The 72089-nt window shown below is 38.2% G+C and overlaps 3 protein-coding genes and 1 long non-coding RNA gene across 4 annotated transcripts in view; 1 reads left to right on the top strand and 3 right to left on the bottom strand.

Annotated features, from left to right (window-relative positions):
- Positions 1-27964: 27964 nt before the first annotated feature.
- LOC130456530 (uncharacterized) lies at positions 27965-30075 on the bottom strand. The gene is made up of 2 exons (XR_008915538.1): positions 29598-30075; positions 27965-28713 (listed from the first exon to the last, which is right to left on the bottom strand). It is a non-coding gene; the product is annotated as an uncharacterized LOC130456530 (long non-coding RNA).
- PCYOX1 (prenylcysteine oxidase 1) lies at positions 28297-49019 on the top strand. The gene is made up of 6 exons (XM_001381698.4): positions 28297-28555; positions 33676-33882; positions 36769-36943; positions 41286-41497; positions 41914-42066; positions 45612-49019. The coding sequence occupies exons 1-6, from the start codon at positions 28375-28377 to the stop codon at positions 46271-46273; spliced, it is 1590 nt and encodes a 529-aa protein (XP_001381735.1). The 5' UTR covers positions 28297-28374; the 3' UTR covers positions 46274-49019.
- Positions 49020-49249: 230 nt separating this feature from the next.
- On the bottom strand, positions 49250-57736 carry SNRPG (small nuclear ribonucleoprotein polypeptide G). Its single transcript, XM_001372532.4, has 4 exons — positions 57582-57736; positions 51859-51881; positions 51234-51358; positions 49250-49446 (listed from the first exon to the last, which is right to left on the bottom strand). The coding sequence occupies exons 1-4, from the start codon at positions 57611-57613 to the stop codon at positions 49396-49398; spliced, it is 231 nt and encodes a 76-aa protein (XP_001372569.1). The 5' UTR covers positions 57614-57736; the 3' UTR covers positions 49250-49395.
- Positions 57737-60754: 3018 nt separating this feature from the next.
- The window catches only part of FAM136A (family with sequence similarity 136 member A), an 11553-nt gene continuing 218 nt past the window's right edge, over positions 60755-72089 (bottom strand). Inside the window, exons 1-3 of the mRNA XM_001381696.4 lie at positions 72038-72089; positions 68687-68827; positions 60755-62238 (exon numbers count right to left, since the gene is read on the bottom strand). The exon at positions 72038-72089 is cut by the window's right edge and continues 218 nt beyond it. Of these exons, the coding sequence (XP_001381733.1) occupies positions 62050-62238; positions 68687-68827; positions 72038-72089 (382 nt within the window). The 3' untranslated portion in view covers positions 60755-62049. The remainder of the gene's footprint in view (positions 62239-68686; positions 68828-72037) is intronic.

The following is a 72089-nucleotide window of genomic DNA, read 5'->3' as shown; positions in this document are numbered from 1 at the left end:
GGGAACCTTTCATTTTTAAGAGTAGGGGCCAGCCAACTATAATAGGGAGTTCTGTATATTATGAGTTTGATCTGGGCAAATGAAGTCTCTCTGACTTATCCTAGGGCAGAACTTTGAAACTGATTTCTGTGTTTAGAAATCAAATATGTCTATGCATTTAGATCTTACCCAACAGGTACTATCCAATGGTTCAGCTTCATCAGAGTGATTATTAAATAACAAAAAGGCAAAAAAGAGGAGTTCTGCAGGTCTAGTGCTGACAAAGGTCACTGTATGTCTGATACCAAGGGAGATCCTTTGTACAACCTGTCTTTATAGAAATAAAATTTTCCACAAATTCCCTGTCACCTATAGGCATCACCAGTTTCTCATCACCAGATGTGTGGTTATGGATTTTTTCAGGCAGATTCCTTTGGCAACCCCATCCTACTGGTCAAACCCAGGCTCCTTGAACAAGCTTATATTTCTATCTACCTCAACTCTATGCAGAAGAGATGCATGTCTGAATATTATGTGGAGAATTTATTCTTAACACAAGAACATTAAAAGCAATCAACAATATAAATATCAAATATCAAATGAGTAGCTGCTTACCTTTCCCATACCACTTTCCCCTAACATTCCCCAAGCACAATTTTATTTTATTCTATTTTCAGATCTAATAGAGCTTTTGCTAAGAGGTTATAAGTGGTTATGACATACTTCAAAAGAAACTAATAACTCTAAACTCTAAATTCAGTATGAAAGGGTATAATACACTCTGATATCTTCTATTGAGAAAGGAAATCTCTCCATATGGAGGAGTTACAGTGACTATTTCAATATAAAATATGTAATAAATAGATCTCATCCAAAAGAGATTATAAGAAGGCTATCTTATTTTTAAAATTTTATTTATTTTTATTTTCCCCTAATTACATGTAAAAAGTTTCTGTCGTTTTTTCTTTAATTTCCAACATTTTATTTTATTTATTTTTAAACCCTTACCATCTGTCTTGAAGTCAATACTGTATATTGGCTCCAAGGCAGAAGAGTGGTAAGGGCTAGGCAATGGGAGTCAAGTGACTTGCCCAGGGTGACACATCTGGGAAGCGTCTGAGGACAGATTTGAACCTAGGACCTCCCATCTCTAGGCCTGGCTCTCAATCCACTGAGCTACCCAGCTGCCCCCATAGTTTTCAACATTTTAAAAAGAATTTTGAATCTCAGATTCTTTCCCTCCCTTCCTCCTACATCTCACTGAGATGGAAGCAATTTAATAGATTTTACATGTGCAAACATGTAAAATATTTTTACATATTAATTCTTTTGTGGAAGGAAACTAGAACAAAATATTAAGAAAGAAAGTATAAAAGTTTGCTTTGGTCTGGTTTTAGATTCCATCAGTTCTTTCTCTGGAAGAAGATAGTTTTTTTTAAATCATGAGACCTTTGGGACTGGTTTGGATCATTGTATTGTTGAGAATAACTAAGCTATTCACAAATGTTCACCATACAGTATTTGTCACTGGATACACTGTTCTGCTAGTTCTGCTTACTTCGTTCTGCTTCAGTTCATATAAGTCTTTCCATATTTTTCTGAGCTCCTCCTGGTCTTTATATCTTAGAACACAACAGTATTCCATAACTTACTCAGCCATTCCCCCTAAAAAGAACTATTTTAAGTATTTTTGGACAAAAAGGTCCTTCCCCTTTTTATTTTGTATCTTTTTTGGGATACAAACCTAATAATAGTAATGCTTGGTCAAAGAATATGTACTGTTTTATACCATTTGGGCATAGCTCCAAAATGCTCTCCAGGATGGTTGAATCAGTTCACACTGTCTCTCAATTTTCCAACACCCCCCTGCCCCCAGGTTTTGCTGTTTTCCTTTTCTGTCATAATACAGGCACAATTTCAGTATATTTAATTTCTCTGTTAGAAGAAAGGAGCATGTCTACTCTATTTGCTACTCATTCTTTTGTTAGGACTAATCTTTGGAACTACAAAAACTCTGGACTCTTAGAATATTGACTGAGCTGACTCAGAACTCAGACCCAGAGTACACTGGAACTCTTGAGAGCTGATTGGTTGCTGGCAGAGACTTCTAACAACTTCTGGTTTTGACCAGCAATCCATCTCAGAAAAGGAGAAGGATGAGTAAACCTAACAGCCAGCCCTTACAAGGAGCAATGCTACTGTTACATGCTAGCTTCCCTCCAACAAGTAACTTGGCAGGGAGATGTTCTCTCTAATGTTTCCATTCTGAAGTCCAATTCAATTTAATTAACCATGCAGAGCCCTGAAGCTCCAGACAGCAGAGGCAGGGGAGAGACAGACAAGATGAGACGAAAAATCTCTTAATGGTGATAAATCTTTTTTTTTTAACCCTTACTTTCTATCTTAGAATCAATACTAAGTAATCATTCCTAGGCAGAAGAGTAATACAGGCCAGGCAATTAGGAATACGTGACACCCAAGGTCACACAACTAGAAAATGTCTGAGGTCATATTTGAACCCAGAACTTCCCAACGCCAGGACTGGCTCTTTTCCATCCATTGAGTCATTTAGCTACACCTACAAGTAGCTTAAGTGTTAGAAACTGTCAGAAGTTATTTGGTATACTATAAGAAATCAAGATTGGTTTTCTTGGTCAAAAACTATTAGCTCTAACTATGAGATAGTATCCAGAAATGTAGAGCTAGAAAGGACTTTAGACTTCATCTGTTTCCAAATGCCTGCTTTTACAAATTAGGAAGTTGAGGCCTGAATTGGGTCTGTGACTTACCTCAAGTAACATAGGTATCAAGTAGTAAAACAGAAATTTTATCCCAAACCTTAGGCAACAAATTTAGTGCTCTTTCTGCTTGTAGGTTTTATTTTATTCTCTTTTTACTATGACTCACAAATTATCTTTGAAAGCAATTCTGTAAAAAATGAACTCTAAAAATGTTCTGAACCCAGGCAGCATTACTGGAATTAAACGTCCAAAGGGGACTGCTTTGGTACAGTACAGGAGAGTTCGGAGGACCAGCAACAGAGCCACACAGGGATCCCAGTTAACTGAACTTTATCACTATTCACAAGGAGAGGAGAACAGGATGCACTTTGCATTTCCCTCAGTGAAAGGCAGCCTGCTGTGAGATGGCTTCAGGACAGATAATTATGCAACAGCTTTAATACTCTTGTGGAATGCCCAGAGGCCCTCCAGGCTCAAAATTATCTAGAGTTTTGGACAAAGAGCATCTAAAAGAATGGCATTTAAAGAAAATTACCCTTATGTCCATAAGGGTTTAGTAGTATAGTTAGGGACAGTGAAATGGGTGTTTTTTAAATCATCTAAGGACTGAGGAATGAGAGGCCGAGATGCAGGGAATTTAATTCTAATTGTCATCCAACAAAAGACTGGGGTGAAAAGGAGGTAACTGCCTAGTCTCTGGGTTATGTCTTAGTTTATATGCATTCTGGCATGCTGGGACCATGCCAATCAAACTGGTTTACACCAGTTCAAGGATAGACAGTATTTACTTTGGTATATACATTTTACTATGTTAAAAAACAAACAAACAAAAAACCCTTTTAGGTCACACTTTTTACAAGCCATAGCATTTCTCTCCTTGTATCTATTTCCTGGAATTGTTGAAAGTGAATGTTAATATCGGGTTTGTTTTAAATTTTACTGATGACCACTGCCTCCTCTGCTTTTTAAAAAAACAAAACAAAACAGTAATTTCCCCATATTTTCTTCCCAGGCATTCAGCAAATATTTAAGTGCTACTATGTGTCAAAGTGCTGTGGTAGACACAGGAAACAATGCAACAAAGAAGTCTGACTCAAGGAGTTCACTTTCAAATAAGTAAGACAAGAATAATTAAAAGTATATACAAAATGGGGGCAGTTAGGTGGCTAATTGAGAGAAACAGGCCTGGAGAGGGGAAGGTCCTATGTTCAAATCCACCTTCAGACACTTCCTAACTTTTAACTCCCATTGTCTAGCATTTACTATTCCTCTGCTAATATCCTAAGATGGCAGGTAAGGGTATTCTTTTTAAGTATATAAAAAATAAATGAAGACAATAAATATAAAAAAATACAAAGTAATTCAATATAAGGTATTTTGAGAGGAAGAGAATAAGCCATTAAGAGAATCAGGACAGGTTTCATTTAGAAAGTAGGTTGTCCCTTCGTAAAAAGGATTCTCTGAAAGAGAGGCGAAGTGGATTCTAGACTTGTGGGAAGGCCAGTGCAAAGATATTGAGATGGTCGATAAAGATTCTTGTGTAAGGAATATAGAGAAGGCCAGAGTTTAAAAGGAGAAGAAATATCCTATGAATCTCAAAAGGCTGGCTAAGGAAAGGCTATGAAGGGCTCTAAAGACAAACAGAGGAGTTTGTGTATATTTGACCCCAACACTAGCTTATTAACTCATCCTCTGTAACAAAAGGAAAATAGGCAAGCTAAAATGACCAAGAAAAAGATCATATTTGGCAAATAATGAGATATTCTGCAACCATATTTCTCTACTTCTCTATGATAAGAAGTATATTTTGCCATCTGTGAAAATGACCAAAATTTGCCACAGTTGAATTGCCTTTTAGTATATTTTTCATTCACTTTATTGAAGTCATTATGTATCTTTATTCTCCTGGGTCTACTTATCTTACAACATATGAGTTAATATATAAGTTTTCCAGACAACTGGAAGCAGAGTGAATGCCTAGAACACTGAGTCTGGCATCAGGAAGATTTGAGTTCAAATTGGACTTTAGACCCTTACTAGCTGTGTGGCCCTGGGCAAGTCACTTAACTTCTGTTTGTCACAGCTTCCTTAACCATAAAATAGGGATAATAACACCTATTTCCTGGGGTTCTTATGAGGCTTAAATGAAATAATATTTACAAAAAATACTTAGCATGGTTTGTGGCATATAGTAAACACTATATTAATGCTTATTCTCTTTCCTTTCCATAAATACCAGAAGTCTTTCTGGCATTATAGTGCAATAGTATTCCATTATTTTAATATTCCATAGTATATTCAATTATTTCCCAACAGATGATTATTCATTCAGTTTATTTCCATTACATGTATATTTCCACTATTTATACTATTTACATATATATATGTATATATATATATATATATAAGCCTTGATGACAGCATTTCTCACTGATTTTATGACACTGATTGTCTGTGGGTCCAATAAAATGCCTAAAACTTCTTTAAAAAAAAAAAACAGTATTGCTACTACAACAATACTACAATAAATGTGTGTGTGTTTTCCTGGTTCTGTTCATTTCACTTTATATAAATTCTTATAAATCTTCTGAGGTTTTTCTGAAACCATTCTGCTTATCATTTCTTATAGCACAATAATACTCCATCATTTTCATATACCACAACTCATTCAGTCATTCCCCAGTTGATGGGTATTCCCTCGGTTTCCAATTTTTTGCTACTACAAAAAGAGCTGCTATGAATATTTTTGTAACCTACAAATCCTTTTCCCTTTTCTTTGATCTCTTTGGAAAAAATGCACAGTTTTATAGTCCTTTGGATGTAGTTTTAAATTGTTCCCCAGAATGGTTGGACCAGTTGATGAATGGTTTTTAATGATACATATTTTTTCTAGATATCTGACTTTGTTTTATTAGTGGGCAAAGGTCCTGAAAAAGAAGGCGAGAGGCCTCTTGTCCTCCTCAAATCTCTTACTCTGTAGCCTCTCCTCCAGTCTATACTTGACTTTTATTCATAGAAACTTATCAGTTATTTAATGCAAAGCTTTTTTTTTTTCTGGTAGTATTAATTTTTTTTTCAGCAGGCCTTGTTGAATAGGAAGGGGGTCTTTTTCTTAATCAGTTCAACTACATAGTTTCCTCTGCCCTTTAGTCTTTTGACCCATTGTTTTGTTGCCATCCATCTCTTTCCAAACCCAAGCCCTGGATTATTCCCACCATCTGCTGTCCCCATTGTTATTCTAGCCTATTGAACATTGTAGAGGAAGTAATATAATTTTGCTGATTGAGTCTACTCCAAATTTATAGTATCCAGTTTTAACAGGGTCCTCATTGCTACTCAGAAATCTTTTTACTTCCTCTCCTGAATATCTTAGTCCCCATGGCTTCTGCTCCAAGCTTTCTATTCTCTCACAGAACTCCTCCTCCCCTTCCCTTTCATCAAAAGATCGCAGCTCATATATCACTGTAAAAATTGAGGCCATCTGTGTTGATCTGATTCTCCTCCTGAATTCCACATTTCATGTCACCTCAACACTTCTGTCATTATATCCTTCTTTATAGAAGATGAGGTAGCTCTTCTCTTCAAGGATGCCGACCCCTTGATCTCAGTTCTTCAAGGGTCCTCTAGCAGCTTACCCCTTTGATCATCTTTTTATTCCCAATGATCTTTCCAATCCTAGGACATTTGGTGCTGCTGGCAGGATCTTTTTATGGTAATTTAACTCTTCTGTCCTCATTGCCCCATGAAAGACAAGCCATTTTTCTTGATTTTTAATTGCTATTTTAACTGCACAATCTCTTTTACAAAGTTTGTTATTGTTTTTCAAAAAGTATTCATGAGCAGGTGTAGATCTCTGGGAAATTATTTTTCAGTGACTGGAGGAGATCAAAAGTAGACATTATGGGGGTCTGGCAGCTGTATCCTGAACTGGTAAGACCTCCTTGTCTCTAGAATGCAAGAATTAGGCCCCAGAGTCCCAATCTTTCTAAGAGACTAGTTCTGCCGTGAGTTCTGTCTCCTGCTGGGGGATAATCAGAGAGGGAAAATCCATCAATTCTGTTACTGAACCATAAATTAGGGCCCCTTTTGGAGTCAGACTTTTCCTTTAGCAAGAATCTGTTGCTTGCTTTGATTAGCTCTAGAGTATGTCATAAATTGGATGACTGCTAAATCAGAAACTATCACAGGAGAGAGCCTCAGGGAAAATGGCATTAAGAAACAACTAATCATGAGGCCCAGGGAACACTGTTTACTGTTCCTAAAACCAGCACAAGGGGAGCCCTATTCAGCTGTAAGCAAGAGATGTTGATACTTATTGCCAGGAGCCCTTTGCCAATATTTGTGGGATAAAAAGAAGAGTACAGAGGGCTGTTTTGAGGAGAAAAGCTTCCAGAGCCTAGAAATGGGTGTTCAATGTCTTTTCAAATGATTATTCCTTTGTGTAGAAAGTTTCCTTTTCAACTGAAGAATTAGGAGCTCTAGCAAAACAGACATTTCAATATTTTTGCATGAATATATTTTGTTTTATATCATCTTTTCCCAGTGTATCCTTCTCCAAACCCTGCATCTGGGAGTTAAACCTATAACAAAGAATGACATGAGGCAAAAAAGCAATTAAGCAAAACTAAACCAAACATCAGCTGTTAGCAATAGTATATTTAACATCTACATCCATAGGCCCTCATCTCTGCAGATGTGCAGAAAGTCCTGTTTAATTTCTCTTCTTTCCTGGCCAACTACTCTAACCATGTTTCTCTTTATTACTCTGCCATCTTTTCAGCTGTCTTATTGTATATATATAACCCCAGCCCCTTTTCCAGTTCTATTTAAAAGATTTTAATGGATGAATTAAGAGCTGTTATTCACAGATGAAAGAATATAAAAAAAGTTTTAAGATTATTTTTTGTGACTTCAAAATTGTCATTTCTGGGGCAGCTAGATGGTTCAGTGAATTGAAAAACAGGAGGTCCTGGTTTCAAATCTGGCCTCAGACACTTCTTAGCTATATGACCTTAGACAAGTGACTTGACCCCAATTGCCTAGCCCTTGCTGCTCTTCTGACTTGGAACACAGTATTCCAAGAAAGAAGATAAGGATTTAAATAGCAAACAAACTGCCAATTCCATAAAGAGCATGTTAATCTTTGCCGCTCTGTCTTTGTAACTTCCCAAAATTAAAATACTCTTCCGTTGTCAATACTCTACATATGCTCTTTGTGAATAGGGACTGTCTTCACTTTTGTTTTTGTATTCCCCGTGCTTGGCATGGTCTTTTAGCACATAATGACACTTAATAAATACCTTTTCATCTATCCATTCATTATAATTACACAATCTTTAGTTTTGCCATTTCAATTTACATTGTTATAGTTGCTGTACTTATTGTTACCTGGTTCTGCTTACTTCATTTTGCATCAGTTCATATAAGACTTCTCATTCTTCCTATATATTTTTCATATTCATTTGTAAAATGGAGATTTGAACCCTAGACTTCAATCCCCAGAAGTCCTTGGTACTTCCCAGAATTCCCTATAATCTCACCTGAGTCCCCACCTGGGTGAGATCACAATTAGTATTTAAACTGCCTACCTTGACCTCTTCTATGATCTCGCCCTCTGTACTCAACCATTGCAAGATGTAGTAAGCTGTGAATGGGCTAATCAGCTCTAGGCACGTGGTTTTCTTTATTCCTTGATTTCTAATAATCTTTAATAAACCTCACAAAATATAATATTTCTATTACTAGAGACTAAATTTAATTTTTACACATTGTTTCTTACGAGACAGTAATAGCCTATTACATTAATGTACCACAATCAAAGGAAATTTACTTTGTTTCTAGGTCTTTGCTACTTTGTGATGATGTAAATATTTTGGTGTATATGAGATCTTTATATTTTTTACCTCTTTGGGGATATACGTAAAGGTAGTATCTCTGGGTCAAAAGATTGATGGATATTTTAGTCACTTTTTAAAATAAATTGTTTTCCAACATGGTTGAACCAATTCACAATCTCATCAACAATGTATTAAGTCTTGCCTGTCTTTTCAAGCCTTTTCTGACATTGCTTGCTCCTATCTTGTATCATTGCCAATTTGCTGGGTTTGAAGTAAAAACTCAAAGTTGTTTTCACTTTGCTATCTCTTATCAGAGATTTGTAGCAGTCTCAAATATTGCTTTTAATGTTCTTTTGAGAATTGTTTATTTCCTTTGACTACTTATCAACTGGGAAATGTCTATTCCTCAGCAACCTCTGACTCTCTGAAGTTCAAAAGTAAGAGTCATGCCTTAGGAGAGAAGATGTGTGATCCTAAATTATCACTAGTCATGGCTTGGCTAGATCCCACAAAAAAAGAAGTTTAAGAGTAATGAAAATAGAGAATTATATAAATTATACTAATAATTACATATGATATATAATTATATATTATTATATTAACTATAATATGGCATAACATATTGGTATATAATATTTATTTGTATCAGTAGAATTATACTCAGCTAGAAAACAAAAAAGAAACTGAGAGAATGTACATAGGTATATCTCCCTGTCCATCCCCTCTCCCTCCACCCCCAAGTTCTTACCTAGCTATTCAACTTTGGGTCTTCTTTGACTTTCCCATCATGTCGCCAAGTCAGATATCTTCCCCAACCACTGCCCTCTCCCATTTTCCTACTTCCTTGTGGTGTCTTCCCCCATTAGGTTGTAAACTCCTTGAGGGTGGGGACTAGCTCTCTTTTTTTCATATTTGTATCCCAACATTAACACTATGTCTGGCACATAGTAGGTACTTAATAAGTGTTTATTGACTGTCTAATGAGTGGCCCCAGCACATATAATGTCTACCTCTTCTCTCTCTGTTTCTTTCTTTTTCCTTTTTGCAGGAAGGCTATAAAAAGTATAAGACATTTAATGGTATACAAAAGTACATCTCAAGAGGAAAATGATGGAATTCAGTTCCATCTATGACATCTATGAAATGCTTACAAAAGGACAGTCATTAGGCTAGGAATAGAAAAATAAAGAGGAAAATAAAGAGGAAAAACCCTACCAAAGTTCTTGTCTTCAGGAAGCTTACATTCTTCTAAGGCAAAGAGGTATAAATATAAAATATGTGAAGTAAATTCTTAGTAATTGGTTGTGGAGCACATGAACACCTAGGGATTGATGAATAGATGGGGAAATAAGCAATGCCCTCATAGCAAATGGTACTGTAGGTAGCAAAATTATCTCATAGAAAAAAATGACTGACTTTTAAGAGGCTACTAGGTGGTACAGTGGATAGAATGTTGGATTTGGAGTCAGAAAGACCTGAGTTTAAATCCCATCTCAGCCAGTTCCTTGCTGTGTGACCACATAATCTCTGTCTGCTTTGGTTTTCCCACCTGTAAATTAGAGAAAATAATAACACCTCCCTTCTAGAGTTGTTGCGAAGATAAAATGACATACACTTTATAAATTACTTTGCAACTTTTAAATGCTATATGAAAGAAATAAAAAGAACTGGGCCCAAAATAAAAAGAACTGGGTCCCAAAAAAGAGTAATAGAAGTAATTGAGATGATTCACTGATTTACTAGGCTGGTACATGGGGGTCACTCCATGGAACATGCATGGAACTGAATCTGTGACCTAGCCTCTTCTGGTGTGTCCTGTGATTGAGATACTTCTGGTAGCAATTTTGCCTTGGCCTCTTGCTAAAAGTTATATGTGACTAGTGTTTCCTGATTGTACTTGTTAGGCTAAAATGGAATGGCCATTGAACCACCCACTTAATCAACAGAATAACTTAATCCTCTGCCTCTCTTCTCTTCTCCCTCCTCTGTCCAAACTAGTGTCTCAAGGAAGAGCTAAGATTCTTTGAAACTCTCTAGCTTTTTATTTTTACCTAGGTCATTTCCCAGACTGCCATGAGTGTAATCCCTCTCCCTTTTTCTCTGAGAACTTTGATCAAATCAATACAGGCATCCCTCAGAGATACTGTAGGTTCAGTTCCAGACCAATGCAATAACGTGAATATAGCAAGATAAATCATGAAACTTGCCACATTGACTGACTCTTCTTTTTCACAAAAGATTTCTTTTGATAAATGCAGTTGTTAGAGGGAGTTACTTTGACTTCACTGACTTAATGGTTGAAGAAGGTCTGGTAGTAGTAGCAGCAGTAGACCACTTCACCAGGATGAGGGACATGGGCTGAGTCATGGGGTTCAGCAGCTTATAAAGCTCCTTGAAAATGGTCAGATGGAAAAATGGAGTTTGGTTGAGCCAGTCCATTAGAACTCTTCAAACATTTTCTCAGGTTACCAGGGAAATTATGGAAGGGAAATGTATAACTGTCTTTTTATCTTCAGTCCTGGGTTGGGCTGGGTACTGCTTCTCTCTTCAGTTGAAGTTCTAACAAACTCTTTCACCTTGGCACAGAATCTCCAGAAGATTTTTCTCTTAGATTGGCTTAGAGCATTAGTTCAGTATAAAGTTGTACTGTTGCCACTAGGCAGAAGAAGCTTAGCTGGAGGAAACTAAGCTCTTCTTTACCTAAATTCTTCCACATTCAAAAGTTAGCCCCTTCATTTTTCCTTAGAGTGATTGGTTTCAGTTCTTTTCTACGTCTCATACTCCTTTGGGTTTGCTATGTAGAGAGTGTGACTAAGGGCAAAGGGAATGCATATCTAGAGTCTACATTCATGATCAGTTGGCCTCTTCATAGAAATTAAGTTTTTGAGTCTCTTGTTCCTTCTAAGAGTGAGAAGGATCTATTTCTCAAATGAAAATTTCCCCCTTTTTATCTGTATTTTAGACTAGGCAGACAAGCAGATTTGACTAAAGTCTCACTGTGGTAGCAACTCCTATCCCTACCCAGCCCAGTCTATCCATCTATCCATCTATCCATCCATCCATCTATCCATCGATCCATCTATCTATCTATCTATCTATCTATCTATCTATCTATCTATCTATCTATCTATCTATCTATCTATTCTATTCTATAAGAGTAAGGTCAAAGTCTTTTGAGACTTTTCTGGCTGTAACAATGTATGAAAAACAAGGACTATGGGTAGAAAGGATAATGGCTTTGTCTCATGGACTTAAACCGTGGCTCTGTAAATTTCATCCACACTGACCTCTGGCACCTTTATTTGGATGGAAGAATGTGAAAGAATGGAAGACTCCTAGGAAAAAAAAAGAAAGATAATGCCAAAATGATTTGGTGGTTACTGAGCAGGAGTTCTTAATCTTTTTATGTTTCATGAATCGATTTGGCAGTCTGTAGAAACCTATAGATCCCTTCTCAGAATGCTTTCAAATGCATAAAATGAAATACATAGGATTACAAAGGAAATTGACATATTGAAATATGGTTATCAAATATTTTTTAAAACAAATAGTTGTTTTGTTAATCTGAACATCTTCATTTTTTAAAAAAATATTCATCCATTTCATTTAGATTATTTGACCTCTTAGCTGGGTGAATAGTTCCTTTAGTTCTTTTATTTCTTTTCACTGATTGTGAAATCACCTTTTGCATTTTTGATGATAATTATTTGCTTTTCTTTCTTTTTAAAAAGTTGAATTAGCTAATGACTATTCTATTTTATTGTATTTTCCCCCAAAACCAGCTCCTACTTTTGTTTATTAATTCTTTTTTTAAATTTCAGTTTTGATCATTTCTCCTTTGATTTTCAAGATCTCTTAAGACAAGATTTTCAATGTGTTTTAACTAGAGGTTTTTTAATATATTGATTTTCCAGTTTCGTTTTGAGTTGCCTTTCCAATTTGTTGATTTGTTCTTTCTCTCTATTTTTTCCTCTTCTTTATTAATAAAAGTGTTTAGAAATATCAATTTAATCCTAAGTATTACTTTGGATAATTCCCACAAATTTTGGCATGTTGTTTCATTGTTACCATCTGTAATAAAATTAGTTATGTAATATCAGAATTTTGTCTAATATGAAATAAAACAACTCATGCAGAGCTCTGAGCCAATAACTATTTAGTAGAGGGACCTGATCCCCTCCAACAAATAGGATCCCAGACCTTCCTCATGGTCTGAGATCCTTACCTTCTACAGAATACAGATTTATTCCTTTCAGTATCCAGCCTTGTCCTTGTATGCCTGGTCTGTTTGTTACCTCATTGGGGGATTCCAAAATCTTGGTATGCCCTTGGTATTTTGTCAATGACATATAGCAACCAGCCCTTCTATTATACTCCATCCTCAAGACAGCCACACCTAGCAGCCAGTCCCTGGCATCCCTATTGACTGGCCTTCCATCAATATGATTTGGTATTAGGTCAAGCCTCTCATCCAGGCCTGCTTGATATGGGTCATGAGGAGGAAGTGATACAAAGTGGAGGGGCTCTTAATTTATAATAGGACTATTCACCAAAGCTTGTGACATCTGGATGAAGGCCCTCTTCAAACTATATTGAAAGTTAAAGTTTGACAAAGTTTATGAAAGGAAAGACTTATTTTTATAACCTATTCAACTATGACCCATATCTAATTACTTCTGATTATTGTTTATTAATAATAAGTAAATAATCACTATCCCTATGGAATCACACCAAGCCAAATAATACTGATTAGAACTAATCATAGGGATAAAATTATTGATTTAAGATGCTCAGAGGTCTGTTAAAATAGGGCAAGGGTCAAATTATTTCTCACAGTTCTTTTATCCACCCATTCTTTAGAATTAAGTTATTTGGTTTCAAATTAATTTAAAATTTTTCCTTCAAAGGCCTTTATCATATGTAATTTTATTATATTATGGTTGATATAAATGCATTTATTACTTTTACATTTCTGCATTTGTTTTTTATATTTTGATATTCTAAAAAGGGTTAATTTTTAGGAAGTTGCTATGCACAGCTGAGAAACACACACACACATGTACACACACATACACATGTACACACATACTCCTTTCTACTTGAATTTAGTATTCTCCAAAACTCTGTTATGTCTAACTTTTTTGAAATTCTATTCATTTTTAATTTCTTCATTAATTTTTTTGGTTAGATTTATCCAGGTCTGAGAAGGATGAACTGGGATCATCAGCTATTATAGTTCTGTTGTCTATAAAGATGAATTTAGAGTTGTGACTTTTAAATCTAGATTTAAATGGTCGCCAAATAAAATTCCCATGTCAGTTTGGAAATTTATGGTAATTTAATTAATATAGAGGGAAGGAATTTAAGGAGAAGAGAGAAGGAGAGGAAAAAGAGTTAATTTAAACTGCTCCAGCTCAGGCTGAACCAGGCAGGAGTTAAAGGCCTTGGCCAAAGGGGCCTCCCTGAGCAGAAAAGGAAGTCAGTCTTATCATTCACCATGAGACGGTCTCAAGGAAGCTGTCTGAGTGAGATCCTCCAGGCTGAGTTCCAGGATCTAACTGGCACCCAGGCTGCTCATAAGTAATCAGCCAGATCCAACTTTCCAGGGAAAGGGTTTTTGAGAGACGAAAAAATCCCAAATATATAGATCTTTCACCGTTGTGTCTCCACCTCTACATTTTCACATCTATCAATCACATCAAAGGCTTTCTCCTGGACTTCCCATACTTTTAGTTCTCACCTTCTTTGATTAGTTTATATCTTTTGAGCTACTTCACACTTCTTTGTTAAGTTCACCTTTTGTTAGTTACTTGACCTTTTTGTGATTAATTTAACCTTTATAGTTACTTAACACCTTTTTGTATCAAGGTCTAAAACTGGACAACTTAAAGTTCTAGCTTCACTATAAGGTGAGAACTAAGTACCTTCATTGTTCAATTAGGAGATTACAAGTTTATCTTCTCCTAAAGTATGTCTAAGTAGGGTGGAGTAATGTAAAGTACTATAAGACATTCCTGATTCTGTTAAAGAGAGAGTCTTCATTGTTACAATCAGGAGATAGCTAAATCAAATCTTCTAAAGTATGGTGATTAGGGTGGAGTAGTTTTAAAATTCACATGTCTATTTCTTCAGGTAACTAATTTAACTTTTCCTTTAAGAATTTAGATGCTGTGCCATTTGATGCATATATGTTTAGTATTGAAATTAATTCATTGTCTATGGTACCTTTTAGAAAAATATAGTTTCCCTGTTTATTTCTTCTTAATTTGGTCTATTTTTTTGTTTGCTATTGCTTTATTTGGGATGATTGTGACCTTGGCCTGCCTTTCTTTTTTAGCTAAAGAATAATGGATTCTGTTCCCTTATTTTAACTGTTTATCCTTTTCTTTCAAGTGTTGCTTGTAAATAACACATTGAGACCTAGTTTCTAGTTCACTGTGCTCTATGTTTCCATTTTATAGGTGAGTTCATCCCATTCTTAGATAATGATGGCTAATTTTGTATTTACCTCTAACCCATATTCTTAAATTTCTCCTTCCTTTTTTCTCTCCATCTTCTCTTTAAGAGTTTGCTTTGCTTCTGACTAATCCCTCCCTTAACCTACACTCCCTCTTATTACCCCCAACCATTTTTCCTGAAGCCTTTTCCATACTGTTTCTCTTTGGGGTAAAATATATGCTTGTATCAAACTCTGTATGTGCATATGTATTCTGTCAATAGTAAGCAAAACTCAATCTTTAATCAGGAAAAAGATAGTGTTCAATATTTGGCCACCACACAGAGCCAAGGGCTCTGGAACTCTGGGAAAAGTATCTCTGAGACAATCACCAGGAGAGATGATTCTCCAATGGATAATAGAACTTGGGGGTTTATATACCCCTTGGGGAACTAAGGACAAGTAAATATGATTGACTGACTTTACCAAGGCTACAAGGAAATGAGAAATCTAGGACAAGATTATCAGGGAGAGGCTGATGCTTTACAATGGAAACAAAAGGAAAGGGTCCAGCCAAGAGCTGGGCTACCTGAGAGAGGACTCTGAGGCACAGGGAGAAACTTCTTTTTTTTAAAATTTAAATTAATTTATTTAGTCAATTTAGAACATTATTCTTTGGTTACAAGAATCATATTCTTTCCCTCCCTCCCCTCTTTCCACCCTTCCCACAGCCGACACACAAGTCCTTGATTAAAACCTTTTTCCATGATGTTGTTGGTGTTTACATTAGGATGTTCTTTTAGAGCCTACATCCCCAACCATATCTTCTCAACCCATTTATTGAAGCAATTGTTTTTTCTTCTGTGTTTCTACACAGGGAGAAACTTCTAAGATAGAAAGGGTACTTAACATTTGATTTGCCCTGCTAGTCCAACCTAAACTGGGATCATCAAGCACTTTAATGTCTAAAACCTGGTCAGTCTGGGGCTTCCCTCAGGGTGAGTTTGTCAGGGGACCCAGGCAAACTCAGGGTTCCCAAAAATTCAGTTGACAAAAATCCACTATTCGATAAGAACTGCTGGGTAAATTGGAAGACAGTGTGGGAGAGATTATGAATTGATCAACACCTGACACCCTACACCAAGATAAATTCAAAATGGGTGAAAGACTTAAATATAAAGAAGGAAACCATAAGTAAATTGGGTAAACACAGAATAGTATACATGTCAGACCTTTGGGAGGGGAAAAACTTTAAAACCAAGCAAGACATAGAAAGAATCACAAAATGTAAAATAAATAATTTCGACTACATCAAATTAAAAGGCTTTTGTACTAACAAAACCAATGTAACTAAAATCAGAAGGAAAACAACAAATTGGGAAACAATCTTCATAAAAACCTCTGACAAAGGTTTAATTACTCAAATTTATAAAGAGCTAAATCAATTGTACAAAAAATCAAGCCATTCCCCAATTGATAAATGGGCAAGGGACATGGATAGGCAGTTTTCAGATAAAGAAATCAAAACTATTAATAAGCACATGAAGAAGTGTTCTAAATCTCTTATAATCAGAGAGATGCAAATCAAAACAACTCTGAGGTATCACCTCACACCTAGCAGATTGGCTAACATGACAGTTATGGAAAGTAATGAATGCTGGAGGGGATGTGGCAAAGTAGGGACATTAATTCATTGCTGGTGGAGTTGTGAACTGATCCAGCCATTCTGGAGGGCAATTTGGAACTATGCACAAAGGGCGACAAAAGAATATCTACCCTTTGATCCAGCCATAGCACTGCTGGGTCTGTACCCCAAAGAGATAATGGACAAAAAGACTTGTACAAAAATATTTATAGCTGCGCTCTTTGTGGTGGCCAAAAATTGGAAAATGAGGGGATGCCCATCAATTGGGGAATGGCTGAACAAATTGTGGTATATGTTGGTGATGGAATATTATTGTGCAAAAAGGAATAATAAAGTGGAGGAATTCCATGGAGACTGGAACGACCTCCAGGAAGTGATGCAGAGCAAGAGGAGCAGAACCAGGAGAACATTGTACACAGAGACTAATACACTGTGGTATAATCAAAGGTAATGGACTTCTCCATTAGTGTCAATGCAATGTCCCTGAACAATCTGCAGGGATCTAGGAGAAAAAACACTATCCATAAGCAGAGGACAAACTGAGGGAGTAGAAACACCGAGGAAAAGCAACTGCCTAACTACAATGGCTGAGGGGACATGACAGAGGAGAGACTCTAAATGAACACCCTAATGCAAATACTAACAACATGGCAATGGGTTTGAATCAAGAACACATGTGATACCCAGTGGAATCACACATCGGCTACGGGGGGTGGGAGGGAGGAAAAGAAAATTATCTTTGTCTTTAATGAATAATGCATGGAAATGATCAAATAAAATACTATTAAAAAAATTCAGTTGACAGTTCTTTCCTCTTCTGACCACTTTACATGAGAATGACTTTCCAATATTATCTGCTCTCCCCCATTTCTACCACTTTATTATATAGACTTCTCCTTGTACATATGATCTAAATGAGATAATTTTCCCCATTGTAAGGGTAATTTTAGGGTTGTGACTTAATCTAAATTAATTTTGGTCACCAGGGAATATCCCAAATAAAATACTCAAGTCAGTTTGGAAATTTTATGGTGGTTTAATTAATATAGAGGGAAAGAATTAAGGAGAAGAGATAGGGAAGGGTATAGGATTTCTCCCACCTGGCCTGTGCCAGGGGGAGTTCAAAGACCTTTGCCACGAGTTTTTTTCAGAAGATTAGAGGCTTTCCTAAAAGGACAGTGTTTGGAAGGTAAAGGAGAAAAGAATCAGCCTAAACTTCAAGAGATCTTGGTGAAGATGCCTCATCTGAACTAGACTACTAAGCTTCTCCCAGTATAGTATCAAGGAAAACTCACCACCAAACCCAGACAATAGCTGCCACCACACCAAGATGCTGAAACACTCAGCCAGCTGCTGCCAGAGTCATCTCTCTATGAAAAGAGGCTGGAGAGAGGAAGAGTTTTTACATCACTTTCCAGAGTCTCACATGTACCAATGATAGCTTAAGCTTGACTTAGGACAGCCCAGGGGTCTGTCAGTTGTTTCTGATTTGTCATTTGCTAGCACATGTCTGTCATAGGCCATCCTCCTCAATACTTAATCCTTAAGTAGACGTGTAGACATTCCTCTTTTGTTAGACTAAGCAGGGTGGAGTAAATCTAAAATTCACACCATTATTGTCCATTCCCCCTTTCCCAATATATTCCTTTCCTTCTCCCTTTCCATTCTTCTTTAAAGATTATCAGAACATAATAGAAGTACTTCCAAGCCTCTATTTGGACTCCTTCTATAATCCCTGATGGTGATTAGGTATGAGGGGTTACATTTGTCATCACTTCTAATAAAAAAAAGCAAATAATCTTACCTTTTTTTTTTCACCAGGCATAATTGCTCAGTAATATTTATCTTATTATGCTTCTCATTTGGGGTGTATGGGGTGTTCAGGGAGGGGTAGTATCTCTGGTATGGAGGGCTTGTCATTCCCTTCTAGGGCAGCTCTCCAGCCTCTGACCCCCACCTGACACCCAGCTCTCACTTGTGGCTCCCAGTAGCTGCTAACATGTGACAGTGGCCACACCCCGGGCAACGGCTTCGACAGGCTGGCTAAACCTTGTGAGGGTAGCCATCGGGTCGTCGACCCCTGGTGAACCAGGGCTTTGCTCACCCAGCATCTGAAGACTGTTTCGGTGGAAAAGACTTAAGAAACCAATAAGAACGTTTAACAACTGAGAGGGCGATGCAGCAAAGCACTGTGGAGTGATTAGGGTGTGTTGGAGCACAAAGGACAACACGGCCACCCATTGCAGCTGAGGAAGTCTCCAGGTGTAATGTATTTTTGTGCCACTGGACCCAGGCTTCCAACACCGAGAGAGTGGGACTGTGTCTGTGCATCGACTCTTCCACTTAAATCTCCTTCATGCACAAGTGTCTTTGTGCACACTCATCTATCATAGATGAAAGCACACAAAGACAATCGTCATCCTCCGTTAACGAGAGACTACGACTAATGCTTCTCATTTATATGTCGAATTTCCTACTCAGTTCTTGTCTTTTCATCAGGAATGTTTGAAGTCCTCTATTTTATTAAAAGATCAATTTTTTTTCCCCTCCACTACAGGATTATATTGTTTTGCTAGGTAAGTTCCTCTGGATTGTAGGCCTAGATCTTTTGTCTTATGGAATATGACATTCTAAGCTCTTCATTCTTTTGTATAGTGGTTGCTAAGTCTTGTGTGATCCTGAGTAGAATTCTTTCTTTCTGGATACTTGCAGTATTTTTTCTTTGACCTGGGAGTTTGTGATTTTGTTTGTGATTTTTAGGTCTTCCTGGAAGAGTTTTGGTGGGAAAACTAGGGTATATTTGATTCTACTACTTTACCATTTTAATGCTGTCTCCTCCTCCATTTTTCCTCTGTTGTATTATACACAATTTTGTTAGGTAAGTTATGCCTTTTGCCATTTGGAATTTTGAATATCCAATTATCTTCCCTATAGTGGAAGATGCCAAATCTTTCATGGTCCTGACTATTGCTTCTTGCTATTTAAACTCTTTATGGGTGCATGTAGCATTTCTCCTTTGACCTAGAGGTATTTTTTAGTAGTAGTAGTAGTAGAAAGAAAGTAGTTCTTTCAGGGAATAATTTGTAGATATTTTTCAATTTCTATTTACCCTTTTCTATTATTTTTTATTATAGATTTATTATAGATCTAAGAGTTGTCATTCATGATTTCTTAGAATATAGTATCCAGGATCTTTTTTTTTTTTTGGTCATGAATTTCAGGTAGCCAATGATTCTTAGATTTTTTTCCTTGACCATTTTTCCAAGTCAATTTTTTTAAGTAACATGAAACATTTTATATTTTCCTCTTTTTAATATATATATATATATATATATATATATATTGGGGGCAGCTGAGTAGCTCAGTGGATTGAGAGTCAGACCTAGAAATGGGAGGTCCTAGGTTCAAATCTGGCCTCAGACACTTCCTAGCTGTGTGACCCTGGGCAAGTCACTTGACCCCCATTGCCTAGCCCTTACCACTCTTCTGCCTTGGAGCCAATACACAGTATTGACTCCAAGACGGAAGGTAAGGGTTTAAAATATATATATATATTTATTTTATTTTTATGTGATATAAATATATATTTTACATATAATATATATAATAAAAATAAAAATTACTGATGTGAAAGATAGAAGGCTTTGGTCCATATCCATCCAACTCCAACAGTTCTTTTTATGAAGGTGTGTAAACCTCAAAATTTCTTAGACTTATAAATGTTGGAAATTTCACCATTGGGAAATTTCATACTTGAAAAATTCCCTATTGATAGTGGGTCTTGACTATTGGAATGTGAACCCCATTGGCATGGGAGGTTCCTTCTCTTTCCTTCTTAAGATTACTTTAGGACAGAAACCTTTTGCTGAACAATGGAAAGGACTTTGACCTATGCTTAAGCATAGAACAGGAATTTCTTTGAATCATGATTGATTTTAGAATTGATACAATGGAGATACTTGGAATCAATCTCCACCCTATTCAGTCCTAACAGGATTGAGTAAGGGCTGCAGCCTAGATCAAAATTTAATTATTCCAATCTCTACCCTACTCAGGTTAACAGGATTTAGAAAGGGCTGTAGCAAAGGATCAAAGATTTAATTATTTGAAAATATGACCTTCAACAGACATGTGCAAAAGCCAGAGACCTCTGGGCGGTCCTGGGTTAAGCTAGAGCCTCCATTGGCACAGGGAAATTGATGGACAGGTGAGTGGTAGATGTGAGGACTGAGGGGAGGGAACTTGGATGGTTTCCTTAAAGATAGGGGGTCTGAAGACTCTAGGTGGTGGTTGAGAAGTTGGTCGGTGTGGTTGGTGTGTGCTCTGAGAAGCTTGCTCTGAAGGAAGCTGAAAGTGGGGGCCTCTGAGACTGTTTCTCCATTTTGGTCACGTGAGTAATAGGGACTGATCTCTTTTCTTTGCCCCAGCTATCTAAGGGCTTGGGCCTTTTGGCCCAGCCTAAACAGAAGGGGTATTTAAGCCCTATTCCCTTCATAAATATTTCATTCCCCATCATAAATATTTCAGGATTGTCTCAAATTATTGCATGGTGGAAAGTAGCCAAGTTGATCATTGTATAATGTTGCTGTTACTGTGCACAATGTTCTCTTGGTTCTTCATATTTCTCTCTGCATCAGTTTGTGTAGGTCTTTCCAGCTCTTTCTGAAATAATCTTGCTTATAATTTCTTATAGTATAATAGCATTCCATTACCAACATATACCACAATTTATTCAGCTATTCCCTAACTGATCAAATGTTCCAATTTTTAACCCTCCCCCAAAAGGGAAGAGAGCAGTGTGCAAATTATAGATCATGAACTTGATTTTAATTCTCAGAAAAATTCTATATCAGATCACTATAGATGTGATTGGCAAATATATTTTAAAATGGAAGTGATGATTACAAAAAGCCAACATGGCTTTCTCAAGATCAGGTCAGGCTAGACTAATTTCATTTCCTTGGGACAAGATTACTAAACTAATGGATGAGGAGAATTCTGTAGGTATAGTGTACTAGTGTTTTAGCAAAGCTTTTGATAAAGTATCTTATCCTAGTCTTTTTTTTTTTAACTTTTAAACATTATTTTATTTGGTCATTTTCAAACATTATTTATTGGAAACAAAGATCATTTTCTTTTCCTACCCCCCAACCCCTCCTGCCACCCCTCCCATAGCCTACGCACGATTCCACTGGGTATCACATGTGTCCTTGCTCCAAACCCATTTCTATGTTGTTGGTATTTGCATTAGGGTGCTCATTTAGAGTCTCTCCTCAATCATATCCCCTCAACCCCTGTAGTCAAGCTGTTGCCTTTCCTCGGTGTTGTTACTCCCACTATTTTTCCTCTGCTTATGGGTAGTGTTTTTTCTCTTAGATCCCTGCAGATTGTTCAGGGACATTGCATTGACACTATTGGAGAAGTCCATTACCTTCAATTGTACCACAATGTATCAGTCTTTATCTACAATGTTTTCCTGGTTCTGCTCCTTTCGCTCTGCATCACTTCCTGGAGGTTGTTCCAGTCTCCATGGAATTCCTCCACTTTATTATTCCTTTGAGCACAATAGTATTCCATCACCAACATATACCACAATTTGTTCAGCCATTCCCCAATTGAAGGGCATCCCCTCATTTTCCAATTTTTTGCCACCACAAAGAGCACAGCTATGAATATTCTTGTACAAGTCTTTTTCCTTATTATCTCTTTGGGGTATAAACCCAGCAGTACTATGACTGGATCAAAGGGCAGACAGTCTTTTATCGCTCTTTGGGCATAGTTCCAAATTGCCCTCCAGAATGGTTGGATCAATTCACAACTCCACCAGCAATGCATTAATGTCCCAACTCATTTTCCCTTTTTTTTGCCTTTGATTTTGTTTTAATATTTCTTATTACCTCAGAGTCATTAACTTTTGTATGGGCCATTCTAATTTGTAGGGAGTGTCTGACTTGAATAAAGTTTTGCGCCTCTTTTTCTAAGCTGTTAATTCTCCTTCCAAGTCTCTCCTCTAGCACTTTCATTTGTTTTCCAATTCTTTCTTCTAGAAATCTCATTTTATTTATATTATTTAAAAACTCTTGCTTCATTTTTCCTATGAATTTTCATTGACATTTTGATCAAGTTATATTTTTCTTTGACATTTCACATTTAGATTTTATTATTTAGGAGTTATTCTCTTCTAGTTTTTATTTTGGATGTCTCTTGCTCCATAACAGCTTTTCATCATAGATGCCTTTCCTTTTTTATTCATTCTTCCAGTTTTACTGAATTAAGACTATGTGTTTGGCCCAGGCTCTGCATACTTCTTGAAGGAATGTTGGGACACTTTTGTATTCTCTGGTGTCTTGTATTTGTATTCATTTGTATTCTCTGGTGTCTTGCTGTTGCTTTCTCCATATATTGAAAGCTATGTTCTTTAAGGAATTCAGAGGAGCTCAGTCCAGGGACTTGTAACACTTTTTAGTTTGCTGAAGGTCATATTTTGTAGCAAGAAATCTAATTGCTTCCCTCTTGGTCTGAGTTTCTAATGCTGATCTTAGTAATACAACTTACAAGTTTGGCCCTGGTTGGAACTTTAGTAGATTACTACTGGCTGCAGTTCCTGTTAATTAGCTAAAAGGCTCTTTAGGTTCAGAGTGATGGAGGGTGAAGGTTGCTCCTTTTTCTGCTCCCTGAAAGGTATATAGCCTTGAGAATTACCCCATTCCTTACCATGATCAAAATTCTAACCCTGATTTGGGGTTAGAGCAACACATCTGCTTTCTGGTTACACTTCTATTACCTACATAGCAAACCGTGTCAACCTCTGTCCACCTAGGGATCCTATTCCTTACTGTGGGCCCCAACCTCAGGCCACAGTGGATCCTAGCCAAGGCTCTGATGGCTAAAGCAACAAGGTTATTATCTCCCATTTATTTCTGATTCCTGTTGAAGATATAGTCTTAGGTCCCATCCCTGTTGAATCCCAGACTTTTCTTTTTTCTGTTGCAAAGCTTCAAGGAATTCAGGGAGTGTCAGGTCAGGGATTTGCAACACGTCTAGAATGCCCTACTTGGCATGATCTAGCATGAAGTCCAATTGCTGCCCTCTAATTCTTGCCTTTAGCCCATTCCCCATACCAGAAGGCATACCCCTGCTCCTCTGGTCATTGGCTTTTGCCTCTCTCTGTACTGACCTTGTCTGGAAAAATGACCCATTATTTCACCTTGGATTTCCCAATCATTACTCAGTCTGGTGCTCTTCTTCAATTTTTGATGGAAGGGCATACTGAACAACAGAGGGTTAGGTTACAAAGTTTTATTATTTACAACTCATGAGAATAGAATACATGTAGCTTCCTGTGCCCAGGTCAGTCCCACTGGGCAAGTATGGGAGTGATCATCAGGTCATTAAGTGGGAGGGATTCACTCTGTTCTTGGGCTTCCTTGCAGCCAACGCTGGGATTAATGGGCTAGGGTAGGGGGGGAAGGATTAGCCCATATCAATTAACCAATCAGCAAAGGAAAAGGGTCCTCACACTACATACAGTGTATTTTAACATTTCCACAAGCCAGACAAATGGACAAGTGGCAGCATACAGGATTCACTCTGCCTTAGACAAACATGCATAGCTTTATAGACACATTTATAGACATATATTTACATAGAAAGACTACAAATTAGCATTATCCATGTTCTTTATTTCCTTAAATATTTTATAAATACAATTATATATTCACCTTCCATCTTAGAATCAATACTATGTATAGGCACCAAGGCAGTATAATGGTAAGGGCTAGGCTATTAGGGTTAAGTAATTTGTCCAGGGTCACACAGCTAAGAAGTATCTGAGGCCACATTTGAACCTTTCTCAATCTTTATTTTTAGTGATCTCTTAAGTATTTTATACCACTAATGAATTTCTCTTCTTTCTGGATATTTTCTCTTCTTTTTGTTTTTTATAACCCTTCCCTCTCTTGATTCTCTTACCTGTTTGACTGTTCCATCTCAGTTGCCTTTGCTGGATCTTCATTCATATCATACATACTAACTGTGGGTGTTCCCCAAGGCTTTGTTCTGGGTCCATTTTTCTTCTTTCTCCATGTTCTCTTAGTTGTTGCCCTCATCATCACCCAAGAGTATTCAGTTATCATCTCTGGGCAGATGAATCCCAGATCTGCATTAGAATTCCTCTTGATCACCAACTGACTCCTGACATTTTAAACTGAATGTTTGGCAGGCATATAAAAATCAGTGTCCCAAAACAGATGTCTTCTCTCATATGAATTTCCTATTACTGTTGAGGACACCATCATCCTTCCTTTTACTAAGGTTTGAAACTTGGGTCATCTTTGGCTCTTCATTCTTATTTGTCCCACATATCCAATCAGTTGCCAAATTTTCCCGTTTCTTCCTCTAAAACATTTCTTCTATTCTTGCATCTATTTCACTATTCACATAGCCACCACCCCAGTTCAGGACTTCATCACCTCTAGCTTAGACTATTGCAATCGGCTCTTTTTTCTCCCTGTTTTAAGTCTCCCCCATGCCAACACATCTTCCTCAGAGTTGTGGAAATTGATATCCCTAAAGGTCTTGAACTTGTTACTCTTTTATTCAATAAACTCTGAGCTTACTTCTAGGATCAAATAAACTTTTCTATTTGGCATATGAAGTTCTTCACAATATGGGCCTGAACTATCTTTCCAGCCTTAAAAAAACCCCAAAACTTTTATTCCTTTTATTTTTTTGAATTACATGTAGAAATAATCTTTTAACAATTATTTTCTTGCCCTTTGCCATCCAAATTCTCTCTTTGCCTCCCTCCTCTCCCCATCTCAGATGGTAAACAATCTGATATAGGTTATTCCAGTGTTGTCATGCAGTAAAAATGTCCATCTTTCTCATGACTTTCCAACTTTCTCACACATTACTACTTGGCACATAGTCTATGTACAAAAGGCACAAAAACTGAAGAGGAAGGTCTAGGTTTTAGAAAAGACAAATAATCTAATATGGCTGAAACATAGACTATGTGCCAAGTAGTAATGTGTGAGAAAGAACTAATAAGGAACAGCTACTTAGTACCATGGATAAAGCCTCAGGCCTGGAGTCAGGAGGATCTGAGTTCAAATGTGACCTCAGACACTTTCTACCTATGTGATTCTGGGCAAGTCACTTCACCTCTATTGCCTAGTCCTTATTGCTCTTCTGCCTGAGAATCTATACTTGATATTGATTCTAAGACAGAAGGTAAGGGTTTAAAAAAAAGAAAGAAAAGAAAAGAAGCACTTGAATTTAGAAGATTTGAGTTAGAATATTACCTCTGTCATTTATAAGACATGAAATCTAAGGGGGACATTAAGTAGTACAGTGGATAGAGTGCCAGCTTAGAGTCAGGAAGCCTCCTTCTGAGTTAAAATCTGACTCTACATACTTACTGTGAAAGGAAATTTAAAACTCACTTTGTTTATTTTAACTTAATCAGTCAAGAACTTGGAGTGCCCTTTCTTTCATAATTAGTCAGTCAAGCATTTGAAGAACCTTTTACTAGAAAAGGAAGTTCACATCCTCAAAGACTGGAAGTGGATCCCATAAACACTGTTCCCCCTGGGCAGTGCCAGCAAATTAAGAAACTATGATTGGTTCCTGAGATGCAATAGACCAGTCCACAGTGAAAGGAAGTAGAAACCAGAGAGACAGGAAGTGGCATGGGAAAAGGGCTTTTAAAAGGTGATACTGGAGGGCTGAACATTCATTCTGCATTGGTGATTCTGCTTCGGTGGCTCTTGCTGAAAGAGGGATTCTGCATTGGAGACTCTTGTGGTGAGCCTCTTCACAGTGGTCTTTTGGTTTGGTGATATGCTTGGCTGGAGGCTTGTGGGTTGGTGAGATTCACATTCAGATTCACATTTGTGGTCTGGAGGCACTAAAATCTGGACTTGAGGTATTTAGCTAGGCAATATTTTTGACCTCTTTCCTACATTTTCCTTTCTTTACTATCTCTACCTTGCTGTAATAAAGCTACTAAAGCTACTAACAGCCTCGTGACTTAAGAGTTAATTTTTATAAAAGGTGAGCACAACAACTTTTTATAACTCTTAATATGACCAAAACCAATTTTAACTCTTACAGTGACCCTGGGCAAGTTAACTCTGCCTCACTTTCCTCATCTAAAAAACTGGGCTAGAGAAATGGCAAACCACTCTAGTATCTTTACCAAGAAAACCCTAAATGGAGTCATGAAGTGTTGGACAAGATTGAAATGAATGAACAAACTTTAGGCAAGTGGGTAAGCATTTATCAAATGTTTACTATGTGCCAGGCACTATGCTAGGTTCTGGGGATACTAAAGACATAAAAGAAACAGTCCTTGATCTCAGGAAGTTTATAGCCAGTCCACTAAGTTCATTTAGGGGAGACGTACCCATATAAGTGTTTCAAAATAAGTATGAACTAGATGAACTAGAAACAAAAGAAATACAAAGTAATTTTTGGCTCTCACTGTCATTTTACGAGTGAGGAAACCGTTCCAAATAGAGCAAACCCATGCCATCTGCTTCCAAATCCAGTGCTTTTTCTACTTCATCTCTCATTGTCTGTGTGGTAGTGGAAACAGTACTAGACTTGAGACGAGAGTCAGGGAACTCTTGAGTTTAATCCCTGTCTCAGATATCTACTTCCACCCTGGGTAATACAACAAACCAAGAAAGAAGTTAAAATGCCCTGTACACCAAAGCTAAAATATCCCAGTTCTTTAACTTTGGTGGATGGCATTATATGGGGTGAGAAAAAAATGTTGGCAAGGTGATGCCAGAGTTGGAGTTAGGAAGACCTGAGTTCAAATTCTGCCTCAGAGCTTTACTTACTAGCTGTGTGACCCTGACCAACTCTTTTCATCTCTAATTCAGTTTCTTCATCAGTAAATAGGGATAACAAAGCAACTAATATTTGTAAAATTCTTTACTAACATTAAAGCACTATATAAATGCTGTTACATAGTAATACATTTGCGAATATGTGAATTTAGTTCATATGACTCTTCAAATATCCTACCTTTCCAACTGTTTCTTCTGTTACTTATTCCTACCCCCATCTGTAATATGAGTGTCTTTTTATGGCTATGTCCTTAATCCTCTTCGACTTGGATTCAGGGTATTAAAATTCTGCTTTGGTCACTTGCTAGTTGTATGACCCTAGACAACTCATTTGAACCTTTCCTGCCTCAGTTTCCTCAGCTGTAAACTATGGAAGACAATAGTATCTACCTCTCAGGGCTTTTGTGAACCTCCAGTGAGACCCATAAAATGTTCTGCAAAATTGAACACACTATACACGTCAGTTATTTCCCTTATTGATTCTCCACATGTCATTTATTTCCAGCGCTCAGGAGATGCTTAATAAATGCTGTACAATAAGAAAGTTGGGCTAGATGATCTCTCTGTTCCCTTGCAGCTCCGAAATCCTGTCTTTCCTGAATGCTGTTGGAATGAATGAATGACACTCTTCTATCGCCCAGTTACCTCGTTTGCTCCGCTCCCCTAAGCCACCTTCATCTCCGTTTCACTCTTCCCTTTGCTTCCTGCAGGCCCGCCGAGTTTCCAGAAAGTGGGCGGGGCTAGGAGGCTGAGGGGCGGGATGAGGAGGGAAGGGGAGGAGGAAAGGGGATGGTAGGGGTGGGGCGTTCAGGCTCCGCCTCCCTCTGGTCACCTGGTTATATCCCCGGCACTAGTGCGAGAGCGAGCGAGTGAGGCCATGGAAGGCGAGGCTATACCGCGCGCGCGCCGGGGCAACCCTGCGCTCCTGCTGCGTCTGGCTACCTCTCGGGGCCTCCCAGGGCCTCCTCGGCTACAGCTGCTGCTGCTGCCGCCGCTGCTGCTGCTGCTCCTCTGCGGCCCGGTCTGGGGTGAACTGCGCGCCCCGCCGGAAAAGATTGGTAGGAGAGCCGGGGATGCCGGGGGAGGGAGGGAGGAAAGGAAGAGTGCATGCCCATTTTCCCAGCCCCCACTCGCGTTCACAGGCGCAGCCACTTTTTGCACACTCTTTGCACTGAGCTGGTAGGGGCAGGGCCCGCCCTAGGGCAGCGTGTTCCTGCTGTAAAAAAAAAAAAAGAAGAAAAGACTAGGCTTTAGAGTCTATCGCCAATGACTGATCCAGCATGGGCTCGAGATACAATGGGGAAACTGAGGCTCGGAGTGGGAAAGCCCCTTGTCCCCGATCCTTCCAAGTTAGTAGCCCAGTCGGGATTAGAATCTAGGACCTTTGATTCTAGGGGCAGCCATGGTACGGAGGAAAGATCACAGGTCTGGGAGCCAGAAGAGGTGGGTCTGATAGGTCTGATAGTTGTATTATCTTAAGCAAATCACTTAATTTTGCCCTGCGCCTCAGTTTTCCTTCTCTGTCAAATGGACCAAGTAGGCAGCTTTTATAGAGAAGATGAAGTGAAAAGAGCAGTGGAATGAATGGCATATTTCAATATTATTCAATTTTTTAATAATTGCCATCAGATTTATGATTTCTTTGCCATAGGAAACTCCTACTGATGCTGAAAGACGTCATTCAATTCTGACATTGTTACTTCAAAGCCAATGTTCTTTTCTACTCTGAGGTGGGAGTTACCTAATCCTAGGTTTGGAACTGAAAGAGACTCGAGACCATCTATTCCATCTATTCTGGGCTTCGATTTCCTCATCTATAAAGCAGCTCAACATTCTAGATCGTTCCATCCTTCCCCATTTTGCAGAATGTGAACTTGACTTCTGTGGGTAAAGAAATGGAATAGACTTGGAAACTCCTTTAGCTTCCCATGAGCTGGTGGGCTTTGTGAGAGCCCTCGAAGGTAGCATTTTCTACAAGCAGATAGGATAATAACTCATGCTTATGCAATGTATTGTTTCCTTGAAAGTCTCCCCTTGAAGTAAATAAGACATGCATATGTCACCTTCCCCATTTTCCTAGAGAGGATAAGTGAGGCTTACCTGGATGCCAAGTGACTTGAGCACAGTGAAGAGGGTAGGAAGTTTCAGAGTTGTGTGAACTGGAACCTAGATTTTCTGACTCCCAGTTGGATAGTATTTTCTTCTCATTATACCAGACTGCCTCTCTTGATAACCCCAAACTCAAAATAGTGAGTACATGAGGGTTGGAGGAGCCCAGACACAGGCTGCTTAGTTTATATCTTGGAACTCAGAAGGCAGCCCTTTCTCCAATCTTTTTGGAGTAAACTACCAGTCAGGAGCACAGATTGTTCTTTGGTTTCGGCTTGGATGCTCCTATGTATGAGAATTGCATGGAACAGGATAAGTAATGGGGTTGATACTGAAGAATGGGAGGCCAGAGGCTATTTCTTCCTTCTCTGTGGTAGTAACAAAAGTCCTTTAGATTCTGGGGGGGCCAAGTAGGCAGCTGCTACAGAGATGAAATGAGAAGAGAAGTGAAGTGAGTAGCATATTTGAATATTACTCTTTTTTTTTTATCAGATTTATGATTTATTTGTTATAGATAACTCCCTCTACCAATGCTGAACCCCACTTGTTTTGCAATTTATTGGCCTACAGTATTGAGAGGTTGAGTCTTTTGCCCAGGATCTGACAGGTAAGGGGGAATAGAGAATCTTGAGAGAGAGCTACTGGGTCCCAAAGACCTCCTAAAGGCTTTCTTCTGATAAGTAACCTTTTTATATGTGCATTTAAAAAAAAAAAGGCAAGGCGTCTGGGTAGCTCAGTGGATAGAGAGCCAGGCCTAGAATCATGTTCAAATCTGGCTTTAGTCACTTCCTAACTGTGTGACTGGGAAAGTCACCTAACCCCAGTTGCTTAGCCTTTGCTGCTCTTCTGTCTTAGACCTGATAGGAAGACAGAAGGTAAAGGTAAAAAAAAAAGTTCTTTATGGCACATAAATATCTATTTTATGGTAAGTTGGATTGAATTTGTTACCTTGAAGATCTCTGGACTAGCCTTAGCCTGACTCTCTTTAAACCTAATCTTTCAACTGCCTCAGATAAATTTATTTTTGTGGTAGGTTAAATTACCTTACTAGTTACCTCTCTTATCTTTTGTTCCAAATGGTATACTGTATACTCATTAACATTTGTGTACTTCTGTACCTAGTTTCCCAAAGGGCGATGTCAGCAAATTCTGTCAGGACCTACCAAGCTGGAAAAGCTTGACTATGAGGTCACTGATGGACTATATAGAATGTCTGTTGAGGACCAGACACTTATCACTTAGAAGGCTGGCTACCAGAACATAATATGCTACATTCTACCACATATTCAAGGCCATGCAATCCAGTTTGCTAAGTCATTTATAGTCCCAGACATTCCACTCTATTTTCTACAAGTGTATAAGAAACAATGTTGTTATTAAATCAACTTGTATTTGATTAATATCAATTGGGACATCTTTGCTTTTGTATCAGGTTGTTAAACAGCCCAAGTTATTATACTTCCCCTATCTTTCTGCTCACAAGGTTTGAAAATTATCCAGCCCCTTCTCCCTATTAACCTGCTCTTTAAGAATTTTACCTTGTAGTTCTTCAGAGGCTTTGAACCTAACCTCTATTGTAGATGAATTCAACTTGACTTATTATAAAATAAATAATAATAAATAAATAAAATGTGGTTGGTGGGATTTTGTTATTAAAATTATCTGTGCATAAAACAATAATATTTAAATTTTTGTTTTAATTTTGTTTTAATTAACACTAATTTCCCCTCCCCCCTCCTCATCCCTTCCCTATTCCTCCCATTGGAAAAAGAAAAAAACTCATGTAACAAATATACCTACTCAGCTAGGTGGCACAGTGGATAGAGTACCAGGTCTGGAACTGGATGAACTTGGATTCAAAAGTGACCTTGGACACTTTGTAGCTGTGACTCTGGGCAAATCATTTAGCCTTAGTTTCCTAGTTCTAGCTCTTCTGTCTTAGAGTTGTTACTAATATAGAGAGTAAGGGTTTAAATTATATATGTGTATGTATATATATATATTAATATATACACACACACACACACACACACACATATATATATATATATATATGCCTACTCCAACAAAACAGATTCCCACATTTGCCATTTCTAAAAGTGTTTCATTCTTCACATTTAGTACCTTTTAGGAGGTAGGTAATAGTTGATTTCATCAATGGCCATCTGGAATCAGTTTTGATTGGAGTTCTTAAATCTTTCAAACTGCTATTGTTATAGTTTAAATTGTTTTCCTGGGTCTGTTTATTTCTTTCTGTATCCATTCCTAAATGTCTTCCCAGATTTCTCATTTAGTCTTTAAAAAAAAATTTTTTTTTAAAATTTTCTGCCCTAGTAACAACTCTAGTACAGAAGGGCAAAGGCTAGGTAAATGAGGCTAAATGACTTGCCCAGACAGCTAGGAAGTATCTGAGGTCAGATTTGAACCCAGTCTTTCATTATTTCTTATAACAACATATAATACTCAATTATATTTGTATGTCATAATTTGTTCAGCCATTCCTCATTCAGTGGACACCTTTTTTATTTCTAGCTATTTGCCACTTGGACAAAGGGCTGCTATAAATATTTGTTGTCTGTATAAAAAATAGATACAAAATAAATATAAAAGAAATTTCCTCTAATTTCCTGCTAACATACCACTTTCTTAAACCAATTTTACCTATATCCATAGTTTAAAATTCAAAGGATGATAAGATTTAGAGTGGGAAAAGACTTTAGAGTTTTGCCTTTTTTTGTCTTTTTCTCAGTTTATGAAAATGATATATCTTGATGAAGGTCAAAGTAGCAGAGCCAAGATTAGAACCAAGATGTTTCATCCAAGATGTTTGCTGACATAGCCCATTCAATCTATTGATTTATTAATCAACCTCAGCCTATGTGGCTCTGTTGCTAGTATCAGTATCTGTTAACCAGTGTCAGTTTCTCAGGAGTATAAAGAGTCTCCATTGCCACCATCTTACATGTCCTTTAGTTCCAATGAATAATAACTAAAATTTTGGTAATGTTATAATTTGTGAGCTAAGTAGTATAAGTATTATTCTCTAGCACTTAGCCCACCCAGTGCTTAGCACAGATAATGAATAATGGTTTTATTGAATTTTTAAAAAATTTTTACCTTCTGTCTTAGTATCAGTTCTGAGAAGAGTGGCAAGGGCCAGGTAATTGGGGTTAAATGACCAGTTCAGGGTCACATAGCTAGAAGGGGTCTGAAGTCAGATTTAAACCCATGACCTGTTAACTCTAGGCCAGGTGCTACCTAGCTACCCCCTGTTGTTTTGAATTTTTACAGATGAGGAAAACAAGGTTCATTTTTTTTTTTAAGTTTTGAAATATTTTATTTAATTAATTAATTTAGAATATGTTTCCATGGTTACAAGATTCTTGTTCTTTCCTTCCCCTACCCCTACCTCTCTGCCATAACTGATGCACAGTTCCACTGTTGATATTTACACTAGTGTGATCATATCTAGAGTCTGTATCCCCATTCATATCCCCATCACCTCATGTTATCAAGGAGTTGTTTTTCTTCTGTTTCTATTCCCACAATTCTTCCTCTGAATGTGGATAGCGTTCTTTCTCATAAGTCTCTCAGAATTGTTCTGGATCATTGCATTGCTGCTAATAGAGAAGTCCATTACATTAGATTGTACCACAGTGTATCAGTCTCTGTATACATTGTTCTCCTGGCTCTGCTCCTCTCACTCTGCATCACTTCCTGGAGGTTGTTCCAGTCTCCATGGAATTCCTCCACTTTATTATTCCTTTGAGCACAATAGTATTCCATCACCAACATATACCACAATTTGTTCAGCCATTCCCCAAATGATGGGCATCCCCTCCTTTTCCAAGTTTTGGCCACCACAAAAAGCGCAGCTATGATTATTCTAAAACGAGTTTCATCTTAAGTGACTTCAAGGTCACACAACTTCTGAATAATAGACCTAGAAATGAAATCACACGTCAGGACAAAAAAGAAAACAAAACTTGAAAATGGAAAGATAAACAACGTGCTAATCTTGATTTTAGGAAGGAACAGAACTCTCTCATTACCCTTTTTTTTCTTCCAGCTATTATTGGAGCAGGAATTGGTGGCACATCGGCGTCCTACTACCTTCGGCAGAAATTTGGGAAAGATGTGATGATTGATGTGTTTGAGAGAGGAAAGGTTGGAGGCCGACTGGCAACTCTAAAGGTAGAGGGGCATGAGTATGAATCTGGGGGTTCTGTCATACATCCCCTAAATCTGCATATGAAGCGCTTTGTCAAGGAATTGGGTAAGTAGGTTTTTCTGTTCTTGGAAACTTAGGATGATGATGTCTCGTGACCTATGGCTATTTTTGTCTAATGGAACTGAAACCGCAGAATTCATAAGCCATTTTTTTTTTCTTCAAAAGAAGCGAGTTGTAAAAAAAATTCCAACATCTTTCACTTTCCCCTAACAATCCAAGGTAGTAGGTTGGGAAAGATGTTTGACATTTCAAGGATGGTGGTGGTAGGGAGAGTTTTCTGTTAACTTAAATTTGTTCTTTGAAATGGCTGAGAGTAACCACAGGGGAACTGCTTTTGGCCATTAAGGATGCATTCATTAGCCACATTAAAATCATGATAATTGAGAGCTGGAAATGACCTCATTTTTACTGCTGGAGAAATGTCAGAGAAGATTTGTACAAGATCATGTAGCTAGTTAGTGGCAGAGACACTAGGAGTTGCCAGCCCATTTTGGACCTTAGACATGGTGATCAGCTAGGTGGCTCAGTGGCCAAGGCCTGGAGAAAGGAAGTCGTAGGTTCAAATCTGTCCTTAGATACTAGCTTTGTGATCCTGGGCAAGTCACTTAACCCCCCTTGCCTAGTCCTTACCACTCTTCTGCCTTGGAACCAATTCAAAGTATTGATTCTAAGATGGAAGATAAGGATTTTTTAAAAAAACAAACAAACCAGAAAATTCCAGAGTGTTCCTCCTCCTACAATAATAACAAAATAAAACAACAATAATAATGATAATAATGATGCCTGGGATAGGACTAGACTTGTGATTTCATTGGTATAGAGAACTCTCAGGTGAGGAAACACTCTATAGCAATGGACAGCAGCATCTTCTTTGCCACCCAGGTGTTGGAAAGTTCCCTATTGCCCTGAGATATTAAAGAACTTGCCTATGGACAAGGGTTCGAAGCAGGACTAGAAGTCAGGTCTTTGGGGCTTTGTGATTTGTTCCCTGTGTACTATATCATGTTGCTTCTACAGTAGTAAGAATAATTGCTTGCATTTATATAAAATTTGAAAGTTTGCAAAATGTTTTCTAGATATTATCTCATCTGACTACTCCCAACTACTTTGTGAAATAGAGGCTATTATTAGCCCCATTTTACAGAAGAAAACAGAGAGGGTGACTTGCCCCTCGGTCATACCACTAGGGGGAAGAATTCTTATTTGCTTTTTCTATAGCACTGTTAACTTGCTTTTGGGTAGCTTGGTGGTACAATGGATAGAGTGACAGGCTTGAAGCCAGGAAGACCTGAGTTTAGATTTGACCCAAGACAGTTCCCAGCTATGTGATTCTGGGCAAGCTACTTAACCTTGTTGGCCTCAGTTTCCTCATCTGTAAAATGAGCTGGAGAAGGAAATGGCAAATGACTCCAGTACCTTTGCCAGGAAAACACCAAAATGGGATCATGAAATGTCGGGCATGACTGAAATGACTGAACAACAGCAATACTAGCTTTCTTATTCAGAGGCAGGGCTAGGCAGTGAGAAAGCTGCTTAGGTAGTTAAGAGGCAATAGGAGGTACAGCTGGGTGGCTCAGTGGATTGAGAGTGAGGCCTAGAGACAGGAGGTCCTGGATTCAGATTTGACCTCAGATATTTCCTGGCTGTGTGACCCTGGGCAAGTCACTTAACTCCCATTGCCTAGCCCTTACCATTCTTTTGCCTTGGAGCCAATACACGGTATTGATTCTGAGACGAAAGATAAGGGTTTAAAAAAAAAAAGAGGCTATAGGGATACAGAGCAAAGTATACTAAAGTTTTGTATTTTAGCTGGTCTTTATTCATTTATCGAGAGTATTAGGTTATTCAGAATAGACTAGTTTCCATGCTAATTTTTGTTGTGCAAAATTCTGAAGTGCCCTACTTGCCTTCAGACCTTGCCAAAAGTCAAACAGATAGTAAGTAGCAGACCCAGTGCTGGACCCGGGACCACTGACTCCCAAACTGCTGGTTTTTGTTTTTTGTTTTTTTTCAATTGCCACATGCTGCCTGGCTCTAGCGCTGACCAGAATGGCACATCACCAAGTGACCTATTATCAGGTAGGAAATGTTCTAGCCAGAGTAAATCCAATTAAACATTGATAGGAAAATTTTTCAGGGAAGTTAGTGTCTTAGACCTGCCATGCCAGCTACATGGTATACAAACATTTACTATAGAGTTAATATTGAAGCCTAAGAGAACATCAATATAAATAATTCAAGTCTAAATATGCCTGATAGACCTTTGGCTTTTAGTTTATTGGGCTTTTTTCTTAGACCTTTCATTTCCTTTTTCTGGGTATAATGTAATAGCAATCAAGAATTGCAATGGAGGGGCAGCTAGGTAGCTTAGTGGATAAAGAGCCAGGACGGGAGACAAGAGGTCCTGGGTTCAAATGTGGCCTCAGACTCTTCCTTGTGACCTTGGGTGAAGCACTTAACTCCCATTGCCTAGCTCTTATTTGCTCTTCCACCTTGGAACCAATAAACAATAGTGATTCTAAGATGGAAGGTAAAGGTTTAAAAAGAAAAAAAAGAAGTGAGATTAGAATGTAACTCTGGCCTCAGAGGGCAGAATTGGGATCAATAAGTAGAACTATGGGCAGCTAGCTGGGTGATCCTGGACAAGTCCCTTAATACTGTTTGCCTCAGTTTCCTCATCTGTAAAATGAGTTGGAGAAGGAAATAGCACATCACTTCAGTATCTTTTCCAAGAAAACCCCAAATGGGGTCAGGAAGAGTCATATATGACTGAAACAATTGAATAACAATATCATGGTCATTATTTATGTTTTCCTCTTGATCCTGCTTATTTTGTCTTACCATCGTTCATGCAACTATTGTATTAGACTACTTTAAGTGGTGCCCAAGATACAGATGAATCACTGGATTTTTCTCTCTCTGTTTTTATAGATCTCTCTGCTGTTCAGGGTACTGGTGGCCTCTTGGGTATTTATAATGGAGAGACTCTTGTGTTTGAAGAAAGCAACTGGTTCGTCATTAACATGCTTAAGCTTCTCTGGCACTATGGATTTCAGTTCCTCCGGATGCATATGTGGGTAGAAGATATCTTAGACAAATTTATGAGGTAATTGTTTTATTATTAACATTTTAAAAAACATTATGGACTTCAGGAATTCCAGTTTCTGGATTTTGCCTCCCAGATTTTCCTGTGACTGCATGACTCATCTGTAGGGCTGTCATGAAAATTGTAGGATTCACAAAAGATTCTCCATTCATAAAGCGGAGGGGCTGGTGCCAGTGGAAGAAATGTTCCAGAGGAGTATGACAAAGTGCATTAGCCAGGCTAGCAGAGTAGAGGATGTTCAGGTTTTCTAGGCTGGCCCATATTTAATGGTGTCACCAAGACAAGGTCAGTCAGCAGTAGCAGCAGCCTGAAGGATGACTCCTGGGTCAGATGCTCCTTCCACAATTCCAAGCTGCCTCTTTGTGGGTCTTACGTAGTTTAAAGAGTTTTTATCAAGATACAGTATTTACTAATTCTCTTTCAAGATATAGCCCTATTTCTTTTGGGACAGTGGTATATGGTCATTGGAATGGCTGATTTTGAACTTTGTGGAGAAAAGAGCCTGTGGATTCAAGGTGATGGCAAGAGTAATAATTATGACAGTGATTGCTTTGCCAAGTGGACAGATGGACAGACATATCAAATGACTTATTACTGCTCCTTAGCTCCTTTGGGATGTGTGTTATTATTTCTTCAACCTCCTGATGAATATTGCAGATTTCTTTCTTCCTCTAACCTTAATTTCTGTGTTTATGAAGTTTGGCTTTTTTGGTGTTTCTTTGTAGTCCATGAAGTTTCCTTTATTGTGGGTTTTCTTCTGGAGAATCTGTCAGGGCCACAGGAAACATTAATTAGGAGGAGCATATGTCTCTTGAGTCAGTCATCAACCCAGGGACAAGGATATCCCTTTAAAAGTCAGTAGGAAAAAAAAAGTCAGTAGGTAACTTGAATCTGCAGACCTGGGGAAGGTGGAAAGGCTGGTTGAGATGGCTGAGGTGGCTCCCATGGGCACCTTATCTCTGGCTGGCTCTCAGGACATAGGGAATAGCTTGTTTGAGTAACAGAGCAGGAACCTCCAGGGCTAATTTAGCAGTAAATTTTGCTTAAACAAGAGTCAGCAACCAGCAAAGGATGAACGTGTCTCAAGAGGAATCTCAGGGTTCTGGAAATTATGTTTTGTTCTAATTAAGTTAAGCAACACACAAAGAAGAATGATAGTCTCAACTCTCCAGGGAGCTTATAATAAAATGTCACAGTTCCCAAATTTTTTGGAGTTGTGGCTGCCTGAGCCCCTTTCCTGTTTGATTACATGATAAGATATCTCTATATATTTGGATGTTGTTTTCCCCATGAGAATGTAAGATCTTTGAAAGCTTGTACTATTTGCTTTTCTTTGCTTGTTTTTTTTTTTTAACTCTTACCCTCTGTCTTAGAATTGGTATCTGTTCCAAGGCAGAAGGGTGGTAAGGGTTGGGTAACAGGGGTTAAGTGACTTGCCCAGGTTAACACAGCTAAGAAGTGTCTGAGGTGACATTTGAACCCAGGACCTCTAGTCTTTAGCCTGACTCTCAATCCACTCAGCCATCTAATTGCCCCGTCTCAGTTGCATTTTAATCTGGTTCCTGGCCACCTTGGGTGTTTCAGGAGCAGCTTTGTAGCCGGTAGGCTGTGAATTTAATATCTCTGAACTAGATGATCTCTAATGTTTCTTCTAACTCCAATTTGTCATCCTCTGATAGTTTATCAGGAGAGGTTTCATCGCAGAGAGTAGATATGAGGAAGCATAGATAAGATTTAGATAGATTTGGGAAATGCAGAGCTGAAATCATGCATGTCTTTGGGTGGGAGTAGAGAGGGCAGTCAGTAGCCTCTGTAAAGGAGCAGGAGGAAGGATGGTAGCAAAGGCAGATTGGGACCTAATTGGGAAAGCCTTGAATTCCAAAGTAAAAGGTGTAAACTTGATCTTACCATAGGCCAGTCTTCTCAAGTTCAAATAGAAACTGATCCCTGCATGTTGACTTAGAAAACCACAAGCTGGGGCAGCTGGTGACTGAGTGGACAAATAGCCAGGCCTCTAAGAGGCAGGAGGTCCTGGGTTCAAATCTGGATCAGACTCTAACTATTCTTGTGATCTCGGGCAAGTCACTTGCCTAGCCCTTTCCACTCTTCTACCTTGGAACCATACTATTCAAAGACAGAAGATAAGGGTTTCAAAAGAAAACCACAAATTAAAATGATCTATGTTTTATTGTATTCTTATTTATTTGTTTAAACATTTCTAAGTTATATTTTAATTTGGTTTCACACTCTTTTGTAGGCAATAGGATCCATGGAAGGCTTTTGAGTAGAAGATTGACCTAATGGAAGGGGTGTTTCAGTAAGATTTATCTGGTAATAACATATAGAATGGATCGAATGAGGAAGACATTTGAGTCAGGAAGAACTATTATTGCCCTAGTCCATGCTTAAATTAAGACTGTGGCTGTAGGAATATAATGGAAGAAAATGTGATATTTTGAAAAAAGAATTGATAGAAATGGTGTGTGACTGAATATGAATGTCAGGGAGCTGTTAAAAATGACTCAGCCCAGAAGACAAAGAGAAGATAAAATCTTTGAAAGAATTAAGAAAGTAAGAAGAGAAGCAGCTAGATGGCTCAGTGGGTTGAGAGCCAGGCCTGGAGATAGGAGGACCTGGGTTCAGATTTGGCCTCAGACAGCTGGGTGACCGTGGGTTAGTCATTTAACTCCAGTTGCCTGGCCTTTCCTGCTTTTCTGTTTTAGAATTGATACTAAGACAGAAAGTAAGTGTTTAAAAAAAAAAGTTAGTAGACCAGCCAGTCTTCCTCCCTCTCTCCCTCTTTTCCTCCTTTCTGTCCTTCTTTCCTTCCTTCCTACCTTTCCTCCCTTGGTTTTAGGAACATGTATAGTGATTTTAGATCAAAAATTAGATCTATCCAGCAGGCAGTAGGAGTCCAGGGACTGGCACTCTGGAGAGGGATTAGGGCTAGAAATAGTCTATTCCCATTATTTATTTTTTAAAATTTATTTATTTTTCCATGTTTCCATGTTTCATTTTCTTTCCCTTCCCTCTATCCTTCCCACCTCCCAGATCCAATAAGCATTTCCACTGGGTTATACAAATGTTATCACTTATACCTACTTCCATATTATTCCTTTTTCAGTAAAGTAGTCTTTTAAAAACAAAAACCCAAATCATATGTTCGTATAAATAAATGTCATTTGTTTTTCTCTTGTTTTTCTACTCCCACAGTTCTTTCTCTATCTCTTAGAGAGTGTTCTTTCTCATAAACCCCTTGGGATTGTCTTGTATTAGCAGTCCGTTATGTTGTATTGTTTCACAATGTTTCACTTTCTGTGTATGATGTTCTTTTGGTTCTGTTCATTTGACTCTTCATTAGTTTCTGGAGGTCTTTCTAGTTCACATACAAATCCAGTTTATAATTTCTTTCAGCACAATAATATACCATTTCCATAATACCACAGTTTGATCAGCCATTCCCCAATTGAATGACACCTCCTCATTTTCCAATGTTTTGCTTCCACAAAGAATACAGCTATGAATATTTTTGTACAAACATTTTTCATTATTACCTCTTTAGTTATTTAGTGGTATTGCTGGATCAAAGGGTGTGTATTCTTTGGGGTATAATTCCAAATTGCCTTCCAGAATGATTGGATCAATTCACTAGCAATGCATGTGTCCCAATTTTGCCACAACCCCTCCAACATTTATTATTTTCCTTTACTGTCATATTGGCCAATCTGCTAGGTGTGAGATGGTACCTCAGCATTATTTTGTTTTTCATTTCTCTAATTATGAAAGATTTAGAACACTTTTTCATGTGTTTACTAATAGTTTTGATTTCTTTATCTGAAAACTGCCTATTCATGTCCCTTGACCATTTGTCAATTGGGGAATGGCTTGATTTTTTTTGTACAATTGACTTATCTCCTTATAAATTTGAGAAATTAGATCTTTGTCAGAGGTTTTTGTTATAAAATTTCCCCCCAATTGTTTCTTTCCTTCTAATTTTGGTTGCATTGGTTTTGTTTGTATAAATCTTTTTTAATTTAATGTAATAAAAATTATTCATTTTACATTTTGTAATGTTCTCTATCTCTTGCTTGGCCTTAAATTCTTTCCTTTCCCATAGATCTGGCAGGTATACTCTTCTGTGTTCACCTAATTTATAATTTCTCTTTTTATATTTAAGTCATTTACCCATTATGAATTTATCTTGGTATAGGGCATTCCCATTTTTTTTATTTCATGAGACCATTTCTTCCTTCTTTCTTTTGTCTTTACCCCTCTGGAAACACAAGCTGTGAGGTTGGGGATTATTGGTGTTTAATGGTCCCTTTCCCTTTTTTCAATGCAGGATTTACCGCTATCAGTCCCATGACTACTGTTTTAGTAGTGTTGAAGGCTTGCTGCATGCCTTGGGAGGGAACGAATTCTCTGGAATGCTCAACCGGACCATTCTTGAGGCTCTGCAGAAAGCTGGATTCTCAGAGAAATTCCTTAATGAAATTATTACTGCTGCCATGAGGGTCAATTATGGCCAGAGCACAGGCGTCAATAGTTTTGTAGGTGAGCCAGCATGTCCAATTTGCTAAAGGAAATGTCTTCTGTAAAAAGGTTGTGGCTGTGGTTATAATGGCCCTGGCCTCTCTGTATCATCTCTGTGTGGGAGAGAATGGCTTTTGTTCCACAAACCACAGAAGGTCCATGGAGGAACGGAGGAGAGTCTGTTTCTCAACTCTGTTTAAGGAAGGTCTAGCAAATATCTAATGGAAATAAAGATGAAACTCACATAGAATCAGCTCCCTTCTAGATCCTGAGTCTTTGGGTGAGGAACTATGAATGATCTAAACATTCTTCATTCATCTCATTGCTATTCTGAGCTGCTGGAACAATGCTGACAAGTTTGGGGAAAGTGGATGGATGGAAGCCTTCTTTTGTGTCCTGTCTGCCCTTCTCAACACTTTTTTTCCCTTCTCTGATAGGTGCAGTATCCTTGGCATGTGCAGATTCTGGGCAGTGGGCTGTAGAAGGTGGAAATAAACGTGTTTGTGAAGGGCTCCTTCAGTCTTCCAAAGCTCGGTTAATCCCTGGCTCAGTTATTCAGATAGAGGAGAAAGCAAGGACCAAACAGATAGGTAAGCATCCCTGCAGGTTCTTCAATTTTCTCCTCTTAAACTTCTCTTCCAGAAGATGATGGTTTAGGTTTGTGCTTAGGGGGGTATATTCGAGGAGTAAAAGTGCCAGCCTCTGTCACAGGGGCAGGGATAGGGCAGCCAGAGAAGTCCATCTTTTCCACCCTAGCATCCCAAATTTACCAGTTATGTGTTTATTTCAATTTAACAGACTTTGATTAAGTACCCATTGGCACTGTGCTAGACACTCAGGAAGCAAAACCAAGAATTAAACATTCCCTACCTGCAAAGAGCTTACATTATGCTGGTAGGATAAAGGATGAAGATAAGGGTACAGATGAGAGAGATACTGAAGTAACTCAGTCAGATTTGTCAGTTGATTAGATGTGGGGGAGAATTAGCAAGGACTTAGCCAACAAAGTGGATCTCCTTGAGCAATCAGTGTTGAATCTAGAAGATGAGTTAGAAACCATAAAAACTCAATTGTCATTGAAGTGTGATCATAGATATGTTAAAATTTGTGTCACTCCATATCCATTTACCGAGTCTGTTCTCATTATGAGTCAGACTTCTTGGAGCATGGCATGCCAGTAACATTTCAATGGACATAAAAGATTTATATGCAGTCACCCATTTTATTGAAGACAGTAAGGTTCTTAATGTAAATCTAAATGCAATAGCGGATTTTAAATTCCGTACTTTTAAGTCTCTTAACCCTTTTGGGGAACGTGTCTCAGATATTACCATACTATTCCTGTTTTTGTTATAATCATATGTATAATTTTTTCTCTTTTAATACAATTTATTGTTCTCACAATAACAACAATGTTAAAGAAATAGTCTACTTCAGTTGCATGAAATATAGCTCAATAATAAAAAAGGAGGATTGGGGGCAGCTGGGTAGGTCAGTGGATTGAGTCAGGCCTAAAGACGGGAGGTCCTAGGTTCAAATCTGGCTTCAGACACTTTCTAGCTGTGTGACCCTGGGCAAGTCACATTTGCCTAGCCCTTACTGCCTTGGAACAAATACACAGTATTGATGCCAAGACGGAAGGTAAAGGTTAAAAAAAAAAGAAGAAGATGGTCAGCAGTGTCATGAATTAAAGAAAGATTAAAGAGGATGTGGACTGAGAAAAGTTCACTAGATTTTCCTTCATTACCTTGGAGAGCACAGTTTGGTAGAGTTGTATAGTCAGAAACCATATCGTTAAGAGCTTGTGACAACTAAAGGAAGGTGAAATATGTAATAAACTCTTGGGATAGTAGTTCCAAGGGAAGATTTTTCAAGGATGGGTAATCCCTGAGTACGTTTGGAAGCATCATTGTTTGAACCAGTAGATAAGGAAATGTTGAAAATGAGAAAAATGTTGCCAATGGGTACTTAACAGGCAAGCTTGTAAAAGAAATGGAAAGGAATGGGATCATGGGGACAAAGAGAGTTGGCCTTGGTAAGGAGGAAGGCCAACTCTTCCTTAGAAATTAGAACAAAGAAGGCAAGGATAGGAGAAGATTTAGATGGGTTTGGAGACCTTGAGTAGGGGAGATAATACTCATGATGAAGAGTCTTAATTTTCTCATTAATGTAAAAAAGCAAGACCACAAAATTCAAAGTGGAAGAGGCTTCCAATGTATACATGAATAAGGTCCCTGATAAATGGTCCCACAGTCCCACAGACCTCTAGCAAGGGGAAATCTGTTATCTGAAGCAGCCTATTCCACTTTTGGAATCTAATGGTTAGGAAGTTTTTCCTTATACCACATTTAAATCTTCATCTTTTTTGGCTTCCACATATTGTTCCTAGTTTTAGCTTCTGGGGCCAAGCAGAACAAGTCTAATCTTTTTTTTTTTTTTTAATAAGACAATCCTTCAAATCCTTCAAGACCTCTTTCATGTCCTTTTTCCCTCTACCCCTCCAACTCCCAGCCAGTGGCCCCATAATTCTTGTTCTATAAATCATCTTTTCTCTAGGTTCCTCATTTCTAATTCCAGTTAATCTGATTTCCATATTACATAATCTTAAAGTCCATCACCATCCTGATCATCATGTGTCTCCCCTTCTTGCCTTCCAGAGAAATATCCCATCTAATAACCATCTTAGATGTTAGAAGTTGGATGTGTACGTGCCATTTCTGTAACCTCATCCCAAGATGGCAGCGGGTCAAGTACATCTAGAAGAGAACCTGCACATTGCTAATGCTAGAATCTAGTTGTTCTAGGACTAGATGACATGGGCCTTAGTTCTCTTGGATACTTGAGATCCTTAGTCATTCTGAGATTCCTAGTGAGTGAGTGCCCTGCGATGTTCAAGTGAATTCACCACTTATTGGGTGCCTAGATTCAGATACCGAGTGCCTACTACACTGTATTAGGGCCTGTGGGGAATAAGAAATTTAAGGCATGGTCTCAGCTTCCATGGACTCACAGTCTATATTATAAGCATAATGACAAATTATAAGCATTATAATAAATAAATATAAATATAAGCATCATAATGATGACGACAAATACAGATGATTGTGATCTACCATATTACATGAAAGGAGTATTAGAGAGGTGTATTGTGCTCTGGGAAATTTAAAGAGGTTGAAGAGTTGAGTTAATTCATGAAGAGGTCAGTTAGGTGACTCATTGGATTAAGAGCCAGGCCTAGAGATGGGAGATCCTGGGTTCAAATTGGGCTTCAGATACTTCCTTGTTCTGTGACCCCAGGCAAGTCATTTAACTGCCATTGCTTAGCCCTGACTGTTCTTCTGCCTTGGAACCAATATCCAGTATTGATTTTAAGACTGAAGATAAGGGTTTAAGAAAAAAAAAAGTTTTTTTTGGAGGATATTTCCTAGCTGTGTTGGGCCCTGGGCAAGTCACTTAATCCCAATTGCCCAGCCCTTGCTGTTCTTCTGTCTTAGAACTGATACTAAGACAGGAGGAAGTTCATAGGTCTAATGCTAGAAGGCACTTCAGATATCATCTTATTTAGTTCCTTCTTTTTATATATGGGAAAACAGGTTAGAGAGATTGAGTTGTTCAGGGTCACATAGTTAATATTTGTGGCAGGATTTGAATGTAGGTCTTTGGACTCCCTGTCAAGAATTTTGAGGACATAATCCTGAGAAAGTAATCATGTTTAAAGGATGGGATAGAGGATGAGTAATCATAAAAGAGCAGCAGTTGGAGCAGAAGGAGAACCAGTGGAGAGTGGAGCTGATTATATTCACAGAATCACAAATTGTTAATATATAACAAGAGATCCTTTTTATGCCTCTGGTGTGACGTTGTCCTCCAAAGTAAAAGTCCTATGATATTTTAGCATTTGTTGGCAGGGCATTATAATTTCTCTCCTGAGTTGTTACATTGAGGAGAAGCAAAAGAAGAGTTTTTTCATCTGGATTTTTCATCAGGAATGAAAAATTCCTGAATTCCTTATAGTAAGAATCAAGCTTTTAAGAAACCAGTTTATAAAAATGGTTTTCCAGACCTTGTGAAATATATTGTCATTATTTCTGTTACAAAAAAAATTAATGAAAATGTGATTTTTTTTTCCCTTCAGGAGGATCTATGAAAAATTATGAAGTTACCTATAAAACAGAGTCAGGAATAAACAAAGACCTCTACGACATTGTCATCGTGGCTGCTCCCCTTAACCGCAAAATGTCCAATATCACTTTCCTAAAGTTTGATCCACCCATCCCAGAATTTCATCAGTACTACCAGCACTTGGTGACTACTTTCGTTCATGGGCGACTGAATGCATCTTACTTTGGCTACAAGGCAACTGATAGCATGTATCTTACTGATATCTTAACTACCAATAACCCAAATTTGTTTATTAACAGCATCTCAGTGGTGTCTCCTGTAAAAGAAGACGCCAGTCTTCAATCTAAGCCAGTGACTGATTTCGCTGTTTGGAAAATCTTTTCCCAAGAATTTCTTTCCAAGGAGCAACTTAATTTGCTATTTGTATCTCACGATTCTGTACAGGAAAAGGAGTGGTTTGCATACCCTTACTATGAGCCTCCAGAGAAGTGCCCTCCCATCATACTCCATGATCACATGTACTATCTCAATAGCATAGAGTGGGCAGCAAGTGCTATGGAAATGAGTGCCATCTCAGCCCATAATGCAGCACTTCTTGCCTATCACCGTTGGAATGGGAACACAGAGATGATTGACCAAGAAGGACTGTATGAGAAACTCAAAACAGAACTTTGAAGTGTCACCATCACCCTTTTCTTCCTCCTTCCCAAACTCCCAAATGATCCCAAGACGATAAGAAGGGTTGAGTCCCTGTGAGCCAGGGTTGTTGGTATAGGATTAGACATAGTTGATTTTGTCATTATCCTTACTTGAACACTTACTTGAGTAATTGGTGGTGGGTTTGAAGGAGACAGAGGGTTCAGCCAAGGATGAATAAATAATCATTGCCCTTAATTCTGTCTTTAAAACTACTATGTAAATCTTGAGGATGTTTTTCAGACTAGGCTGAAGTAAGGAGTATGATATTCCAATTGTGATTAGTTGTCAATTAATTTGGAATTTTTCCAACTTTGAAGAAGTCTTTGCTGGTTTTATGGAAGTTGTTGTAAAGGAGTTAGAGACAAAGAGTTTTAATTGTGTGATCTTGGACATGAAGCCCTTTGAATTTCATTTTCCTTATCTGGGAAATATGGGAACTGGATGGGATAAGATGATATCTAAGGTCTTTCCTTTCTAGCTCTGAATCTTATAACCTCGTATCTGAAAGATATCAATAATGGGATAAACTAATTTCCTTTTCCAATTCTATGTCTATCCCTCTTCATTGTAAATGTGTCATTGCCAAATACCCTTTGAAGGCCAAATTCTCAATTCTGTCGCTCCTTTGTGCTTTTTCTTTTAAAGGATATGGCTCAGGTACTTTTAAATATTTTATCATTTAAGATACCAAGGCACAAATCACTAGAGTTCAATCTTGAAGGAAAACCAAAAGCAAATGGGGATTTTTGTTATTTGGGGAATCAGGAAACCTTTCTATTCTCAAATCCACCTCTAAAGTTTGACTTAACAACTATTTCCCTGTAGTGTTATTATTCAGTAACTATTCCTTTAAAGGTACTCCAGAAGTGTTGGCTTTTGAACTGTTGGTTTTGCCTTTTTATTTTTTAAGTAGGTAGCTAAATGGGCATTTTAAAAAGGTCTGCCCCAAAGGATACTGTTGGAAAATCTAATTTCCTATAGCTAATGCAATGGAAACAGCCTTTCATGTCAGAATCAGAGTGGATTGCAGCATGACATAGCAGATAGAATGCTGGACTTGAAATAACCTACATTTGAACGTTGTCTCAGATACTTATTAGCTGTGTCAACCCCATGGAAGCTATGTAAAATCTCTAGGCCTCAGTTTTAGAGATGGTGGGGTTAGACTCCATACCTCAAAATCCCTTCAGCTCTTTAATTTATAATGAAGACGTGTTCTTATGTAGCTCTGGGATAACCCAGCGGGGTTGCCACAGCCTTCAGAGCTCTGACCACTGTGGGCAAATAGATCAAAATTAGCTAATGTATGACAAAATATGCAGAGGACAGTGTGCACCTGGGAGAGGGGAGAAGGGGAGAGAGCACAAATAGCTTAAGTATTCATGTAAAATGCTGTTATAATCAACTTCAAAAATAGTAAAGAAACAAATGAAAAAAATACATATCAAGATTCACGTGAAAGATATTCCACACTCTCTCCAGCTTCTCTTTAACTTTAGGGCTTTGGGGATGGGATAGAGAACATTGGGATACTTGATGTAATGAAGTTTAAGAGAAGTGCCACTCAACTTCCAGAGAGAGAAATCCTAAAACTCAACTAGAGCAAATCCCCACTTTACCTCCCTTCTGAGTGGAAGATCAAGTGCTTATTTAGTTATCTGAATGATATCTAGCAAAAACCTAGTGTGTGTATAAAAAAGCAAATCCAGATCACTTCTTTATGACATTATGGAATTTTTATCAGCAAATCACTGAGTCCTCCAAAGGGTTACAGAAATCAATCCTCCCCACAGAAGTCAGTTGTCTTAATAAAATTTTGCCTTTCACGGATATGTATTCTGAGCAGTAATTAGTGGCTACCAATATTTAATACTTTTTGCAAGCCCTAGGGATAGGTTGATATCCTTTCATGGCAAAAATTGAGCTTATGTGGAATGTGGCATTAAAGGGTGCTGTATCTGCTTTTATAATTCATAGGCTGGTTTTAAGAAACTAGTTTCTCCTTTTGTGGGTTGTTCCAGATGATGGATCTAGAGCATGCCACACCATGTGTATATGGTGGAGATGAACACTGTAATGTAACAAGATTTGATTAAGATCATGTTTATCATTTACACTGCTATTAACTCCTTTTTCTTTGAGTCAGGAAACCAAATGTAAACTTGTATATTCAGGTCAAGTAGTATTTGCTCTTACTATTAATAGTTATGCCAGGGAAGCCAGGTATGCAGTAGGTAGTTCTAGCTCATGTTTTTAGAGGGCTTTATGAAAAGGTTTATGGATTGATAGCAAAATAATGATTCTGGATTAACAGGTTTGTGGGGGGGATGTTTTTTAATGCTATCTTTTACTCTGGATTATGATGGGGGTGGAGGTGGGAAGAGGTCATTTGTGGGGAAACTGTCACCACAGATATTTTATTCTATTTGACTATCACGCTTTTTACTACACTGTTAAAAAGACATAAATCTAGGCTGTTTTTTCCCCCCCCATAATTCTAACTCAGGGGCCTAAATATCACAACTGATATATGAATCCTAGGCTGAGCTTTTAGAGGAAAAAATACTGTTTGCTGCCTCCTCCCCCCAATCTACCCCAAAACTCATCTCTATAAATGATTTCCTGTAGAGTTCTCTTTTCAACTAATTAAAGCCTAGCTAAGGATCCCCCTTTATTTTTTTTCTTGCTCACAGTGAACTGAAAATAAACAAATATGCCACTCTGTCCAGTGCTTTTATTTTACCTGTAGAAATATGAATACAAAAGCCAAAAATGGCCAAAATATTAATGTTGTAAATAGTTTCCTGGGTTTCAGTTTAACAGTACTTTTAAATTTAAAGGTACTCTGATTTATCCTTAACTTGTAGCATCAAACAAAACTGAAGAATTGTTTAAAAGGCATTGTTACTATGTGGTTTTCCTTTTAGGATTACCCAAGAGAAAGAAAATATCTAAACATCTTACAAAAAGTTTATTTTTAAAAAGTTAAACAAAAAATATACAATGATATCTTATGTATCAAATGAAAAGAAAAAAAAGAGGCTCTTCGGAATGTAAAGGATCAGAGGAGACCCATGGCATCTACGGTGTTTCATTCCTTATACTCGTTCCAAGGCTTCTAACATAATGATACTGTTTCCTCGGATCACCTAAAAATAGCAAAGTTGTTAGTCAAACTGTACACTGAAACCTGGTTATAGAAATGGAAATAAACTTTAAACAAATCACAATTTCAAACAAAGTAATCAATAAGGATCCATTAGACATCTACTGTGCCCTGCCATGAATGGTAACCACATGATCTATCCACTTACCACCTGTCAATACCACTAGGTCTTAAAGGCTTGGCTTTTTTTCTAGTCTTAAAAAAACAAAAGTACAACTGTCTGTGGCAGAATGCAACATAAGGTATCAGTTTAGGATTTCTCAGTTAACACTTTAGCAGGAATTAGTTTACAACCAGAGCTCAGAGCCAAATGACACATTTAGCACTGGGAGGCCTGGGAGGCACTGGGGTTAGGGGAGAACAGCTCAGGGGCATGCTTTCTTCTTAAAACAAAATTGGTATCATGGACCCCCATATAATCACATCTCAATGTTACTATCCAGGAATGACCACCCATAAATCTTGAAGAATTCTAGTAATAGGTCAAGGTGGCACTTAATGTTACTAAAATAAAATTATATGTCAGCTTATCCATATTAATGGACAGGGATGGTAGAATGATTAACAGTTTATATTTTGAATCCATATGAATGTATTTGACCTAGAAATTTACAACAATGATAGTTCTCATCATAGAGGTTAAATAAGTTGAAATTGTACTTTAAAGCTACCCAACTTAGAAATCCCTCAAGGGATCACTGACTGCACAAGGAATTGGGGAACAAAGCCAGGAAACAGCACAGATCTTGCTCTCAAGAAATATAAAATTCTAATGACAACGAAAGAGGAAGGAGAAAAGGAGAATGAAGCAGATAAATAATACTTCAAGGCAAAGTGCTGAAAATTTTGAGGAAGGAGAGATCACTTTCAACTTGGGGAAGTTTGGAAATCTTCATGAAGGAGGTTAACATCTGAGTAAAGCTTTTCTTTCTTTTTTTTTAAACCGTTAACTTCCATCTTAGACTCAACATTGGTTTTATGGCAAAAGAGCAGTAGGGGCTAGGCAATGGGGGTTAAGTGACTTGCCCAGGGTCACACAGCTAGGAAGTATCTGAGACTAAATTTGAACCTAGGTCCTGTCTCTCAATCCACCAAGCCACCTAGGTGCCCCCAACTGAGTAAAGCTTTTTAAAGGAAAGAGATGGACATTGGATGGTGGGGTATAGTTGAAAGTCCCCCCCCATGACAATTACAATGTAAGCATTTAAGTAACAGAAAATTTAATTAGGAAATCTTACCTCTAGACAATGAGGGTTTTATTATAGTTTAAAAGATTTGCTGGGGATAAATCATACAGTGGCTGAATCTTGATTGCAATTTCATAGGTGACTTTAAAAGAAACCCAAAAGCCCATCTACATAATGCTTTTTAAACTCCTTACCTTCTGACTTGGCATCAAGACATATATTGGTCCCAAGGCAGAAGAGAAGTAAGGGCTGGGCAACTGGGGTTAAGTGACTTGCCCGGAGTCACACATATAGAAATGTCTAATGCCACCTTTGAACCCAGGTCCTCCTGACTCAAGATCTATCTACTGTGCTACCTAGCTGCTCCCACATAACATCTTAAAAAAAAAAATGTAGAAAATTAGCTCTCCAGATATAGAAAGTTCTTGGATGAAGGAGGGATTAGTAATATCTCTGAGGAATCCAGCTATGTTTAAATGATTTGTACTAATTGCCTAAAATGACTTTTAAAAGAAATGGCTTACATTCCATAAGCACTGTGCCTGGCAAGATAAATTAAATTGTCTCACAAACTGATACTTACCACCATTCCAATATTGTTCTGTTGGCCACCTGGTGCCATCTCTACACATTCATCAATCACAAGATTCATAAATGGATCAAACCCCCGCAATATTCCTTGGACGTGCCTCCCACCATTTAATTTCACTACAAAAAAAAAAAAGGTGAAATTTTTGCAAAACTGTTGATTAACCATTCTAACAGAAAACTGAATAATTATTACTTACATTTATATATTGTTTTAAGGTTTACAAGTCAAAGTGTTTTATTATTGTGTTTCATCCTCCAGACTGAGACTCTACAATACCTAGTTGTCCATCCTGGATATACAGTATTAAGTAACAGTTCACAAGTATGTGAAATAAGAACCCCTCTTACCCACTTAAGATACTGTGCAAACCAGTTCACAGGTATATCAGTTATTTATGAAGCTTTTAAAGAGACTATCAGGGGCTATTCATTCAAGTAGTTTGAACTTTAAACATTCTCCCTAAAATGATCTATTAATTTTTACTTAACCTGAATTAGAGGTTTTAGTACATATTATTTCGATTTTAGCCAAATTATTCTGAATTAGATATTGCCACATATTATCACAAAAACAAAAACTTAGAAATTTGTTAGTAAAATAATTTTAAATAACTCACGTGATAGTTTCTTGTCCATAAATCTGAAAAAGCAAAAGGGGAAAGTAAGTCAACAATTTCAAACTAAACTGTCCCCCCCCAAATGCTCAAAAAAAAAAAAATCCAATCAATCACCAGTTGTACAAGTAATCAGCTGCTTAAATCTCAGGAGGGTGAGGCTTTTAAAGAACTTAAATGAACTTAAATTGGTACACTTGTCTTTTATTAGGCATAGTTAATGTGTCAAATTAAAGTAAATTAAGATCACCCCCCCCCATCAGCACTATTTTTCAAACATCTTAAGGGCACTATATGAATCTACATTCCCAAAGTAGTCCTGTCTGACATTACTCTACTTTTTCTTCTGATTCAGTGATAAAGGTCATCTATTCATACTATTTTTTTAAAATTTATTATTATTATTATTTTTAAAACCCTTACCTTCTGTCTTAGAGTCAATACTGTGTATTGGCTCCAAGGCAGAAGAGTGGTAAGGGCTAGGCAATGGGGGTCAAGTGACTTGCCCAGGGTCACACAGCTAGGAAGTGGCTGAGGCCAAATTTGAACCTAGGACCTCCCATCTCTAGGCCTGGTTCTCAATCCACTGAGCTACCCAGCTGCCCCCTATTCATACTATTTTATATGAAAGCAGTAAATTTTTTTTTCAAGTAATTTGATGTTTTCCAATACTATATGTGAATTTAAAACAAAACAAATAATAGGGTTTTTTGGGGGGTTTCTTTTTTGGAGAGGGGAGAATTTTAACCAAGTTATAAATTTTAATTGTATGACTTTTTTTTCCCTGTAAAAATATTAATGTTTCAGCTAGGTCAACACTAGAAACTTAAAATACTGAATTATGTTATTAATTTAGTCTTGACCTTCTTTTAGGTGCTCAATGACTGGAAAGTTAGCGTTTCCTACTTTTTTCCAATTCCCAAAATATTTTCATTTATAATCAATTAATTCAAAGGAAGAAAAGATGTTTCTCCAGGTGTAAGACATTACTGATGAAGGTTGGATTAATAATAATCTGGGAATCCAGATTTGTTTAGTTGATTTACACCAGCAACCTAATGACTTTAGAAAAATGGCTTTTTTGTATTCCATAAATAAATTTTAGAAGAGATGCTCATGATACAAGCAACTTTTTGATCAATCTAAAAACAATTCAGGATTGATCCTGCTACCAAATATTATGAATACCAGAAAAACTGAGCTGGAGGCTAGATATAACTAGTTATGTCCTATTTATATATTTTTTCCTACATGGGTTTATAGAAGTTGAGCCACAAAATTTAAGAATTTAGTTAAAGCTCAATGGAAGAGAAAACTGAGGCCGACCTAATAATTTATATTCTTACTCATGACATTAATCCGGATTCCTATCATTACCTTTCCATCTCCTGTCCCCAACCTGTTGTGAAAACTTCGTCCTTCTAATCCGTCTAATCTATACTTGAATCTTTTATATCTTACATGACCAGCACCCTTCTAGTCTATGCTATTTCACTGAGGGAATCCTAAACCATTCCACTTTTGTTAGGAAGTTTTTCTGATATCGGGAGTAAGTTTGCCTTTTTGGCACTTTCCATCTATTGCTTTAGGTTCTATATAGTTTAAGGCTGAATGTCCTTTGGAACATCTCCAGTTTAACAATGTTCTCCATAAACTGTAGTATCCAGATGTGGTCTTTTTTTTTTTAAAACCCGTACTTTCTGTCTCAGTAACAACTTTAAGACAGAAGGGTGAGGCAAGGGTTAAGTAACTTGCTAAAGGTCACAAGACTAGGATGTGTCTGAGGTCAGATTTGGACTTAGGTCCTCCCAATTGCAGGCCCAGATGTGATCTTTGGAGGGTAGAAGGTAGAGAGGGACTACAATCCTCCATTCCTAGAAGCAATGTCCATCTATCCTAGTGCTATCCAACAATGCACCTGCTTTTTGTTTGGCTCCCACATCATACTGCAGACTCAAATGGAATTTGTAATCCACTAAAACCCCCCAGATATACTGTAGTCATTTCTCTTCATCCTGGCCTTGAGCTCAAATCATCTCCTCCTAGGTTTAAGACTTTATATTTATACCTATGTAAATATGCAAAATCTTATTGGATTCTGCCCAGTGTTCTGGCTTGACAAGATCTTTTTGTTTCTCAATTGTCATCCAGTATGTCAACTATCACCAGTCCTGTCTTCCACACTTTCTCAGGAAAAGTACTTTGCAAATTTTAAAGCATCATATAGATGTAAATCAGCACTATCTTTCCCCCTCCACATCTCAAAACTCATTTACAATAAAGCTTCTTTATCTCATTCTTTCTCTTTCCTAAGGGTTATGAATCCTTGGGACAAGTGTCCTCTATCAGATCTCCTTCCCAGTTCTTTCAAGGTTTCATTTGATTGACTCTAGTTCAAAAAGCATTTTCCTCCTGACTCTAGGACACAATTTCTAAGGCAGGCAAATTTATACTCCCTATATCCTACTTTTTCAAATGTATTTCATATTACTTTCCTTTATGTACTCTGCATTCTGGCCAAAATTTCCTAGAGTTCTCTAAATCTATTATTCTATATTCCATTTTTATACAATCATATAAGTCATGTCTCACTAGCCCCTCTTTCCTGTCTTCATATAGGGCTTCATCTCTGCCTGTCAGAATCCTCATCTTCCTTTGAATTCAACTCAAGCACTCTCTTCTCCAGAAAGCCTTGATTCTTCCAGTTCTTAATGCTCCCCTTTTCCTCAAGTTATTTTTTGCATATGTGTATCCCCCAGCAGATCAAGTTCTAGAGTGTAGAGGCTGTTGATTTTGTGTTTTTGTCCCCAATAGTCTTGAACATAGTGGGTACTTAACATAAATTTGTTGAATTAGACTCCTAAAATTTAATTAAGTAAATAACTTAAAATTTAAAATTAAATTAAACTAATTAAAAATTAATATAGATTACCCAGTCAAATGTTTTTATATTCTAGATGAGGAAATAGACAAATAGGTGAAGTGATCTGCCCAAGGTTACACAGTGGCAGACCTAGCCTAAAACTAGAAAACTGGGTACTTGTCTCCCAGTCTATCACTTTCAAGGCACTATATTACTACCATTTCTCTCCACAAGATTCTTCCTCTCTGCCTACAAATATGCTCAGGTGTTCCTAATCTTGAAATATCAAACTAAAATCTTTCCACTCCCTTAAACTATTATTTTTTCAAGTTTACCAAAACATTTCTTAAGCATCAACTATATACAAATGATTCTAGTCCTCAAAGAACTTCTATCCTGGGGGAAAGGGAATAAGTATTTATATAGATTCTGTAGGACAATGTGCTAAGTCCTTCACAAATAAATATGTAATTTGAGCTTCACAACTGTATAATGAAGGTTCTTTTATGAGCCCCATTTTACAGTTGAGGAAACTGTGGCAGATAGAGGTTAAATAACTTGTTCAGGTTCACAATATTAGTGTCTGAGGTCAAATTTGAATTTGAGTCATCCTGATTCTAGGCCAAGGGCTCGATCTAAACTTCACTATCTAGCCCCAATGGGGTAAGCCACAAATTACAACACAAAGAAAACTGAAGTGGAAAAAGCTAAGGAGAACTGAGAAAAACTTCATGGAAGGAGATGGAAGCAAAGCTGAGTCTGAAGACAAATCAATATCATTAGGGTCTAAACAAGATGCCTATACTTTCTTACTCATTTACTCAACCACGTGCAATCTGGTTTCCATACCTAATCATTTAATGAAAATCACTTTCTCAAAGTTCACCAATAGTATCATACTTGCCAAAGCCATTTTTTGGGGGGATTGGGAAATTCCTCATTAGATCAAGCCCCTTGTATTTAGGGGTGTTGCCTTCCTATTTGATCTCTTTACTTTCCTTGGATTTCATGAAATTATATACTCAAGGTTCTCCTAATATGTCTAATGATTTCTTATACCTGATTTTCTCCTACCCACTTACCTAGGCATTGACCAAGGTTCTATACTCAGCCATATTTCTTTCCCTTTTTATACTAACTACCTCTGATATCAAATTCACTTCCAATTTTAATTATAACTTTTAAGAGACTGACTCCTGAATTTACAGTCAGCTGTGACTTATATCTAGTTCCATAATAATAACAATAACTATGATTTAAATAGTTTGGCAAAGCACTTCACTAATTCCTAATTTTATACTTGCAATCCTGAGAGAAAGTTTAGGTATTATTAGTCCATATTACAAATTATAGAGGCAGACAGAAGTTAAGTAGCTTGTCCAGAGTCACCCATCTAGGAAGCATCTGAAGAAAGACTGGAAGTCAGGTTTTCCTAACTTTAGGGTCAGCATCCTTACCAGCTCCATCACCTGACTGCTCCAGATCGGCATGTTCTACCAACACTTTAAAGCAAGTATTCGAATTTATCTTTCCTTCCAAAACCTATTAGTCTTTTAAAAAAATTATTAATTTTGAATATTTCTCCATGGTCACATGATTCATGTGCTTTCTTTTCTATTATCCTTCCTGGTCCTGGAGCTGATGAGCAATTCCACTGGGTTATACATGTATCACTGTTCAAAACGTAATTAATATTTGCAATAGTGATCATTTAAAGCCAAAAACCCCAATCATATACCCATCGAGCCATGTGATCAGTCATATGTTTTTCATCTGCATTTCTACTCCCACAGTTCTTTCTTTGGATGTGGATCTATTAGTCTGTTAATGGCACCACAACTCCCCTAGCCATCTATGCAAAAAATCACAGCCTTCTCTTCGGACCTTAATTTCCTTGTAAGGGGAGGATATAGGGTGAAATGCTGTTTCCATTACTTGCTAAAACACTTATTTGATGTGCTGATCTTTCTCTCCCACCCCACTTTTCTTTCTTATAAGGGGCAGTTCTCTGGGTGGAAAGGGGAGTGGGTCATATTGGAAAATGTTAAAACGAACAATCCCTATACTTTTTTAAAAAAGAGAAACTATGAATACTACTTCATAGCACTATGGAAAAGTGAACTTGGTCAAGCCACTTCCATTCTGGTCTTCATTTTCTTCACCTGTAAAATGGAGGAGTTGGATTAGCTATGCCTTTCTCCTAACTGATTAGGTCTTATATACACATTCCGATTTAAATTCTTGCATCTTTCTGCCATTCCATTCCAAATGCTATAAAAAACCGAATATGACCTAAGTAGGTGGGGAAAAAAATCAAGGGGTAATAAATTTGGAGATTTGGCTCTGCTTAAACCACTTTAATCAGGTCATTGTTCCTCCCTAGGCCTCAGCTTATACTTCGGTCAAATAAAGGGGTTGGAATTATCTCAAAACTCACTACTAGTTTTAAATCCCACTTTCCAAATAGATTACACAGCCATTCAAATTAGCAAGTATTTGTTTTAAGTTCCAAAGGGGCCCAGACGGAATGGTAACAAAGTAGATGTAAAGTTTGAATCGCCTTGCTATCTATTAAACAATTTGATCGCTCGCCCAGCCCACGCAGCACCGCCTCCCAAACTTGAAGCCATTTAACAACCACTCCTTCGGCAATGAATGGAGATCGAGAGACACTACACATAAGCCGCGGGCGGGAGCGCCCCTCCCCCGCACCACGTGGCCAGAGTCGGAAAGGAGGCCGGGAACGCGACGCATGCTGGGAAGCAGAACCCTCTAATTGGCTCCCTCAGGCCTTCCTATTGACTATGTGGTGCAAGCTGAAATAAGCCCTCGGACCCTCTGATAGCCAGGTCACCATACTCACTTTTTTAGCTCGGGCGGGTGTGCTTTGCTCATCTTGTTTCAGTTGCGGCTGTTCACCTTCTCTCTATGCAAGCTGCGCCTTCACTCACGTTCCCCTTGCCGCCACTGACGCCACTTTACGTCTGGCATCACCGGCTCCGACGAACCAATCATAAACCGAGAAGTCCCGCCTCGTGCCTCAGCAGCCAACTGAAGCCTGCTACGCATGCGCCCTGCTTGTGCCGTGGGCGGAGTTGGGAACTAGCCCGGTAATTGAACTGTTTGTAGGATTTCAGCGCGCAACCTGAAATTTTAGTCTGTCAACCTTTAGGTAAGGTACTCATCTGAGGCATAAGCAAATAAATAATTAGAGAAAGTGACTCAAACATAGATCATTCTATTCTCAATGCGTGCTATTTCTCCATGCTTCTCGAAATCCCTAAACGTGTCTTAACTGAAATTAGGAAACATTGAATCGAACTGTAAAGGAGCAACGACTGTAAGGGCGCTTAGAGATCATCTAGTCTAACCTATTATTTTATAGATAAGGAGACTTAGGCCCAGTGAAGTTGCTTGAGTGTTGACTACGCTTTAAAAATGGCCTTTTGGTGATAAGCTTCCCTGATTTTAGCTAGGTTGATTCTCTTAGGACAAGCGTAATCGCAAGAAGACAGAAGAATTATAGTCAAGGGGAGAAAATCCATGCTTATATCAATAAGTCAAGGCGTGTGCAGGGATTGTAATTTTATTTATTTTATTTAATTAAGAAAAATTTTCCATGGTTACATGATTCATGTTCTTTCCCTCCCCTCCTCCAACCCCGCCTCCCGTAGCTGCCTGGCAATTGATTTTACATGTGTCATTGATCAAGACCCATTTCCATATTATTGATATTTGCACTAGGATGATCATTTAGGGTCTACAAGGGATTGTAATTTTGTGAACCTTAAAAGTATCTACCTTGGAATGTCTAAAAGATCTGATTTATCAGAATGGATAACTCCATCCATCAGGAATAAATGTCAGAATCGAATAAGAGAACCTGAGAGTTGGAAGGAACAGAGACTATCTAGGCCAACTCATATGTGAAAGGAATACACACTATATAATATACCAAGCAAATTATTTTCTACCCTTTGCTTTGTAGAGGAATTTACTTTTGGACAGCTCTATTTCTTAGGAAGTTTTCTATAATATTAAGCCTAAGTTTGTCTCTTTGCTGTTCTCCTTGTTCCTGGTTCTGTTTTCTGTAACCAGAGAACAATTCTAATTTCTTCTCTATGTGACAGACCTATATAAAAAGTAAAATGGAGAGAACATCTTATAGGATTGTTGAGTGTATCAAATAAGATAGCATGTAAATCATTTTGCAAACTTTAAAGTACTCTATGATTGCTAGCTATTAATGGTATTTTTTTAAAGCAGCTCAAGATCATAACTTTTTTGGCAACATCACTGCTGATTTATTTAATCTTTTTAAGCTCACTAAAATCCCTATTTTTCACAGGTGCCAACTAATAGGGCTCCCTCTACCCTGTACATATAGAAGCTGACTTTTTGTACCTATGTAAGACATTATATACTCAATTGTATGTAGGACTTTAGGAATTTGAAAAATAATTCTCTACAACATACCTACTACCTTGTGAAGAAGCCCATTCCAATTTGAATAGCTCTAATTATTTGAAAGGTTTTTTTTTGAGTGTTAAGGGTAAAATTTAAAATTCACAATAGCAAGTCTAAATCTCCCCAGTAACACCCACCCACTGAGTCTAAATCACCACTTTACAGATAAAGAAATTGATGCCCAGGGAAGTTGCTTGAGTGCTAACTATACTTAAATGGTTACTAAGCTATTGTGATGAGCCTCTCTGTTTAGCTAGGGTGATTCTCTTAAGACAAACTTGAAGCTTCTTGGGCTTCACTTGCATGGACATCACAATAAGAAGGCAGGAGAATTATAAAATCAAGAGGGTAAGATCTCTCTGGGGCCAATCTTGTGGAAAGGAAAACTTGCTTCCACATTGCAGTTTTCAAAAACTTGAAGACAGCTATAATGTCCCCCAGTCTATGTATTAATTCTACCTCCTTTAGAATAGCAAATGAGTCTAATAAAGTGGACTGGATAGTTATTGTCCAAAATAATTATCCAAAATAATTATTCTGTATTGAATTCGTTATTGTTGGTGATTGTCCCTCTTTTTTTAAAGCCTTACCTTCTATCTTAGAATCAATACCAGGTATTGGTTCCAAGGCAGAAGAGTGGTAAGGGCTAGGCAATAGGGGTTAAGTGACTTGCCCAGGACCACACAGTTGGGAAGTGTCTGAGGCCAGATTTGAACCTAGGACCTCCCGTCTCTAGGCCTAGCTCTCAATCCACTGAGCTACCCAGTTGCCCCCTTATATATCCATTCTTAGCAGTTGTGATTTTAAAGATTACAACCACTCAAATCTTCTAGTTATTTTTGTCCAAGTTTCCTCATAAATTCTCCATCATTTTACCACTCTCCAGTTCCTCCAATTTTACCACTCTTTACCAATTTCCATCTTTATCACTTTGATAAAAATACAAAATAATCATCAATAAGACCAAAAATGTAGAAGAATGGGTGTTGAGAGGTTCTTTAATGTGATAAAATGTGTCTAATCAAAATAATATTACTGTTTAGTGATTTTGTATAACTTCATTTTATCTCTCTGGTTCTCAGTTCCCTTAGAGCTCAAAGGTCTATCAGTGTATAATTCTTTTGATAAGCAACATTCCTAGCACCAATCACAAGAATTCATCAGGATCTGGGTACACAAACAGTACAACCTCAATAAATCCTTTTCCTGGCTATCTCCTTTTTGTTCATCCTGGAAACACTCCAACCTCCCTCTGATTCTAGAAGCAAGGGGAACCCAACTGCCAGAATATCTTACACCTAAACCTTTTGCTTCAGGTTAACAGACTGTTACAACTAGAAAGATCTTGAAATATCCTCATTTTCTTGATTCCTACTCTAGTACTTTTTCTGAAGGTGTGAACAATCCCTCCATTAAATGCCAGGATTTGGTTTAGGTGAAATGGGCTGTAAATGAAATGTTTCTTATACCTCTATAAATATATTCTTCACACATTATGGGAAAACATTTAGAACTAGGTAAAATATGTCATTGTCTAGATGTAAAGAGGAAAACAGTCGACTAATGGAAGAAGTAAAAAAAAATCAAACTTTATTTTTTAATCAAACCACTAGGAAAATATGGCATAGCCTTGAAACACTGAACAAGAAGGCTATGTTAATTCCATTCAGTAAGAAGTTGGTATAAAGAGAACAAGATCTTTTCCAATACAATGCCTGGTACTAACATTTGCTTGTAGTTTTAAAAGCCAGTGATAAATGAATAATTGGTGCCAGCTTTCTCCTGAAGTCTGAGGGAGAAAAAATTCTCCTATTCTCCCTTGCAACCTTGCCTACCCCTCAGAAATTTAAGCTGTCTTTCTACCCTTTCCTGTTCTCTGAGGTACCTATACACAAGTTTCTGTTGAAGAGGACAAATCAGTAGAGCCAGGGACAACACATCACATCTTTTTCTTCTTTGGGGAAAACTTTCCCCAAAACAAACCATCTACCATTCCCTTAACCAAGACTTAAAACTTCTCCAAGCAAAAAGAAGCTTTCTTTGGCCTTAACTGTTTCAAGTTAGTCTCAAAATATACTTTAACTGAATGTTGCCCTTGTACTTTCTAGAAGGGCAAGAAAAGGTAACTGGAGCAGCAGTCCTAGAGAAGCCAAGGTGAAGGAACCAGAGTTCACAGACCTGGTGGAAGATTTCCTTTTTATGATCTTGCTTGGTGTCCCAGCTGAAAGCAGGAGTGAGCACTGGCCTCATTAAAGAGATCACCAGGCAGCTAGTTGTTCATTGTTCTAAGGCAAGTAACCTTCTTTCCCCAGGTTCTTGTACTGGGAAAAAAGCACAACTGTTTCTTTTTTCCAATCAGTAGTGAACTTATGGCTACTGCTTTATGGTATATGGGAAAAGGCTCAATCAGGAGGGCATGAAATTGGCACCAATAAGTGTACGTCTATTTCAGGGATTCACACCAGATAGAAGGTAGGTTGGGAAGGAAAATCACTAATAACCACAAACCCATGGGGCTATTCCTGCTTCCAGGAAAGGAATACCTCTGAACCAGCTGAAAGCCATTAAAGGCTCTAACATGTAGAATAGGGGTCAACTTCACAGATGGGATGGATCTGGGTACTATTAGCTCTCCAGGCTACCTCCACTCCTGAGCACCAGTTTCTTCCATTTTATTCACCTGTGGACTAAAACAAATAATGGAACCAACTGAGTCTAGAGGCAGATGCCAAAATCCCATAAAAGTATTCTTAAACTTGCTACTAGCCTCAATTTCTTCATTTTCAAATTTTCAATTAAAGGTAAAAATTTCCATTCATTTTTACATGTAGACCCATCTCCCACCCAATGACTACTGACAATGATTATTTTGCAATAGATGCCAGGGAATCTTTCATCTTCTTGGTCATGGTGGGGATGAGGTACATGTGGTCATCAACACATTTGGTCACACAGGACTCTAGCTGCCTCTTCACCTGCTGCTCCTTGCTCCCAGTATCCATTGAGTCTTTGGCTTTGTCATTGCAGTGCATGATGCATCGAGTCAGGCGGTCCTGGAATCAGAAACCATAAGTCAGGGAAAGATTAATATCATGGCAATATGGTATCACCTCACTGCCTAAACAGTATTAAGCAAAGCAAATGGGAACCAGAGGATAAATAAACCATTCACTCAGAACACTTTTCCTGGAAACATTGAGAGGTCAAGTTAGTGTTTACGGGTCCTTAGTCAACAACCTGATCTCTGAAAAGGAGAAAGCAATGGCCTCAGAGAATCTCTGTTCAAAACATATCATGCTTACTGCCCATGTAGCCCCGGAAGGTTACTGACCTTCCTGAGTCTCAGTTTCCTGATTTCTGAATTGAAGAGGTTAGACTAGATGACCTTTAAAGTCACTTTCAGCACTAAAGCTATAAATCCATGATAAAATCATTATAAATTTTGAGACCTCTTCTTATGGGCATAGCATTTTAGTCAACAAAGCCATTACTTTCCTCTTGATTTCTGCCTCTGTTTTGATGCAACAAACCTCTTTGTTGGTGTATAGGTTTTACAATTATTTTTTTCAGTGGATATTCATAGACACGGAGGGTCCTGTAGTGGTAGATGAAGCTTTCAGTTTACCCAAATCCCATGTATTCTTCAAGATTCAGCCCAAGACACCTCACACTAGAATTGTAAAGTACCTTAGAAGTCATCTAATCAAATCCCTTCCCCCAATTTCCACCCCCCCCATTCCTTTTATGGCATTTATAGTACAGATAATATAGTATTTGCTTGAATCTGTCTCCAGTAATCTCTGTCCTCCCGTCTGGGCTTCTAAGTCCACAACATATACCAGGGCACTTAAATTCACTATAGGAGAATAGATTTAAAAAAAAAAAAAGGTAGCAAATCAGATATTCCTGAATCAATTTATCAAAAAAGCCAGAATACTTCCTGAATGCTTCCTTGCTAGGAGGAACAGAAAATGGGAAAGAAAATGGGTCTGTTAGATCACAGTTGAAAGTTGATTACCTTGCATTGGTAATCAGGAGCATCAGAAACTAGATTCTAGGTACCACTGGCTAACATCATCATTAACCAGATTCACTCCAACTCATGTAAACCTCAAATTTCCTTAGACTTATAAATGTTGGAAATTTCACCATTGGGATATTTCATACTTGGAAAATTTCTTACTGATAGTCTATTGGAATGGGAACCCCATTGGCATAGGAGGTTCTTTCTCTTCCCTTCTTAAGATTACTTTAGGACAGAAACCCTTTGCTGAACAATGGAAAGGACTTTGACCTATGCTTAAGCATAGAACAGGAATTTCTTTGAGTCTTGATTGATTTTAGAATTGATACAATGGAGATACTTGGAATAAATCTCCACCCTATTCAGTCCTAATAGGATTGAGTAAGGGCTGCAGCCTAGATCAAAATTTAATTATTCCAATCTCTACCATACTCAAGTTAACAGGATTTAGAAAGGGCTGTAGCAAAGGAGTAAAGATTTAATCATTTGAAAATATGACCTTCAACAGACATGTGCAAAAGCCAGAAACCTCTGGGCGGTCCTGGGTTAAGCTAGAGCCTCCATTGGCACAGGGAAATTGATGAAGAGTGATTAGTAGATGGGAGAACTGAGGGGAGGAACTTGGATGGTTTCCTTAAAGATAGGGGGTCTGGAGACTCCAAGGGAGGTGGTTGAGGTTTTGGTGGGTGTGGTTCCTGGGCTCTGAGAAGGCTTGCTCTGAAGGAAGCTGAAGGTGGGGGCCTCTGAGACTGTTTCTCCATTTTGGACACGTGAGTAATAGGGACTGATCTCTTTTCTTTGCCCCAGCTATCTAAGGGCTTGGGTCTTTTGGCCCAGCCTAAACAGAAGGGGTATTTAAGCCCTATTCCCTTCTCTCCCTTTTTCTCTCTCTCTATCTCTAATTCCTTTCTTACTCCTATTGTAATTAAACTCCAAAAAAGGCTGACGGCTGACTTGAGTTTTTCATTTAGGAATTACATAGCTGATTCCTTGGCGACCTTAAATTAATATATATCAGTCTTTTAAAGTGATTCCCTTGTTACACTCATCAGAGGGCTGACTTTTAAGGATGGTTGCATGTATTAAGTATTCTCTTTTGTCTCTTGTTATGGTGTAGACATGCTTATATGACAACTGAGTCATAAAAAAAAAGCTTGAAAAACAACACCAGCATCTATTATGTAGAGCTTGATCTGAGGTTAGAAGACAGAGTCAAGTTCTTTCATCTCATTGGGCTTGTTTCCTCATCTGAAAAGAGAGGTTAGAAAGGATAACTCTTTAACTAATAATTCAACTGTGACTCTGGCCACCATTATAGGGACACAAAATATATAACAAGGGCCATTGTGTTGGAAGTTTATAATCCAGTTAGGGGATAAGGTTTAAACACACAGGAAAGAAGAAAAAAAATTACTATATACTCAAGTGCTAAGACTTTTTTGTTTTAGAAACCAAGACATGGAAGAGATTACGAGAAGTAGATACTGTATCCCTTCTCTTATACCTAGAGGTTGTAAAAGGAAGTTCTTCATGCAAGAAAATTTAGGCTAGACTGAGCTCTAATGTTCCTATCACAATTCTAGACTAGGAAGGGTACATGAAGCAGTGAATTGGGCAGGTAGGAAAAACAGGGAGGAATTAGATAAGTGAAGACATCCCCCCAAAATGCCTGAATATCGACTTAAACCATTAAAAAACCCTATATTTTATAAAAATCTCTATATAAAGGAATTACCCTGTTCTCTGGTTTGAGACAGTAAAAAACAGGGCAGGATTATGAGACAATGAATTTATGAAGCTCAGGGGTCACAAGATTATAGTTGTAAAGCAGAAAGTGGGTTAGAGTGCTAGATCTGAAGTGAGGGAGATGTGAATTAGAATCCTGCTTTAGACTAGCTATATGTCCCTAGGGAAGTCACTTAATCTCTCTCATTTTTCACATCTGTAAAGTGAAGTAATAACATTTATTTCATAAGGCTGTTGTGAAGATCAAATGAGATAACATGTAAAGTGTTTTGCCAACTTTAAAGTGATACCTAAATGGTAGTTTTTATTAGAATCCAGGTTGTCTCACTCAAATCCAGTGTTCTCCTCACTATACTAGGCTACCTCTCTAGTGCTGGACCATAGAAATCAAGTCCAACTCCATCATTTTGTGTGTTTTTAAATGGCTTTACTTATTCCCACTGGGCCTCAGGGAAAAATTTCAAAATTTATACTGGGTTTGTTAATTAATAAGTTTTTTTTTAAACTCATACCTTCTTAGAATCAATATTAAGTATCAGTTTCAAGGCAGAAGAGGTTTAAGGACTAGGCAACTGGGTTTAAATTACTTTGCCCAGGGTCATGTAGCTAGGAAGTGTCTAAGGCCAGATTTGAAGCCAGCACTTCCTGTCTCCAAGCATGGTTCTCTATCCACGGAGCTGCCTAGCCGCCCCATTTTATATTCTTGTTAAGAAAACCCCATGGATTGCTATGGTCCATGGGGTTACAAAGAGTCAGACATGACTGAAAGAATGAACAAAAAGAACACCCCATTAAACACTGTTTCCCCACCCATGTCATTCTTCATGTACTTGGTATGTAGTTTCCATTTTTTTTGGGTGTCATGTAGCACTTTAAGGCTGCCAAAGTGCTTTACATATTATCTGATCCTCACAACAGCCCTGTGAAATAATAATAGATATAGTAGTAGTCTCTTGCTAACCGAGGATGATGTTTGTCTTTGTGCTTTCATCTGTGATGTAGATGAGTGTGCACAAAAAAACACTTGTGCGTGAATGAGATTTTAGTGGAAAAGTCATGCACAGAGACAGTCCCACTCTCTTGGCATTGGAAGCCTGGGTCCAGTGGCATGAAAAGTCGTTACACCTGGAGATGTCCTCAGCTGCATTGGATGGCCATGTTGTCTTTTGTGTTCCAACATGCCCTAAACACTCCACAGCACTTTGCTGCGTCACCCTCTTATTGGTTTCTTCCATCTGTATAGGTATAGCTGAATAATAGTAACACTAATGATAAGCTTTTAAGGCTCATAACTGTGATAATACTTTTGGCATACCTTGTATAGTGCTTTAGTGTTTGTAAAACAATATGTTATCTTGTCTGATCCTCACAACAGCACTTTGAGATAGGTGTTATTATCATCCTCATTTTACAGATGAAGAGACTGAAGTTGAGAGGTTTTAGTGTCTTGCCCAGTCATATGGTAAGCTAGTAAAGTGATCTGACACAAGATTTGAACTTGGGCCTACTTAACTTCAAATCCACAGCTCTATAGATCATACCACCCATCTGCCCCATTACAAATAATATAATTTAAAAACAAAACAACACACATAGGGCTCTTTTTTCACTCTCGGCAAAAAAACCTTTGAGTTAACAGGTCTGAACAATCTGTCAATACTCTTGCTTAATTTCCAAATGTTGTCCAGAAAGGTTGAACCAATTCATAAAATCAACAGGATTGAATTAGTGTGTCCATCTTCCCACATATACATATATAGCCATATCCAGGTTGTTTTAATTTCCTTTTCTCTGATCATTCTGATTCTGAACATTTTATTCAGGTTCATGTTTTGAACATTTGATATATTTTTTATTTTGAAAGATGGTTCATATCCTTTGACTACCTATTTGGAATGCATTTTCAGTGGCAGTCCTCGTGTCTGAAATGTTACACCTCCTCATCTTCACTTCTTATTTTTCTACAAGTCTCAGATAAAATTTTACAAGAAATCTTTTCTAGGTCCTTTTTTAATGAGATCATCTCAAATTTATCCTGTGTTTTTTGGGGTACATAGTGGTCTATATGTTGTACCCTCTATGTTAGTTCCTTGAGGGCACAGGCCCATCTTTGCTTTTCTTGTATCCTTATTACTTAACACAGTGTCTGGCACTTGGAAAGTATAGTGCTTAATAATGGAGGAAATATTACAGTTTTCCTTCAGTCTGTAGCTTTCATTTTAATTTTGAAATGAAATTTTTGTGTAAAAGTATTTACATTTTATATAAAAAAGATTACCATTCACATTTTATATCTGGGTATACATTTTCCCACAATTATATATTCTCTTCTATTTTTTAATGTACTACATGACCTTTATATTTAGATTATTTATGCATTTGGAATTTATAGTATAAGATGCTGATCTAAACCTATTTTTTTTTTAAACCCTTACCTTCCGTCTTGGAGTCAATACTGTGTATTGGCTCCAAGACAGAAGAGTGGTAAGGGCTAGGCAATGGGGGTCAAGTGACTTGCCCAGGGTCACACAGCTGGGAAGTGTCTGAGGCCAGATTTGAACCTAGGACCTCCCGTCTCTAAGACTGGCTCTCAATCCACTGAGATACCCAGCTGCCCCCTAAACCTATTTTTAAACTAGATTGCTTTCCATTTTCAAAGTAGTTCTCACAAAATACTTTCTTTTTCAGTTGTGTATGTTCTTAGCCCAACTCCTCGTCCCCCTCTCCCACTATTTTATAGAAAAAAAAATTGAGATATCTGTACTATATAATGCATTTAACTATGTAATTTATAGTTGAGAAGTGGAATAGTGGAAAAGGCCTTGAATCTGTAGTCAACAGGACCTGAATTAAAATCTCAGCTCAGCTGCCTTGGGCAAAGCACTTACTATCACTAGGCCTTGGTTTTCTTATCTGTGAAACCAGAGGGTTGAACTAAATAAAGATTCATTCCAACTCCAGATACTATGAGCTAAGTAAGTATGCTGCTTATGATCATTTCTATTAAAAATGGTCATCAGGTTGTTAGCCAGATACATAATTATAATATTGTTTCTATGGGAAAATCAAATTCAGTTTATGTCATTATATAGCTTCCTAAAGCTACTAAAGATAGGCTACTAAAAATATGGAAAATGCCTGTACCAAGTTAATGTTCTTGTTGTTTGTCCTTTTTTTGAAGAGGATCAATGACATTAGGGGGTGATGTCTTGACTTGAAAGTGAATTAGATTTAAGTGAGACAGAGCTACACAAAGTTGTTAGCCTCACTCTCTCTTCCAGAGACATCAAAGGTCAGTGGCAGGATAAAGTCAGAAGACCGTGGCATTTTCATGTCTGACCAAGCTCTAAGAGCTCCATAGAACCTGCTTCATGGCCACTTGGAACAAACTGTTTTCTTCTGCTCATTTCATTGGGGAAGTCTTCACATGCTTGAGGTAGGTATCTCCCTACTTGGTTTGTCTTGTCTGCTGAGATGATTTTACCTGGGTGTGGCCTCTGAGGATTGAGGGACAGGTGGACATCAAAGGTGGATGAGCAGCCCTGAAAAAGACTTGGAAAGCCCTCATACCAGATGGCTCTCTCACCTTTTATAAATGTTAACTGAATTGAGACATAAGAGATTGAACTTATGGAATTTTGAACTTAAAGCTTGTCATCTCTGACATGGAGATGATGATCCCTCGACAGGGATGAAGAAGTTCCTCTGAGAACAGCGATACTGAGTCTCACCTGGAATTTCTCTAGTTCGCTGGTCACAAGGGCTTGGGCCTGGGCCAAGGGTGCATGGCAACGCTCAATGCACTGATGAACCTGCTGCATAGAGGCCTGGGAATCCTCACAGCAACTGGCACTGCATCGGAACATGGTACTCTAGGAAATATAACAAACAATCAAGCAAAAATACATTCTTCAGCCTTAGGTGAAGGATGTGCAAAAAGTACATTGAAAGACACAGAAGACTGCACAATGCAAGACTGAAGCCATTTGGGTCCTGAGTTTAAATACTGCCAATGACACTTATATGGCAACATTGCCTCATTCCCATCAGCCACTCACTAAAAAGTCCACATCTCCCACCTATAAAACAGGTAGATTCCAGAATCTCAAAGTCAGAAGCAAAAGCATAGGCCATCTATTTCAACCCATACTTGAACAGGAATAGCCTTTTATAAAACCCTCCAAACTGGCTGCTCAGTCTTCACTTGAAGACCTTCAAGGCAGTCCAACCTAGCCCAATCTACTTTGAGATAAGTCTAATCGTTTGGAGCTTTTCCTTATATCAAATCCAAGCCTGCCTCTTTGCAACTGTCATTCACCATTCCTACTTTGGGTCCAAACAAAACAATTCTAACCCCTAAGATCCATATGAAAAACCTCCAAAGGCTTTATACACACTACCTCATTTGAGCTAGGTGTCAAAGTGGAGGGAGTACTGGACCTGGATACAGAAGAACTGATAAGCTTTGTGGCCCTGGGCAAATCACTTAACCTCTTTGTGCCTCAATTTTTTAAATCTGTAAAATGGGGATGATCATAGCACCTATCTTCTAGTTTTGTTGTGAAGAACAAATGAGATTATATTTGCACAGTGCTTTATAAATGTGAGCTATTATGCTTATAAGAGGGAAGGGAATAAGCATTTATGTAGCATCACTATGTGCCAGAAATTGTACTAAGCATTGTGAGATACTCTAGTAGTAAGACATGAAGTTTAGACATCTCTGTTCTCATAAAATTTATACTTTTTGTATGTTTGAGAATAGAAGGAATTATAGAAAAGGCAATTTGGTATGGCATATAAAATCCTGCATAGGTGGTCAGGGGATGCAAGATCTACAATGGTCAAAGGGACAGCTAACAAATGTCCCTTGAGCAAACACTCTGTGTTGAGGAGGGTAGGCAATAGAGAACCAGAGGACATAGTTTTCAGGTACATACCCTATTCAGTACAAGGGAAGGATTTTCTGCATAGGGGAAGACTAGCAGTTTTCAACCCAAGGATTTCTTGCAAGGGTTCTCTGTATCTCTATGTGGTACCATAAATCAGAACATGTGTGCCAAGGACTTATTTAAATGCCATCCACATGGCAAAAAAATTGGAAAATGAGGGGATGCCCTTCAAATGGGAATGACTGAACAAATTGTGGTATATGTTGGTGATGGAATACTATTGTGCCCAAAGGAATAATAAAGTGGAGGAATTCCATGTGAACTGGAATCCTCCAGGAATTGATGCAGAGTGAAAGGAGCAGAACCAGGAGAATATTGTATACAGAGACTGATACACTGTGGTACAATCGAATGTAATGGACTTCTCTAGTAGCAGCAATGCAATAATCCAGGACAATTCTGAGGGACTTATGAGAAAGAACGCTATCCACATCTAGAGAGAAAGAACTGTGGGAGTAGAAACACAGAAGAAAAACAATTGCTTGATCACATGGGTTGATGGGGATATGATTGGGGATATAGACTCTAAATGAACACCCCAGTGCAAATACTAATAATATGGATATAGGTCATGATCAATGACACATGTAAAACCCAGTGGAATTGCATATTGGCTATGAGATGGGGGTGGGAGGAGGAGGGAAAGAACATGAATCCATGTAATCATGGAAAAATTTTCTTAATCAAATCAAATAAAAAAAAATTAAATGCCATCCACAAAGATATATATATACATATATATATATATATATACATACATATATATATATAAAGGAGCTTCCTGCCTTCATCCTGGGGATTCACATCTCCTGGTGATGTTTTAGACATTCTCTTATCACCTTCTCTGTATTCCTAACCCTTTATTCCCCAGGGAAGGCATTACTTGCTAAACTAAGTTTTTTTTTTAAATCCCTTACCTTCCATCTTGGAATCTGTATTGATTTCAAGGCAGAAGAATAGTAAGGGCTAGGCAATGGGGGTTAAGTGACTTGCCCAGGGTCACACAGCTGGGAAGTGTCTGAGGCCACATTTGAACCCAGGACATCCCATCTCTGGGCCTGGCTCTCAATCCACTGAGCTACCCAGCTGCCCCCCCCTCCCCCCCCAAACTAAGCATTTTCTAAGGAGAAATACAGCTAACCAGGACACTTTTACTTTCGAATCCAATAACACACACTTATTGAACATCTACTGAATAAAGTAAAAAGGCAAACTTTCTGCGGATGTGGGGCATATATTTGTTTAATGAGCTTCCCCGCGAGCAAAGTTCCCTTCACAAGCACCTAGGGTACAGAGTGATTAGTGACTTGCTTCCACCCCAGGGTCGCAGTAGCTCAAGCTTTAGAAACTTTGTTGGAACTCGGGTCCTCCAGACGCGCCGCCTCCCCGTCCCCGGAATGAGGAGAGGTTCGTTCCCCTGGGATGGTGGGGGAAGTGCAGCACCCGGGGATTTGGGGGTGGGCGTGCAAGAAGCGTTGACAAAAGAGGAGTCAAAACTGACAGTGAAACACCCACGGTGCCCCGCACGCGGGAGAAGCTGACTTTAGACTAAGTGCAGCGCTCAAGAAGAGAATCATTTTCATTTTACTCAAGCAGATAATTGAGTCTCAGTAGCGAGAAGGGGAAAAGGGAAGTGACCCACCCAAGGTCACTGTTGTGGGTGTCCACCTGGGGTCCCTACACCTGCGGACAGTGCTCTTCCCACGTTCCCACGCGGCCTCCATGGCAGCGTCCAGTGGGCACTGGCCGAGGTTTCTCTGCCCTTTATGACCTTGGACGGGTTCCCTCCCCTCTATGTCTGGGCACCTCGGATTACCTTTACGTAAATTGAGGAGGGGGTGGGCCTCAATATTCCGGGAACCTGTTTCCCGGGGTGTAAAATGAAGGGAAATGGGATTCGGTTCATGTTGCCACGGTTTCACTGTATGTAAAATAAGAAGGCGGGATGGGGGGAGGGAACTGGACTTGTGCACGCTTAACGGAGAGGGTATGGACTTGATGCTCTGCGCCTCTGTTTCCATATTGCAAAATGAAGGGGGTGGGTTGAACTGGGTGCTGCCCATGGGCCCCTCCATGAATTCATGGTTTGATTCCGGGGTAGGGTTCCCGCCAGCCCTCCGCTGCCACTACCTGCATCTTGCGGATGTTCTCCCGCTCCAGCCCCTTCACCATGGCCTCCACC

Source organism: Monodelphis domestica, chromosome 1, assembly GCF_027887165.1.
Source record: "Monodelphis domestica isolate mMonDom1 chromosome 1, mMonDom1.pri, whole genome shotgun sequence".
Taxonomy (NCBI): domain Eukaryota; kingdom Metazoa; phylum Chordata; class Mammalia; order Didelphimorphia; family Didelphidae; genus Monodelphis; species Monodelphis domestica.
This window is presented reverse-complemented; position numbering and strand designations above follow the sequence as displayed.

Excerpts from the sequence above, each read along its gene's own strand:
- PCYOX1 (XM_001381698.4), top strand. The coding sequence starts at position 28,375 with ATGGAAGGCGAGGCTATACCGCGCGCGCGCCGGGGCAACCCTGCGCTC. Across the intron at positions 28,556-33,675 it reads CGCCCCGCCGGAAAAGATTG|CTATTATTGGAGCAGGAATT; the intron begins GTAGGAGAGCCG and ends TTTTTCTTCCAG. Across the intron at positions 42,067-45,611 it reads AGCAAGGACCAAACAGATAG|GAGGATCTATGAAAAATTAT; the intron begins GTAAGCATCCCT and ends TTTTCCCTTCAG.
- SNRPG (XM_001372532.4), bottom strand. The coding sequence starts at position 57,613 with ATGAGCAAAGCACACCCGCCCGAGCTAAAAAA. Across the intron at positions 51,882-57,581 it reads CACCCGCCCGAGCTAAAAAA|ATTTATGGACAAGAAACTAT; the intron begins GTGAGTATGGTG and ends TTGCTTTTTCAG. Across the intron at positions 51,359-51,858 it reads TATGGACAAGAAACTATCAC|TGAAATTAAATGGTGGGAGG; the intron begins GTGAGTTATTTA and ends TTTTTTTTGTAG.